The 72089-nt window shown below is 36.1% G+C and overlaps 1 protein-coding gene across 1 annotated transcript; it reads left to right on the plus strand.

Annotated features, from left to right (window-relative positions):
- Positions 1-14082: 14082 nt before the first annotated feature.
- PI15 (peptidase inhibitor 15) lies at positions 14083-47761 on the plus strand. Its single transcript, XM_024578348.4, has 6 exons — positions 14083-14213; positions 14766-15074; positions 41074-41192; positions 42177-42309; positions 42432-42547; positions 45655-47761. The coding sequence occupies exons 2-6, from the start codon at positions 14802-14804 to the stop codon at positions 45788-45790; spliced, it is 777 nt and encodes a 258-aa protein (XP_024434116.1). The 5' UTR covers positions 14083-14213; positions 14766-14801; the 3' UTR covers positions 45791-47761.
- Positions 47762-72089: the final 24328 nt, after the last annotated feature.

The following is a 72089-nucleotide window of genomic DNA, read 5'->3' on the forward strand; positions in this document are numbered from 1 at the left end:
ACTCAAATTATTATTCAAATAATAAAAAGATATTTATTTTCTAACATATTCGATTGTATAGTTCATTATACTATGTTTACTTATTTTTACATGAACCTTAAATGCACATAAGCTAGTGTGAAACATAATGTGCACGATCGTGGCTGAACCAATGCCCGATGGCTCCTTCCTCTTTTCTTCATCTTTGTATCTTTCTTTCATCTCTTTTTTTGATTTTCTCTTTTACACTTCCTAACACCTCATGTTTTCCAATGACTATTCTCTAGCCTATATATTTCTCTCCCTGCCATTGCGTCCTTGAGTGGCTAGTACACTTTCACAGATTTCAGTAGCATCTCTATTTTCAAGATTATCTATATTTGTTTATAGTCTTCTAAGAATATTTTTAAAGGTCTAGTGATCTTTTTTTGTAATCATTTAGCTTACTAAATCTCATGGGGTACAGTCTTTGTTTACTTCCAAAGGCACTCTTACTAACCACCCAGCTGTAGGTAGTAATATATAACCAGGGCCTCAAATAAGAGATTGTATATTCTGGTTTTGTTCACCACCACCCCCAGATTTATTCCCATTTACTCCTCTCATTGATACAGACTTCCCAATGTTACGCCTGCTTCCTTAGCTAGACTCAGAAGATACAATAAGTTGCTTATTTACATATTAACTAACTCTCTAGTGTTGATTATACTGAGCTGCAGTATATTCTATGTCCTGATCTCATCTGCCCCAACATCGTAAATTCTGACCATTACCCAGTTCCCCGTACTATGTCTCCAAATCCACAGCTTGATATTTCCAATGGGATATCATTGCAAATTCACGCATACACACTAAGCTTCTCATGTTACTTACTACTGCAATGGGATTTTCTTCCCAAATTCTTGGTCAAGGACATGGTTTTCCAAACTTCCTGGCTTAGAACTTTTGAGACATTTAGACTTTATTATTGATCTACTTATTAAATTTTATTCCTTGACTATATCTAATCACTCCATTCCACAGAAGTGCTGTCTTTTATTTTTGTCCCATGCCTAATTTCTATTTCCCTCATGTGGAAGGGAAAGGCTCTGTGAAGTCTCTGTTTCCACCTCCATCAATTTAATTCTTAGCCATTCTTTATATTCATTTTATTTTCATTTCTTGAAAATAAATCTCCAATTAAGTTAATATTTGCAGATTTCCTTCCATTTTAAAATTTCCAGATGACTTTCTTCTACTACATAGTACAGGGATGTATTTAGTTATAAATTCCATTTTATAGTTTTAAATAATTCAATACATGTCTTATTTCCACACCTAATATACAAGATCCTTAAGAGCACAGGCTGGTTGACAATTTTAAATTATTTCTGTTGTTATCTTTAGTGCTCAACAAACAATTGAAAATTGATGTAGTTTAGGTTCTTGCTTTTCATGACTTTGAATACTTTTTGCCAGCCCCTTCTTGTCTATAAAGGTTTCTTTTGAGAAATCAGCTGACAGTCTTATGGGAACTCCTTTGTAGGAAACTGTTTCCTTTTCTCTTGCTGCTTTTAAGATTCTCTCCTTATCTTTAATCTTGAGTAATGTAATTATGATGCACCTTGGTGTGTGCTTCCTTGGGTCCAACTTCTTTAGGACTCTCTGAGTTTCCTGGATTTCCTGGAAGTCTATTTCCTTTGTCAGATTTATTTTTTCAAAATTACTCTATCCAACAAAGCTATCATTTAGAATGGAAGGGCAGATAAAATGCTTCCCAGATAAAGTTAAAGGAGTTCACTAGTACCAAGCCCTTATTATATGAAATGTTAAAGGGACTTATCTAAGAAAAAGATGATAAAAAATATGAACAGTAAAATGAAAACAAACTCACAACTATCAACACTTGAACCTAAAAACAAAAATGAAAACAAACTAAGCAAACAAGTAGAATAGGAACAGAATCACAGAAATGGAGATTACATGAAGGGTTATCTGCAGGGAGGGGGAGGGAGAGAATAAGGGGGAAGGTACAAAAAATAAGAAGCATAAATGGTAGGTACAAAACAGACAGGGGGATGTTAAGAATAGTATAGGAAATGGAGAAGTCAAAGAACGTGTATGTATGACCCATGGACATGAACTAAGGGGTGTGTGGGGGGGTGCTGGTGGGAGGAGGTGTGCAGGACAGAGGGTAGTAAAGGGGGAAAATGGTACAACTGTAATAGCATAATCAATAAAATATATTTTTAAAAGGAACTGAAAATTGAGTATCTGATAATTGTTTAAAAATTAATAATTTATTTATAGGGAGCTCACTCTGCTCTAGAATGACGGTGTACGATAGAAACTAGAGATTGAGCTTTCCCCTGAAAAAGATAAAGGTTTGTATCCCCGAGTGAACATTTTCTAGCTTTATGAACTTGAGTAAATTGCCTAATCTCATTAAACCTCAGTTTTCTTAGCAGTAGAACCTTTTTGTAGGTTATGGATTGTCATGAGGATTAAATTTTATCTTAGAAGTGTTCCTATTATAGGAATTCTCAATATATCATGGAAATTATTATTATTTGCCATTATTAAAAATATTGGGTGACATTTAAAAATTAATTTAATAAATGAATAAGAGCAATACTAAATGAAAGGTAAAATCATGGCCAGCAAAAGCACAAATAGACCAGGCATATATAACCAGAAGCATACAGAGATATGCAGCCCTCGAGTCAGAGATGGGCACTGAAATTGACTATCAGGGTTTTGTTAATGCAGGCAGAAAGAAACATCAACTATAAGTTTTCCAATGGTCATCGAAGAAAACATACCAATTCTGCCATGGAAATGAAGATCATACTATGCTGACACTTGTAGTGGAATCACTAACTGGTGTGGCTGACAATGTCCTTGACAGTATCCCTGGAAGTACTGAGACGGTACTGTTTCTTTCTCTGTACTTTTACACCTGAGGCATAGTACCAAAACACAAGTCAGTAAAAGTGGTACTGGAGCAGGCTCAAAGAAATGTGGCTCTCTCTTGACATATGGTTTCATACAGAGATAACATCAAGATAATCCAGATACATCCTCCAAATAATCCTTTAGAAATATTGATACTATATTGGGAAGTTTATGAATCACCATCCAAGACTGTTCCAAAAATGTTCTGCTCCTTTCTTTTCTCTAATCTTCTGCCAAAGTCCTCACTCTGTTAGGTAGTTGGATTGGGGAGCAAACATATCCTTAAATTTGTCAAACAAGAAATAATCAGATGCTCACTGGTAAACTCTATGTGTTTTAGGTAAATGCTCAAGTTCAACATTTCTCCTCCAACCTCCTACTCAAGATGACATCAGGGGTAGAGGAAATCTTGGATGACTTCATGAGGATAGAGCTTTTTAATTATGTCTGTCTTTATGTCCCCTGGCTGCTAATTTGCTTAAGTGTCAAAGTCCCCTCTATGCCTGGTAGCTGGGCCTTATATTAATAACTGGTTTTGAAACTGTAGTAAATGAAACTTGAATCCACCATGTAGGACAGTCCAAATCCAATGGTCCTCCTGTTACAGAACAGACCCGGGGCAAGGGGGAGTGAATGATATACTATTACAGAATGGACCCACCCTTGTGCTCTGGGGGATCCCCCTCCTGTACCAGGTTCGCCTTGCTGCTGCCAGGGAAAGACGTCTCTCAATGCCAGAGATTGGTGAAAAGGAAAGTTATAAAGACTTAGAGTAATGACTTAATGTCTTCATTAAAAATACTAAAGTCCTTTAGAATACCCACAAACACACAGTCCTTCCTTCCCCACTTTGCCGAGTCCGGGATACAGTATCTTAGGAAAAGAAGTCCGTTGTCCGGGAAGCCCCTCAGTTCTGGCACCATCAGCTGTGTTGCCGCAGTGCTCTCCAGTTAATCCAAAACCATGCGGCACCTTCTCATGGCCCACCAGCAAGAATCCTTTCACCTCTTTTCTTCCAGGCAAAGTCTCTCCTACTTCCTAAGCCACATGGCAAAATGGGGGCACCCTAAAGTTGCACAATCCCAACTTTCACCAAAGCTGTGTGGTCCCCCCAAAAAGCCAAGCATGGCTGCCATGCCTGGGTTTAAATACCAGCGCCAATTTTCCTCTGCAACCCCATTTCCAACTCCTCCCACAATCAGTTACACCTGCCAGCATTCCTGTATTCTTCTAGCTCTACTGGGCTGCCATAGTGAGTCCGGGGAGGCATGGGCCCATGGCGTGGAGACAATCATCTGCAAGCTCTCACGCAGGCATTATAACCAGGGGGAGTTGCCTCCCAGTTACATCATGGGTTGAAGTCATTCCCATCTCCCTGGCTCAGAGCATGGCCACAGTTATTTGACATTTCTGTGAAACCAGTTAAAGGTTATAGATATGTTAAATGGCTGTTCAAGAGGTTATATGCAAAAGTGTTGCTATTCAAAACAGTACTCAATGGCTCTGCTCCATTCGTCCCATTCCCCAGATCAGACTTGTGGGGGTGAGGACATCCTAAATATATATATTTTTCTAATATTTCCTGAACACCCTGAGTTCTGGACCCCATTACAAATCCCCATTTGGGCTCCCCTGCTTGGCTGCACCCTGTTATACTTCCTTGCTGATTTGCCCTCAGTTTAGCTCTAATTGGCACCATAATTAGAATCTTCTGAATTTCAACCAGGTTACTCTTTCCCACTTTTTACTCGGCCTTTCCACCTCCACTCACCTGCAACTTCTGTTATAAGGTTATGCCATTCTTCATTATTGTTCCTCTTCTGAGCCCCAAAACTCTCTGCCACTGGAGCATGCTGACAGTTGCTCTCTATGATACTTGTGATCAGAGGGAGATTTGTCAAATGCTATATTTGCTCTTCTCTGTACTGAAATATAGCATGGCCATATGTTGGTATGGGGACCCGGCAATGTATTGTCCTCCTAAAAGCCCAAACTAGAAGTGAGCCAAAGCCTTCCTACTTTTGGCTCTCTGTTTTGTATACATAAGGTGCTTATCTTTTGCCATCTTGTTTTATCTCCCAGGATTATGACTTGGAGTGATGAGTTAGGCTGTTGCATCACTTCCTGTTTGTCTTTTTACTATGTTCTCCAAATCAAGAGACTTTCTCTGTCTTCTGTCTACAAGGGACTTTTCTTATGAGATAATCTGCTTATCTTTGATGGATCATTAACCCACTCCCTTCATTGGGGCCTTAGTGGCAGAAAGGCTTTGTGGGAACACAACTTATAGGAAACATAATAATTATTTCAGTTTATTATTTTCAAAATCTTAACCCTTTATGTATAATTTTGCTCGGCAGAATTTTTCATAACTGTTGATTACTAGATAGTCTGAGATTACTTTCAAATGTCTGATATGGCATATTTTCAAGAAATTTTAATACACTTCCCATCATCTTTCACAAGGGCAGACTGGTTGCACACCTCTAATCATGGTCTTTGTGAATGACAAATGATGGACTTTGTGATGGAGATCACAGAATCTGCCGAATGGCTGCAGGCCTCCTACTACCAATTTATCTCTTATCTGAATTTCTAAATTTTTACTGCGCAGTTAATGAGACTTTCTCACAAAGCTTATCCAGACCTTCTTTACAGTAAAAGGACCAAAGAGAATTGATGACTCTGGCCAGAGTACAGATGACTTTTGGAGATCCTAAGTTTGTTCTGGCTGTGTGCTGTGGTGTTGGATTAGAAAAAGGTCATGAAGATATAGCATTTGTTCATTTATCAGATGTAACAAACATCTTTTGAATGCCTACTGTAGGCAAAGTCTGAAATGATGCCATGCATAAATGCATTAAAATCTCTTAGTCTACTTGACCACTGCAAGGGCCTCCTGGGCTTTATTTTGATATATTCCTGGTACATAGAAATGAATATGCTACCCTTGGGGCACTGTCCTGTTCTTTTCTAGCATTAACTTTATTCTAAACATTAGGGGAAAATAAATAAATAGATAATTTTTTTTGCTGGAATAGAATTTTAGGGTTTTTCTTCTCTGTAGGACAACCATATAATTTCTGGAGGACCATAACATCCAAGTCTCTTTTTCCTTCACTAAATAACCAATAGCCATACCCCAACTCCAACCATTTCCCTCTAATGTATATTTGGTTCTTCATGTGCTTTATCAGATATAACCAATATTTTACACCAGAATTTACCAATGTGTTTGTATGTGTTATCTGCTCAGCATAAATGTGATTTTTATACCTCCTGGAACCAGATAGTTATACATGTAATCTTTCAGACCCAACAAGTCCAATGGATCTATACGCCTCTTAGTGGATGGAGGACAACAGAGCTCTCTAACTGGCTGATTTGTTGACACCCACACATGCTAGCTCTTTGTAGAGTTCCTTCATACTTGTCCTCTTTCAGGGCTGACAAGTCTATAAATGGATACAGTCTAGTTAAGCTATGAGATTCATCTTGATCCAAGAGAAACTTTGGTCTTAAGAGCCTAGAGATTATTACTTAAAACTTCTGAAGAATATCTAGGGAAGGTGAGAAATGTATGTACCTGTTTTAAGAATTGATTAAATAACTGAAGGGGAGCCTCCATCTTTTATGGACCCTAAAGAAACCATGAACTATGGTGTTCATGCACTTGGTTTTAAGGCAACAACACAACCCTGAGATGTGAGTTAAGGCTACCTTCTCTTTATCCAGGGCCATGAAATATCCAGACTATTAACCCATCTTATCCATGGTAGCAGTTGCTACATGCATGTTTACTCAGTGTCTCATTTCCTCCATGGGATCACATGAAGATGAAAACATAGCCTCAAACTCATTAAGACAAGGAAGGCAGACAAGTACCCTTTAAAACACAGGTTTATTTTAGGAATGAGGTTATTGCATTATTAAGATAAAAGGCTCTAGTTAGAAAATCCTATAACATAACCAACCCAATGAGAGAGATTCTAGGAAACTCAATGTGATTTCAATTTATCTACATTTCCCATTTTGCCATTTGCTTCTTTCTTCAGTAGAAATACTTTCATCTGCTTGGTTTACCACATTAATTTTAATTAATTAGTTAACTTTTAGTTTAACTAGGTTGTAAATGACATACTTTTAAAAGTCAAGTAGTTCTATAAAGTTAAAATAAAAGATACAGAAGTCTCATGTCCTGACTTCCACCGATATTTCTGCTCTCACCTCTTTTAATAGTTTATTTTTGGTAGTTAACTCCTTATTTCCAAGTAATCTGACTACTTCTTGATTTTAAAAAATTAACTATTTTCTAAAAAGGTCTTTTGATAGTTTGCTTTCAGGAAGACCCTCAATTAAAATACTCATACTGGTTTGTGGCCTTATATACTCTCCTCCCACATAGAACAGGTCTGAGTGTCCTGTGTAACCAAAAGGACATTGTGGAAATGTTGTGTGTGACCTCAAAGAATGGCCATAAAACACTGTATATTCTACCTTGCTCAGTCTTTGATCACTCACTCTGGGGGAAGCCAGCTTCAATGCTGTAAGGAGACCCAAGCAGCTCTATGGACAGGTCCATGTAGTGAGGTCCATATGTGTTGGCCTTTTGTCAACAGTGCCAACTTGCCAGCCAAGTGAATGAACCATCATGGAAGGCAATCCTTCAGCCCCATTCAACTTCTAGACAACATCTTGACTATAACCTTATGACAGACCCTGAGTCAGAACACCAACTAAGCTATTCTTAAATTCCTGAGCCCCAGAAACTGTGAGATAATGAATATTTATGCTTTTTAAAATATTTTATTTATTTTTAGAGGGAGGAGAAGGGAAGGAGAAAGAGAGGGAAAGAAAGAAACATCAATGTGTGGTTGTCTCTCACATGTGCCCCTCTGGGGACCAGGCATGTGTCTTCACCAGGAATCGAACAAGCGACTCTTTGGTTCAAAAGCCTATGCTCAATCCATTGAGCTACACTAGCCAGGCAAACATTTATGTTGTTTTAACCTCTAAGTTTTGGAATAATTTGTTATGTAATGGTTGATAAGTTATACTATATTTCCTATAACATAAGGTGAACATCTAGATTTTTTTAAGCCCCCTCCATTGCCTATAAACATATAAGTTCTCACTTTCTTCACCCTTCCAATAGAATAATTTCTTAACTTTGGGTTCTAGCAGTATTTACTGTTTATATTATTATGTATATATAAATATTTATAACAGAGCCACTTAGTGTTCTGTGATTATATTTTTTCTCCTGTAATATTTTATAAATACATAATATGTTAATGTTAAAAATGTATTGTGAAAACTATCAATTTCATTTTTTTTTACCTTGGAAACACTGTATATTGAAACTCTGTGCTTCTATTCCACTAGAGACTGGCTCTTCCTAGGCTACTGCACTGCTTTTGCTTTGAGAATGATCTCCACCATCATCACGGCAATCCTCTGTTCTGTGTAGTAGCAATGATTTCTTGGATTCCATATCTACCTCCTTCTCAATTAACTCTTTTGTTTTGCTGCAGCAAATTTTTCAATAGCTTTCCAAAAAGGGTACATGAATGGCAAGGTTTGAAAACATTGTATGAATACAAAACAATTTTATTCTACTCTTATATTAAATATTTCATTGGACAATTGTTCTTTATTAATTTGTATTTATTTTGGAATCAAGTTGTGTCAGAGACTTAAAAGAACTGCTTTGGAAACATACTTTTTAGAACCATTTCTTATGAGAAGGCTCAAGTTTGGCCGCACTTTTAAAAGTGTTGATTTTTATGCTTTTTCAGTGCAGAAAACCTAAAAGTATCTTTTGTCACTTGAAGAAAAATAAACACAGAGAAGTTGGAATAATCACACAATTATCATTTTGTGATATTTAGTTCCCAATAATTTTTTGTTAAAAATACAAAAGAGAAGAGATAATGATGAATTAAAATATAGATACTTGAATCTGGTTTCACAATGCCAGGTAATAAAATAAACAACAGAATATATGTATACAAATAGTATTACATATATATTTTATGGAATTTCTCAAACATTTTGAAAGTAGAGTATTTTGGTATGATATTACATATCATAATTATATGTCTTAATGTAACATATAATTATAACATAATAATATACAGGTCATGTATACATTATGTTACACATCATGAGCATATTATAAACATATGTTTATAAACATATACCATATATACACGTTATATATTATAATCATAATAATGTTTATGTTTAACATTTTTTTAAACACAATTTAAATTTAATTTGAACATATTTTAACTTCATAAACATAATAAAGTTATGTTTATGTTTATAAACATAATATATTATAAACAATATATAAACTATATGAGTATATAATGTATATGTAGCATATATTCATATACAGTATCAATTAGACAAAATTTGAAAATATTTTGTATTTTATTCTGCACATTTTCTGAATCCAACAAATTCATGATCCTTTACAATGTTACAAAGTAGAAATACACATCAGACACCAAAGCTCTTTATCATTCTCTCAAAGCCTCCGCCTTTCATCACACTACCCCCTATACATATTCTAGATTGATTAGTGCTTATAAATGGCCAAACAGTAAAACAAATAAAAGCTTTGTAAAGGTCTTTAGACATCTGTGTAAGTTGATGATGAATGCTATATGAGGCTTGCAATGCAATAATAAAATAATTGATTAAGAGAGGTTAATGCACAAATAATGCAATGTTGTCTTACTATTGCTAAGCTCTTTTATAATAACATACATTATCCTCTGTATAATGAGGCAAAAAGCTGCCATCCTACCCAGAGAACCTACACATGTAGGCTTATCAACATCCTGACACTAACAGAAGAAAGAGAATGGTTCCAGGGCGTAGGTGTGGCTGGAGCAGAGAAGTAGAAAAGAATAACTGCAGCCAATAAGGCTTGAAAGGTAAACTGATTATATTCTTAAGGACCTTGTAAGGCCAATTAATGCACTTGAATTTGATCCTATGGGCACTGGAGAATCAAAGAGGGTTGAATGTAAGTGAATGAAATGATTTGATTTGATTTTTTGGAAGGTAACGAAAGACAACATTTATAATGAATGAGAAGAGATATTAGAGTAATCCTAGAAAAGATAATGGGATTGACTTTAGGTAGTCATAATAATGATAAAATTTTTAAAAAAGATAGATTTCTAAGACATTTCAGGGGTAAATCTCTCCATGTTTTGCAGAGCCAGTGTATTTATTATAAAACAATATGAGGAAGAGTGAGAGACAGAGGATGATTTAGGCTTCTGTCCTGGGGATGATGAGTAAAGTTATAGTTTCTCTTTATATGACAATCACAATTTACAAAATATTTTTATTTATACAGCTTTCCATGTTTTCAACAACCTTGTGACAAATTAATATGTACAGGGGTAACCCCCCCAAATGGAATATATTCATGAAAAAATTGTATATTTATTTGTACATGTTTAAACTTCAGTCACCTTCAAAGTACTCTCCATCTGATGCAATACACCTATTGAGACATTTTTTTCCACTGTTCAAAACAGTTTTTGTTGTCATTGATTTTTATGCTTTTTAGTGCTTCTGTTGTTGTTTGTTTCACCTCTTCCACATTGGCAAAATGTTTCCCTTTGAGGACTTTTTTCATTCTGGGAAACAAAGAAAAAGTTGCTTGGGCAAGATCAGGTGAATAGGGAGTGAGGTGTATGAGGGTCATGCTGGTTTTGGTCAAAAACTGCTGAACACTCAGTGCAGTGTGGGCAAGTGTGCTCATAAATCACCCATCATGAAATGGGCAAATGCATTGAAAGTGTCTTTAAAAAAATTCACTGTAGCCGAATGCAGCCTCTCACAAAAATGCCAGTGGTACACTAATATAGAACACTCACCTGGTGAGGGAAACCTGTGCTAAAAGGGGCCCACCTTCCAGAAGATAATTCCATTGCTTTTTGGGGTCTGCCTCAAATTAAAAAAAAAACAAATAGTGTTTATACAGTAATCTTAAGAAGGCTCTGACCACTCTCGTGTCTTTGTGAGATGCTATACACAATTATCTTTTTTTCCTTATGAAGTAGAGGTTACTTGTGTTCTCCTCTTCAAAGATACTTGTAAATACCTACATTGTCTTTGATTCTCCCCATGGTACTAGATAAAAGCATTTTTACAAAGAGTTTAATTAATGGGCATGTGTGTAGTAGGTGATGTCTGTATGTCTCTGAAAAAAATTATATAGTACTCCTCAAACTTTGAGCATATGAATCATCTGAGGATTGTGGTAAAATACAGATTCGGATTCAGTGGGTCTTGGATGGAGCCTGAAATTCTGTGTTTCTAACAACCCCCCTAATGCCAATGCCACTAGTCCATGGAACACATTTTGATTCAAAGTACCTTTGCTTAAGCAGGTATGTCATTTGGAGACAATTACAATATATTCAGTTCCAGTTTTAAGATCCCAATCATTCTCTCTCAGGTTTCAAGGTGGGCATAGTTGCTGCCAATTGTATATGTATTTCCTTTTGGTAATATAACTGCATTTCACTTCTGCTTCAGCTGGCAAGCATTCCCCTGAAGGCTTCTAAACATTTCAGTGCTCTTTTTCAAAAAGAGATGTCATAAAGAATCACCTCATTGTTACTTATTCATTAATAGTTCTTTTACTGACAACTTGGATGCATGCCTCTTAATTTTGCAAGTATTTTATAATTAAAATTACTTTCAAAGCATTTTAAATACGTCTTCTGGTAATAACATCTGCTTGGAAGCAGAATTCTTAACTCTTCTCACACAGTCTTTTTTTTGGTGATTCCATATTATTCTTAATAGCCCAAATGCCACAGTATAATCCATGTGTGTTGAAAGACATCTGAAATCATTGACAGGCCTTGGGGTCTTAAGATTAAGCAGCTATCAGATCTGCTCTCATGTAATTGGGCTTGTTTAGGTCTGTCTCAGGAACTCCTTCTTTCTTTCTCCTCCTCTTTCCCTTCACTTTCTCTTATAGGAAACCCATTTATGGTTCAGACACATTTCTCAAGGAACACTTTTTTTTTACTTGCATGAAAATCCCTTAAGTCAAACCCCAAGAGATAGACAATACCTCTTTGTGTGAATGACAAAAATTTAACCTTGAAAGCAATGGTTGATATTTTTGAGATTCTAAGCAAGAGCTCAGCCACCCTGGAGAAAAAAATAGGCTCATGTGCACTGCTTAGGCATTAAAAGTCCTATTGTCCCCTATACATCAAACAGAAGCTATACGGCATTTTGAAAAGTGTAGGCTGATCAGTGCTGTCACTAATTTCTCAAAAGGTGCTATTATCTTTGAGCTGGATGGCTAACAGAGAATATGTTGTCTAACCTACTCAATTCAGAAATCCTTAATACAGCACCCTTGGGATATATTCAAGGTACTGTGAGTCCTTTCTGAAGAGGTGAGACCCTAGCTGGACAGCTCCAGTTGTTAAACATCTGTATCTGTGAGTGGTCACATGCATTTCCTCCACCTGCTCTGATGTTTCATGCTATTGTTACTCACCTCCTGCCTTTCTATGGTTTTACCTTTTCAAGTCTACAGTGTCTTTCAGTATTGCAAACTGAGCTCTCCTAAAATGACTTCATTTTAGTTAGAGCTTGATATTCATCAAATATAGCAAAACCTGAACTTTGACACATGCTATCACCATCTCTGACTGCATCTTGTCACTGTACTTAGAACTTCAGTGACACTTCTGGTTTCAAATATTTTATTGCTCTCTTAAAGAATTTTATGAAGTCAGTGTCACCATAGAATATGCACCTTTCCTCTCCCATTTTTAGCTGCACTAATAACGAGTTAAACAATGTGCATCAGGCCACACATATTGCTGGAGATCCAACTGGGAATATAGCCCAGGAAACTTGGCTCTCAGTCTGGTATACTTCTAACCACATGACTATCATTTCTGATGACTGTAAATTCGCATAGAAGTCCTCCTGCAGAAACACTAGGAGACAAGCACATCGGCACACTGGACAAGTCAGCGCATTGTTTTAAGTGAGTTTCTAAACTGATTAGTGTGTATTTTCCAAGATTTCTGTTGCCACTTGCTGTGAATGGGCTACGTTTTTTACCAGGACACATGGCATTTTTGAGGGTCCTTTTATTACAGATTTCCCTAATATTCACATTCTTGGCTCTTGCCTTGCCGGACACAGATTTTGCTCCAAAGGCATCTTTTTAAGAAGGCACTTCTGACTGTTGGCAGTGGCTGCTGTTGCTGATGTTAAATTCTTCATGGACTCTGTGCTGTGCCCTCCAACATGCTTCCTGAGAAGCTGAGCCACTCTGCTTAAAATTTCAGCTATATGCTTCTAAACCTGAAACAGATGTTATCTTGGCTGCTGTCACTTGTCATGGGCTGGTCTACTTGCATTACACATGAGGCAGGTAAAAGGCAGGTAATTTGCTACTTCATATTGTAGGAAAGAAAAAAGGGAGAGCGAGGATGAACTGAGAGAGAGAGAGAGAGGGAAGGAGGGAGAGAATGGGAGGGAGGGAGAGAGGGAGAGAGAGAGAGGGAAAATATAGAAATTAGAGGGATAAAGCCACATGAAAAGAGAACAACCACATGAGCACCTATTATCCTAATACCATATGCTATAGTTTGGCTAATACTGATTTCCCTGGCAACCCTCTTGAGCCATATTTGTGGCCACCCAGATTAACTCTCTGAGCTGATCTTTTGATTTAATATTAGCTTGCTCTTTTCAGCTCCCATGTCATTTACTGTCTTTAAAAAAATACTCCTTATTACCCAATCATTTGTATTTTCAAGAACTCACATTCTTTTTTCTTTCCTTCTTTTTGTATGGGAACTAAGAACTAGAAACTATTAAATGAGGGAAAGCAACCACTCACAGAAAAGGTGAAAGCCCAAAGAAAAAGGGGTTTGTCTTTTATGGTTTGTATTTTGTAAGCTATGGGTGTGACTCAATTTCCTCACCACCCACATAAAAAAGGTTGCCACCCAATCACTGTTTTTTCTATCCCAAACCCCTCCCCTTTGATTTTGGCTAGGAGAGACCCTAAGAAAGACTGCCTTTTCTGGACGTTGCCGACTGTGACATATAAAAGCTGTTAGCTGCTCCTGTAGCCAGCAGCATTCAAACCTTGCAGACTTTTGCTCTCTGAGAGTTTGTAATAAGACACACTCCTCTTACAAGAGTTCATACTACAACCTAGCAAAAGCAAAGAATTTAAATTTTTTGGAAGAACAAAACATTCATTTTGGCATTGTACAGAGGTAAGCTATTTAGCTCAACAAGTTTATTTTGCATGCATTGATTTTAAAGTAGTTCTTTTTTTTTTACTTTTAGAAATGAGATTGGGTGATTCTGGCTCTTTTGTATGTTTCTATCACTTGGTGTCCATATGTGTCTGGGAGACATTGTCAGCACGTTGTCTGTTGTTAACCTGTCCTGTGATGCATTTTTTCCTCTTCACTTCAAGATGAATTTTTAATTCCTAAAGATTTCCCTCTGAAAATACACATGCAGTCATGCATTCTGTGGTTTAGGCATTTGGGGCAAAGGGTTCACATTCATTTTAGGGTTAGTAATAATCCTGTAATTTTCCTTTAGCTTTAGGAAATTCCTCTTAGGAATCTGCCTTATAACGCCAAGTAAAATGTAAAGAGACTACTATATGTTGTCTCCTAGGCTTGAGTTCAACATGTGTTTAATTTTTTGGAGAAAATCAAGTGAAAGAATGCTCCCAAACAATAACTTGTAAACCAATACTCTCAGGCCCATTTTTTCCCATTCATAGACCCTAATTCTACCTTTCTAATTTAAAGCAAAGTGAACTTGGTGGCCTCTCCTCCACCCTCAAAATGACAGCAATCTCTGCCATCAGCAGCGCTCTCCTGTTCTCCCTTCTCTGTGAAGTAAGTGCTGTTGTCTTACTCAATTCCACTGACTCATCCTCGCCAACCAATAATTTCACTGATATTGAAGCAGCTCTGAAAGCACAGCTAGATTCTGCGGACATCCCCAAATCCAGGCGGAAGCGCTACATTTCGCAAAATGACATGATCGCCATTCTTGACTATCATAACCAAGTTCGGGGCAAAGTGTTCCCACCAGCAGCAAACATGGAATATATGGTAAGAGGAATTTTTCTTTAAGTTCTGGGTGAGAAGCTTTATTTAAATTGTACATTAGAAGAAATCTAAAGAGTGTTTATATGTTATGAGATGGGGAGCACTTTTTATACATTTGAACTCAAAAAGTTTTTGTGTGCCTTGTAAACTTAAGCACTGTTCCATTATAGAATTAAGAGTGAGGGTCTAGTTATCTTTTGTGAGTTCTGTAACCATTGATGAATCATGTCTTATACAAGAAACATAGGTAAAAAGTGAGGTATATTTGACTGATTACACTTGGAATTCACTTTTTAAATAAAACCACATGAAAAATATTGGGGGGCTTTGTTTAGCTAATAGTCATTTATCAGTTAAAACATTTCTCGAAAATAATTTTTCAAATTGTAGATTTTGTGTGCATGATTTATTCTTTGGGTAGGTGTCTTTTCTTTTTCTTGGACAAAGCTCTTTCTGTGCTAATCTACTTGTGTTCTCAGGGAACATGCTGGCTTTTCCCTCCTCGTGATTTAACGCTTTGTCATGGAGATAGCAGCGAGGCCAGTGTGCACTTACTTGTGTGCTGTTCCAACTTGCTATGAACACATTCTTTGCTCTCAAAAACAGGCTCTGTGTGTTTAAATTATTTTACTTGGAATTTCTTTAAAGTAGGTATTGAGAGGATAGATGTTTTTTAAAGTTCTTTATTTTTGGTTTTGAATTTATGCAACATTTTGATTTAAATTCCAGCACCTTCCAAGAGCACAGCTTGGAGCCTATTTAAGGCAACAAAGACCACCAACATGGTACTTCTGAGATGTGGGTGGGGAGGGGTGGCAGTACCACCACCACCTTTTCATAAGTGCTGACCTGAAATTTCGGGATTTCTGCCAGATTATAAATTCACCTATTTTATTTAAATAAGCTTTTTAAGTTTGACTAATTGCAGATGGTAGTGTCATAGGAACAACAAAGACTAGAGAGCAAATGTAAGAGAGTCATAATTCATAGAAGTGAACAGTAATTTAGACTCTATAAAAATGCATGTTCCTAGGATTTTTAAAGAAAGAGGAAAAGAAGATGTAACCAGTCCTAATATATAAGGAGTTATATAGTTTCATGATCAAGAATATGAGCTCTTGCCCTAGTTGGGTGGTTTCAGTTGGTTGGAGCATGATCCCATACACCAAAAGGTTGCAGGTTCAATTCCTGGTCAGGGCACATACCTAGGGTGTGGGTTTGATTGCCAGTTGGGGTCCATATGGGAGGCAACTAATTGATGTTTCTCTCTCACATCTCTCTCTCTCTCAAATCAATAAAAATACATATCTTCAGTAGAAGATTAAAAAAATAGAAAATGAGCTCAGGAATCTAAGTGCTTGGGCCGAAATCCCAGTCCTGGAATATAAGCTGAGTGAATTCATTACCTCATTCATTTTCATCATCTCTAAAATGAAAATAAAGGATGTATCTGCCAAACAGAGTTGTTATGAAGAATTGTATGAGTTGAATGGCAGAGCAATTAGAACAGAGCTTACTCTAAAATACATGCTCAATAAACATTAGCTTTTATTGGTTTCCATGAACATTTTGTGAAAGGCTCTCAGTGAAAACTATTCAAGATATAAGAGCAGAGACAATTATGCACATTGAAGAGGTGTTTCTAGACTGTGATGTATATGCACAGAAAGAAGAGAAACAGATGTTTTCAAAATTGCCATAAATTATAGCATAATATGCATAAGATTCAATGTGAGCGCAGAAAGGTATAATATCCAGATTGCGCGTTTAGGAAGTACTTCCTAGAGGGGATTGCATCGCTATGAGACTAAAGAGAGACTCAAGACAACTGAACTGGCTTTGGAGACAAGCTCTACTGGATTGAAATCCAAACTCCGCTGCTTACTTTGTGGATAAATTACTCAAGGTTCTAAGACTCAATTTCCTTATCTGTAAAATGGGAGTGATAATTTATATAACAATCTGTCAGGATATAATGCAATTCACTATTTTAATGATATGGAGGGAAGAAGCATCATCATGAGTAAAGGCACAGGTGGGGTACAACACAGTAGAAATGAGGTTGAATGAAGCCACACTTTTCTAGTTATATCTTTCCCCACTGATCAAGAATTAACTCATTCCACATGTATTTATTTAATTGCTTCTATGTGCCAAGGACTTGGCTAATTGTTTTCACAGATGACCTCATTTGATAGTTAACATTTTCCTTATGAGGTTAAGACTGTGATCTTCATTTTACAAATAAAATCATGGAGACCCAGAAAAGTAAGTTTATGGATAGGTCAAGGTGGCATGGATCATGATTGATACGGACAGGATCACAGGAATTAGAATTTAGGTCTGTGTAATTTCAAAGCCCGTGCTTATATTGGGAGCACTCTTCATTCAGCTCTAGCTGAATATTGGGAGCACTCTTCATTCAGCTCTAGCAAATGTTCCATTGGAGGAACCCCTGCAGAGGTCTTAGAATATTTTTGTTTCCTTCTTTAAATTGCCAACTGAAATCCTATAGCATTCATATTTTATCTGTTATTCCTCTCTTATTTGTTTTTCAAATACAAGAACTATTATATACAGTTTATTTTGTAAGAACCAGATATAATGTTGGTTAGACAATAGAAGCTCTATAAATCCTCCTTAACTCAGTAAAATTAATGAGAAATAGCAGTTAAAACAGTTAAATTCTATAAAGTAACACATGACTATCTCAAATTATCATGTAAACCCTCCATATAGTTCCTTTGCATAAGTATTTATTAATTTAATATTTGTCAAGCACCTGTCATACATTGGACACTATTCTAAACACTAGGGAAACATTTATGAATAAAATAAACATTCGTTGGCCATTTAAGATGGAGCATTAGACAGCAAATGAGATAATTAAAGTACATAGTACATTAGAAGACAATAATTATGAAGAAAAATATAGCAGATTGTTTTGAGGTTGCAAAATTTAATAAGGTGGTCAGGGAAGAGCTCAGTGAGGGTGTTCTAGAGAAAAGGGAGAAAGTGAGCCACAGTGATCAGTGTTGGGGACCATTTCCGGCAGAGGGAAGAGCAAGTAAGGGCAAAGGCCCGGAGGCAGGAGAAAATTGATTAGTTCAGTTAGAAAAATATGCTTCATGTGGTGAAACTGTAGAACTCCCTGAGTAAATTGACCAATTGAAATAATTCATTGGGTCCCTCATGAGAGACTCTGAGAAACTCTGAAGGAAGTACAATATAAAAGGTAGCCTATAGGCCACAGCACAGATGTTAAGTGACTTTATCTCTAGGCCAGGTGAAAAATACAAATCCTAATTGAACAGTTACCTTTATTTTAATTTATTCAGCATCGATTTGAATTGTGAGCAATTTGAAAATGAGTTCAGTTCGTAACTCTACTATGTATCTCAAAAACTTGAGACAATTAGCTCACTATGGTCACCAGCCATGTGTACAAATTACTGCTATTAGTGAGTGGTGTCATTACAGGGGCTCGTGGAAGGTGGTCTTCAGCTCAGGGCTTTTCCTGATTGCACCAGCCTGGTTTGTAATCTCTTTCATCCCCAACTTTCCTCTCTGAACCTTTTCCCGTGCTATTTCCTCTCTTTTTAATGTTGCCTCATTAAAGTCTGCCATTATTTGTAATCCTACCCTTCAAGTTTTAAGCAGAATGTGTGTCCTTTGTTGGTATTTCTTATGATCACAATCACATTTGATTTCTCCTTCTTTTGAAGCACCACAACTTATATATTTGTTATACTGCTCACATTAAAATCAAACTAGATTTACAGTTATTTGTATATTTCTTTCAAACTTCTTAATTTTAAGCTTCAGAATATTAAGTCATCTTTGTATTTCTATTTTTAAGTAGCATTACTTTTGATATGACAGTCAGCCCTCCATATCCATGGGTTCTCCAACTGTGGATTCAACCAACAGCAGATCAAATACAGTCTGAAAACATCTGTTACATTCTTGCTGACATGTACCATGTAGTCAGATCTACAATGTATAGACTTTTTTCTTGTAATTATTCCTTAAACAATACAGTAGAACAACTATTTCCATAGCACTTACATTGTATTAGATATAATAAGCAATCTAAAGATGATTTAAAATATAAGGAGGATGTGTGTGGGTTATATGCAAATACTAGTTCATTTTATATAAAGAACTTGAGCATCCACAGATTTGGGGTCTTGGAACCAATCCCATACAGATAGCAAGGGACAACTGTATTATTTATATTTTAATATAAATTTTCTCATCATTTATAATAATATTTTATCCCATGCACTCAAAATAGAAGTTCTTTTATAAATTCAAAAAAGTAATAATATAGATAGAGCTTAAAATATGCAAGTCAAACTGTTTTACTCTGGCTTCTGTGCTCCAATTAGTTTACTGACAAATTTCCAGAGCTTCTTGGACACCAGCTGCTTTTCATTCTTCCTAAGGGCAGCTTAAACCATGACTCTAAACCACAAACCACACTAGTTTCTTAGAATAAGAATTATCCCCAAAAGAATGAAATTGCAAGACTCACACATGGAGTAAGATTTGTAGGATATTTTTTGAATCCAAGTCAATTGAATAAGTTCAATTTAAAAATTTTGAAGTCCCTCCATGAGAATATGAGATCCAAAGATAACAGAAATCTTTGTCTTTAAAGTGTAAACAAAACAGTAAAAAAGAAAACAAATGGGGAAAAAAATCACTAAGCATATAACTCAGTATAATACACTGCTGCATAAGATTGATGTAATAAAAGAGGTCCATGGAGAAGTCAAAGAAAGAAGTGATAATCTCTCGTTGGCAGAATCACAAATGGCTCCTTGGAGGAGGGGCGTTTGAGATCGGTGCTCAGGAAAGGGTAGGGTTGGCTTGTGTGGTAAGTAAAGTGAGGTATGAACAAAATTGCCAGGAGAGAAAATGCATAGTACATCAGCTGTATTTTTTGAGGAGTTTGAAAGAAGATTGAAGATCACTTCATACAAAAGCATTACAGAGACTGGAGGTTTAGAGCAGAGGTAGAGGTTCATTAAACAAAATGATCCTGGCAATTGATGGAGTTCAGAATGGCAGTGAAAGTGACAGGAAAGGTGGCAACCACAGAGTCAGTGATGCCATTTCATTAGGCACAGGTAGGGAGGAGCCGGGCACCTACATCTACACACAGTGACAGGTATGAACAACTAATTGAAGTGTAGTGTATGAGACAGCAGTCTTTACATCTAGTATAGACTGGTAGAAAGGCAGGTGAGGGGCAGCGTGAAGATAAGGATAGATATGAATTGAACAACTTAACACTGAAATTAAAAGGTGTAATGTAATTTCAAGAACCCAAAATAGCTATATTGATAATTCGGCCTATTCCATTAGTTTGGTGCCTGCAAATGTTATCGGCAGAGCTAAAGGAATATGGCTTCCTATGCTTTTATGGAAAAGAGAAAAATACTAGTTACCAAGTCACAGCAGGTAGTAACATAACAAAAAGCACGAGTCGGATGAATGAATGGAGAATAGATTAATCCACCTTTGCAAATAGCCAGTAAACTGTTTCCTATAGTAATTTATAACTTGGGAATAATAAAAAATGCTGATTCATTTATTTGACCTTCCTGTAGAAGAGAACATAGATAATGTAAACTATGTTTTTTTTTTTCCTTTGTTCAGTAGTTGACTAAACACTTGTGATGTCTATTCTTATTACTTTGAAAAAAAAATGAAACCTTATATTGTCCCAAATGGCATGCTTCCTCTCATTTGGGAAGGAAAACTCAATTTTCTTGTTATGAACATGAGATATTTGATGTGTCTAATCTAAATCTTTTCAATGAATGCTTTTATGACTGCTAGAAAGCCGCCTGAGAGCCTCTGCCAGGCAGCAGTGGACTGAGAGAGACTGCTGAAAGTGAGGCATTTCTCCAGTGCTTCCGGAACTCTGCATTTTTGTTCTAGTTGGAGAACTTTTCAAGTGTCTTCACTACAAATGGAGACTGGGCATGTTTTATAGGAAGTTTCTTTCAAGGTGCACATTGCTCAATATCACTTGGTGTTGTATACAAATGCTCAGCCCTCCATGTATGGAGCCCGCTGAATAAAGGTGAAGAGAATTTCACTTGAGACCATTTTTTATACAGGCTCCAAGAAGTGCAAATGTAAGCACATGGACAGGATGTGATTCAGAATGTCACCATTAGGTGGAAGACAGGCAAGCTGTGACTCACACAGAGGCCACATACATGGTGACCGTATTTCCCAATATTCAACAGTGGTTTTTTTTAAATTTTTAATTTTTTTTGGTGGTGAATGATATTTGACCAAATACATCAGGGATGGAAAAGAATTATATTGTATTCCTGCTGAGTATTGGTAGAATATAGCAACACATCTATTCTAGAGAGAGCACAGTAAATACCTGTGGAACAACTGAATGAAGCCTTTTAACTTCTGGACATATGTGTAAAGAGCGTGTGGCTATGGCACTCTGGTGGGCAAGAGTCCTTTAGTATTCAATCACTCATCCCATGACATATATTCGGGTACCGGGCACTTTGATGAGGGGACTGAATGGGGAGCTAAGAGACACCCTTTCTTAGGAGAACTGTGAACAGACAAGCAAGTGGGCAAAGCAGTGAGCTGGGTGCTATGGAGTCATATAGGGTGTACCTGGCCCAGACTTGGACTTGGGATACAGAGGCTGGAAAGACCTCTAGAAGATAATGATTTCAAATATTAAAAATGAGTAAAATAAATAAAAGTGATACAGGAAAGAGCTAAAAAAGAGAACACATTATAGGTGTGAGAGTGTGTTCCATGAAGGTGCATGGTACATTGAAGGCAAGAATAAAAATTCAATGTGGCTTGGATGAAGAGTATTAAAGAAAAAGTAATGTTTGGTGAGGCTAGGGAAGGCATGCAGAAACTTGTGTGGGATTTATTCCAAGATTCAAGCTGTATCATTAATTGAAGGTTTTAAGAGGAAGTATTATATAGTTTCAGAAAGGTCATTCTGGCTCCAGGATGAGGAAGGGTTTAGAGAGAGGCAGAATTAAAGGCAGTGAACGCAGTCTGGGTGAGTGATGATTGAAGCCTCAGGGAGGTTTGTCATAGGGATGTGACAAAGTAAATTTAGGCATCAAATCAATAGGAGGAAGTGATTTATATGATGGAACAGTGAAGGAGGCTGCCTTCATTTTTGACTAGGACAACTGGGTTTCTCTGATTTGAGGAACACAAAGTAAAGAGTGGGTGTCAGGTAGTTTTTAAGTGGCTGCAGGTGTATCATCAGGTACATGCCTACAGAGATCGAAAGATGTAACTACAGTAATTGTTCAACTGGCGTACCACAAGAATTTTTAAAACACGCAATACCAGACTAGTCAGAGGCACTGACCTCTTTTCTCTTAGATTTTCAAATTTAAAAAAATGGCAACAGACAACACAACAACAGCTGTCCGGTGTGAATGAATCAAAATTATATCTATTTTTTGTCAGATCAGCAAAAAATATTATATATTTTTTGGTGTGCTGCAGAATTTTAGAAATTAGTTTATGTGTCCCATGAGATGAAAAAGGTTGAAAATCATTGTTCTTCTACAAAGAATTTTGGATGGGCATATGCTTTGGTAATCAAAATGGACCACTTGCATAAAGGGTAGAGGGTATAATGGAGACAGCATGGGTAGGTGATTTTATGTTTGGGACTCAACTCAAGAATTTTTGCAAGAAAGGTTCATCTATTTTTTTAGAATAAGTATTCAGACTTAAATCAACATGAATTCAAATCTGTTTCAGGGACTTAAATGATACCAAGCCTGTTGAATCTTTTGACATATTAAGAATAAGGTCTTTCTGGAAATTAATAAAAGGATTTCAGGAAAATAGAAGCTAACTAGTGTGACTGGTCTGGTGTCCTGAGTTTAGCATATCTGAAAACCATTTAATAGTCATTTAGTGGCCATTAAATAGTTCTGAACTTGAGATATTTAGTTATCTATAAGAATTTCTGAAGGATAGGGAGGCAAGGTGAAGAAAGACTAACAGCTCAAACTGGCCAAGAAAAAAATGTTTGGCACAAAATACATCCTAGAGTGGGGTTTGGAGGAATGGGGTTCCAGTGTTTCCAGTCTATGCTACCCATCATGTCTAAAATCAGGTATCAAGCACTTTCTTTGACATGGACGTGAAAGCGTGCCTAACAAGTTGTGTTTTCAGACTAAATTTTTCATGACTTTTTAAATTTCACACCACACAATTCAAACTGAAACAATCCAGAAATGTTACTTAAGGACACATATATTTCCTCCTAAGAATTATATCAAACTCATATTTCGTAATTTCCTTAAATAGGAACATTCTACCAAATCTGTGTCTCTGAATACCAGGGAAATGATGTTTGCAGTAGGGAGCAGGTACGTGGAAAGGCTTTTGGATTCTTCTGACCCAGTGGGCAATGACAAGGTAGGGGGTTTGCATTGTATCAGAGGAGAGTTTAACAATCAACAGTTTAACAGTCAAGACCAATTTTTAGATTATTGTAACACCAAGTTCATGAAAAAAATTAACCACATGTGAAAATGTCCAGTCTCATAACTCCAGTATTAAATGATAGCTGATAAGTATTATTACATTTCCCCAGAGAGGAGGACTATTGCTAGAATCCATCAAAAAAAGGTCGTAAAATTTAAAAATAAAACATATGTAAAAGAGGAATTTAAGTTGGTGAATTCATAAGTTTTAAAACTTCTAAAATGTTTCCTAGTTTTTTTATCTTCCACTGTCTGGTGTTATTTTTCCCTGGAGGAGAGCTCCTTGTTATCTATATACAATTCTGCTTCTGATTATTTAGTTGCTTTAGGGTTTGCCTGTTTTCACTTTATCTGATTGCAGGCTCAGTTGAGATTAAAGCTTGATGTCTCTTAAACTTCAGGCTGTCAGATAACGTGATCAAAGGGTACCTTACTGCTTCCCAGTTTGCTAGTTCTCTTACACCACTACCATCCAGGGCCTGAATCCCCAGTACTGATAATATCCACCTTTATGTACACCCTTGTACTGCTAGAGCTGGGCTCAGTGATCTCAGTCACTGACCTAACCTTCACAAAAGTCTTGAGAGATAGTGACAATTTTCCTCATTGAGGAAATTTGCAGAGCATAAGTAAGTTGACCAAGGTCACAGAGCAAGTAAATCAAATGGGTGAGAACACAGTTCTATCTGACCACAAAACCCACAAAACCCACACTTGGAAAGACTACAATACACACCCCCTTCATCTCCTGCTCTAGGGAATTTCCCTACATGCATTTCATCTGAGGACATCACTGAGTATTAGAAGGTATTTCTTCATGGAGAATCAAACATTGCTTCCTGTACTCTTTCTTGGAGAATATAAGGGAAAATTCTGCATTATAATAGTGCTTTTGGAGGCTGTGAGCACCTGTGTCTTAGGCCCCTGACCCTGTCACCCCACTCTTACACTCCAGAGTGTGGCCTACTAGGAAAGATTGCACAAAGAGATTGGCTTTCTTAAAATCCTAGGAAAGACAAGAGCTGTGTCATTAAGGAAATGGAGAATTGAGGTATTGCATCACCACTACTTGTGGGAAGCAGTGTGGCTCCAGTCAAAGATGACCTTGCACCTGGTTGTCATCCATGCTTGGATTCCAACATGTGTGTTATTCTAACAGTAAGGTGCCTGGAATTGATGTGGCCTGTCCAGTGTGGAGTAGTGATGAGCAATTTTTCTCCATTTGTTCTGCTTCTGTGGATGCAGCCAAAAGTGAGGCTGGCAGATTTGATGGCCAAAGTCTCCTGTTGATCCATATTACAGTCTCATGAACTAAGTCACGTGTAGGTCAAATGTATGTTTTAAATATAGGTTTATGTTATAATGAAAGAGATAGCCTTACTTTAAAAATTTTTAAATCTCGTTTTCAAGTTTTTAGATTTTCAGGATGTATATATTCTTCCATATGTTTTGATACCTCAGTTAATAAACCCATTTAGAGTTCCCATGATTTCTAAATTGGCACTATGAACACCATCTGTTATCTCTGTATTCATAACCACATAGCACAGACTACATGTTCCCTTCACTGGAATTATCATCCTCAGAATGAGTGAGGTTAGCTTGTACAGCAGCATACAGTATGATTTCTCTACCCCTTTCACCCACAATTCTTTCATTCATACACACAGCAAACATCCTCACAGAGTTTGGTACCGTGTCTGTGACAGTAAGACACTTTAATGATGAGATGTTATTTTAATTTTTATTAAACTTTGAATCAATAACAGACCAGAGCTGAAAGAAAGGACACTAATGTAAGTGCTTATAAAGTGAAAATTAACAGACGTTAACTACCAGAAATGCCACTTCCTTCCAAAGCCCCTCATGTGGTGTGTGAGTGTGGGGCAGAAAAGTGGTGAGTAGGGGTGTGAGAGGAGGGCCAGAGTTCTCTGTGATCATAATGACACAACACCAGATAAGGCTTTAGATAACCTGTTAACTAGAAGAGCACAGAAATGCTTTGCAAGTACACATTCAAGGTCCCCAGCTATGAAACTGATTCAGTAGGTCCAGGGTTGGGCGAGGCATCTCTTCTTGAAAGTTACCCTGGAGATTCTGGAACAATTTACTGAGTTAAAACCCTAAAATGTGCTTTAAGAACTGTCTTAGGTCACAGTTCAGAACACAAAACTGAGCTGAGAAAGGTATTTTGTGGCTCAAATACCCACTAATTTATTAGGAGACTATATACTGACACAATTGCTAGGCTAAACCAAAAGAATTATTCCAGTGATAATTTCTATATCATCACAAAATTTCACTGAATATTCACTCTGCACCTGTTTCCAAAAAACATCATGTAGGCACTGTAGGTGAGTTCCCAATGTCTGCAACATGGAACAACGCTTACATGGGAATATACTGTATTTTGCTATGTACAATGTGCACTTTTTTGCCCAATTTTGAGGGAAAAGTAAGGATGCACATTGTGCATGTATACATTAATGATTACATGCCATGGGCATAATAATCTGGTGTATAATGCACACAAAAAACATGGGTGTGCATTATACATGGCAAAATACGGTACCTGATTGACTAAGGACACTTCAAAAGAAAGAAACTTTTGGTAACAGATAATTCTTTTGGAGCTTTATATAATGCATCACATACGGGGGGGGCAATATTAGGTTTACAGTTCTGCGTATGTGAAACAGAGTTTATTCTTGTATTATTTATTTGTATTACAACTGTAAACCTACTGTTGCCCACTCCTGCATATGTATAATGTATTATATACATTTAAATAATTTATTATAATTTGCAATTATTACATATTTGTTTGGTAGTGTTTTTGTTGACTGTCTCTTCCCTAAACTGTGAGGCAGACTTTATGTTAGTCTTGATGACAGTTGAATGCACGATACCCAGTGCCTCCCAATAAATATTCATTTACTTGCTACCTAGATGAAGGAATTACCTAAGATCTTATTATTAATGTGGAAACTTCCATTTCTTGGATTTTCTAGTTTTGAGGTCAAAGTAGCCATCCCCATGTGGTAAGTTATCCTAAAGAGTTTTCAGATAAATGTAGTTCCAGGGTCACTATTACCTGCCACCATCCTGGACATGAAGAGGGAAGATAACACCTCTGTGTAGGTGTAATGGTGATAACCATACCCTACATCAGATATTAACTGTAGGCCCATCAACCACTCTAATTAGTAGGTATGTTTAATTTGCTCTGCATAATATTGAACTGTACAAAATTTTACATTTTTTAAAGTTAATGTCAACATGTAAAAGTTGATATATTTCACATATATATCAGGATTTCTAGATTATCCTGAAAAAGGTAAGGTTTAGAGACATTGAGCCGACTTCCTACGTGTCAACAATTTCTTAGAGAGGAGTAGCCTCTTTGGGTGAGGCAAATTTGCTGGTTTCTGAGAGTCTGTCTCTCTCTCTCCATCCCTCCCTCTTTCTCATCATATAACTGTCCAGAGGTCACGCAGCAGGTGTGCTTTGTCATCTCATCTTATACCCAAAACTACTTCAGTCGTCTTCATTACCAGACCATGTCCCTAAGGCAATAATTTAGTTTGATTATATTTAAATAGAGTTTGGGCATTTTCAAAGCACTTGGCCGGAGTGCAGTTTCACACTGAGCCACATATATATATATATATTTATTACTATTGTTCAATTATAGTTGTCTGCATTTTCTCCCCATCCCTCCACCCCATCCCAACCCACCTCCCTTCCCTGCCTCCACCCTCCCCCTTGGTTTTATCCATGTGTCCTTTATAGTAGTTCCTGAAAACCCCTCTCCCCACTATCCCCTCCCCAAATCACTGAACATTTTTCCATTACTTCCTAATCACCAATCTTATTTGAATACTCCTATCTCAAATTTTGAACTTTTTGGCTTTTATCCATGCCTTCATTTATTTATACATATGACACACTCTCTCAGTTATCATTTATTTACACATATGACACATTCTCTCAGAAGTCCCTTTGAGTACTCCAGATAACAAAGGAGGGTGCCTTGAATCAGTTGTGTCAATAGTGGTGATAATCAGCGTTCATATTCTAGATATACAGTATTTTGAAGGTAGGATCAATGAGACTTACTGGTGGAGCAGATAAAAATTATGCAACAAAAATGACCACTAGATTTTTAGCCTGAGCAACTACAATAGCAGCTTGTAAACTTCTTCATAAAGGGCCAGATAGTATGCATGTTCAGCTGTGCAGTCCTTATAGTTTATGTTGCAGCTACTTAACTCAGCCTTTGTAACATGGAAACAGCCATAGAGAATATATGAATAGGCAAGGAGACAGATTGGTGACCTTGAACTAGAAGATGGGCAATGCCATTCTCTGATAGGAGGGAGACTGCAGGATCAGCATGGGTGGGGAGCAGGGTAAGGTCCTGAATATCTGGAGCTCAACTTGGAATGAATTAAGTAGAGGTTTAAAGTAGCTGGGTGGGAAACTTAGTTTGGAATTGAACTGAGAGATTTAGAGATATAATTTGGAGCAATAATACCACCAGCATTTAAATGGTATGTCAATCCATGAGACTGGATGAGAATATGTAGGCAGTGCATACAGATAGATGAAACGGAAAAGAAAAAGGGAGTGAGGGAAGTAGACATGACCTGAGCCACAGGAACCCTCCAGCATGTAGAGGTTGGAGAGTGAAGAGGAATCAGCAAACATATGCAATCAGCAACCAGTGATCAAGGCAAGTATGAGATCATGAGACCAAGGAACTGGGGTGTGTCCAGGAGGATAAAATGGCCAGGTATGCCAAAGGTGCTGATAGACCAAGGAAGTTGGTGAGCAAAAAATGGCCTGGGACACACAACTAGGTAGAATAGAGGTGGGGTGGGGAATCTCTGGGGTTTCAAAAGAGAATGGAAGAAGAAGAGATGGAAATTCTTTTTTTTTTCTCCTTTTTTTTTTAAATGCATGCTGTTGGCAATGATCTCCACCAAAAAAAGTGTACTTTATATCATCTCTTCACAGAAATTTATCTTTCTCACCTACATGCAAGGTGGCACTCATTTTACTGGGAAGTCTACTTTATCTTCTTTTAAACATTTAAGAAGTGCTTAGGAACTTAGTTTGATATTTTGTAACAGCAATTTTCAACCTGTTTCATCTCAGGGCACACATAAACTGATTATTAAAACTCTGTGGCACACCAAAAATATATGTAATTTTTGGCTGATCTGATAAAAATAGGAATAATTTTGATTTATTCACACTGGATCGCTATTATTGTCTTGACTATTATCATTTTTTATTTGACAATCTAAGGGAAAGGAGGTCAGTGTCCCTGACTAAATAGTCAGGGTTGCATGTTTTAAAAATTCTATGGCATATTGGTAGAAAATTGCTGTTTTGGGTATAATGCAGTCCTGTATTTTACAGTTATTTCTGTGGCTTGAGGGAATTTCTTTTATCAAGTTCCTTTAACTCTCTACTTCTCTTATGAAGTAGAATCAGTCCAAAAATCATTTAATTAATCAATACCAGAAATGTCCTTTTCTCTACCTCTGCCCTCCCTCACCCCACCTGACCCCGGGCCTCTGCAGTCTTCCTTCCCAACGCTCGTTTCTGCCCTCTTGTTGGGTTAACACTGGAGCTTGTATATTCAGCTCTGAGTTTTCTTTATTGGCATTTCACATGCATTTCTATCTAATGGGACTAAACCCACCAATTTCAAAACAGAACCGCAATCATGTCCATGATTTAAAACTGTTTTAAAGTGTTTTAAAAGCTTTTGGCTGCACTCAAGGGAAATAATTTTGTCATCACTTAATTTCTTTTTAATGGTTCTTTCTCACTTCTGTAAGTCAACACTTCTTTCTCAATCTGACTAACTCAGAAAAAGATCAAAAGTCCTAACTTAATTATTTTTAAAGAACTCTAAAACTTGTCTACCTAAATTGACTTTACTTTTAATCTTAGTATACAAGAAATGACCACATAAATGTCCAAGAAAATAAATGTCTATCGCACATGTCATACTGCCATACTGTCTCCAATGCCATTGCTGTCATAACTAGTTTAGAAATACATCTCCAAAAACCCCAAGTGCCATATCTTTATTTAACATTTTATATCTTTGAAGATGGATTCCAAGTGTATAATAGATTTTACAAGAGGTGACTTTTGTTTTTATTTTTAGTTTATTATTATTATTTAATGCTCACCCAAGGATATGTTTATTGATTTTAGAGAGGGAGAGGGAGAGACAGAGGGAGAGAGAGAAAGATATAGAGAGATACAGAGAGAGACAGAGATTGACCAGTGCCTCCTGTATGTGCACAGACAGGGGATTGAACCCCCAACATTTTGGCGCGTGGGAGGACTCTCCAACCATCTGACCCAAACTGGCCAGGTTTAAAATTAATTTTTCAAATACTTCTACATTTAATTTTTATGTTTTAAATTAAAAGATGTTACCTACTTAAAAAAAAAAAGCAGTATATCACTTCAAACAATGTTGGGAATATACCCAAGTAATTTTAGCTTGCAGTCCAGTTAGACTGAATTTATTGTTGCCTGGAGACATTTACAGGGATTTAAGAAGGGAGGTTCAGATGTCAGTGTGCTGCCTCAGTCTGGCTGCCACTCTGTTGTGGATACCGAAACTTACAGAAACAGCCGATAAAACAACCTCATATCTGGCTGGAGCAAATCATCCTCTGATTCTCTGTCTACTTATGAAAGTCCACAACCGTCTCCCAAGCTGCAACAGTCTTTGAGTCAATTTTGTATTTCTTTGGCTTGTTCTCTAAAGATCTGTGCCCTTGATGAGAATCTGCATTTTTGCCATACCCCTCCTATCTATTGGAGCCACAAGTTACTTAGATATTTAAATGAGATCAGTTTGATTTCTAGATATGTGTCATGACTTAAACCAACTATGTGGTTGCCAACAGACAAGGTGTTGAAATAATGAGGAGAATAGATCATGGTGAACATTTGGGTCCCAAGCAAAATTAATCAATTTATGAGCTGACCAACGACATAACTCTTAACAACAACGAATGGAAGAAAACCATTTGGGTCAACAGGGCACAACTTACACGCATATCCGTGCTTGGACATTGCCTTAGCTAGCTTCAGTTTGTGATTTATCTAATGTAGTCATATCTAACTTCTAGTGGATCCAGGAAATGTTTTATTTTGTATCCATGCATATTCTTAATTTTTGCCTCATTTTTAGGAGGCAAGATCAGATTTTAAACGTTTACAACCAAATTATCTTTGAAAGTATCTTATCTATTTAGAGGAAATTCAGAATGTTGAATCTGGTTGAATAAAAGCTAAGTATGTACCAGGTGTTCAGTTTTTCCAACAACATATAACTATGTGTTGTATATTCATTAGGCATTCCACAGAACACCAAACACGTGCATGTGTGTCCTTCTTTGTTCCATTACTGTGTTAATAGGGAATAATAGTAAAGTCATTTCAAATAAATGTCACAGATATTCGGAGAAATTCAGCAGATGCACATCAAGCATCTAGAAATATATACATTAACTTAAATGTTTAGCAATTTACATCTTCAATATCCTTTCATAAGTTGTTAAAATTCTTTCACATGGTTACATTGCAAACATTCATTGTAATTTAGAGCTTCTGACTGGAAAGAATACATCATATTTTACCACTCCCTACAGCCCCCCATATTTTTGTTGAAATTTCCTATTATTATTAAATAAAGTAATTATTGGTTGCTATTTTCAAACCTCAAAGACCTCTCATCATATTAATATATTTAAATACTACTGGAGATTAAGGGAATAAAGAATTTATCCATCTTCGCACAGGTTACATCTTCAATGGTTACAACTAGCCAATGAAAAAATACAGAGACAGCAAATGCAGATCTCAATTTTACCAAAAGATGTGATTGATGTAGGTCCCAAATTTCAGTGCTCCCTACTATGTGCAGGATGGGTGTGAGTCCTGCTTGGGGACAAGGAGGCAAGAAAGGGTACAGGACCTTCTGACTTACCCTGTATTTGGCATCAAAGGGATAGTCGATCATCTCTTTCACAGGGAGGCAGAGTGACCACTCTCTGTGTGGGACCTGGCCAGTGCCCACCAGGGTTTCCAGCATCTTTCTTCAGGGACATGGACACAGGCAAGTTCTTTAAAAGTAAACATCACAGAAAGTGGTTATTCCTCCTCCCCAACAACTACACTCTCTGAAATTTTAATTGTGACTTTTGTACATAGAAACACCTAAATAATGTAGGCATCAGTAGTAAGAAATTGTCTTCCTCTCGAAATCCCTTAATCACAGTTGACAAAGAATGCTCATCTATTTTCCATAAACTTTTGGTTTATCTTTTTAACATATACAATATTTTGTTTTTAAATATATGAATGAGTATAAAGATAAGATTATATATGCTAAATTACTTCTCAAATTCTTAACTGCCTTAAATATTTATAAAGTTTTGAAAAGAAGTTTTATTCTCTCTGTGGTATGGAAAGGGCTAGAAGTGAAGAAGTCATAGACCAAAAGAACACAGGCCTTCTTGGCTCTATCTATACTGGGGTTACTGAAGTATATTAAATCATGAGAAGTTGAAGATGAAAGGTACCCTAGAGATGACTTCATCCCATCTTATTTTACAGACAAGTTAACTGGTAGAAAGATGAGCTGACATGGCCTCAGTCACAGATGATCTTAGCCATAGAATCAGGGTTAGAACATACGATTTTTTATTATTAGGTCAGTGTTATTTGTTCCATGCCATGTTCATATTTTAGGACAAGATTCTCATTAAGTGTTTTTAGCTGTTATCGGTCTGAGTGCACACTGTATTTCAATATGTAAATAATACTTAGATGTATTTTTTTCTCAAGTGACTATAATTAGTTCAGAACTCTCTTTTGTCAGGGGACAAAAAGGGTTGATGCTATTACATCTGGAATTGCTTTTAATTTTGTTTTTTGTATTTCAGTGAAGTGTAGCCCGTATGTCATAAATCCATATTTTATTCAAAACATCAGAAGAATAACTAATAGATAAATTCACTAACAGCCAAGCAAATACTGTTAAAAGTTAATTTCAGTCCTAAGATTCTAGGATTTTCATTATAAATTTATTTTTTGTTGTTGATGTACTTTACCCCAGTTTTTACAAACAAAACAAAGAAGTTTGAAATAACAATTCATAAAATTTCTGTCAAATAATTATTTTACTAAGCTAAATAATTATGAAAAATGTTGTACATATTTTTTTCATAATTGTAAAATAGCATGATATCAAGTCAGAGAAAAAAACAAATACATAAATAGACACCAGATCATAAGGTATTATAGAATGAGTTTTATCCATTTTTGATACTGTATTTAACATTGAACATTGATTATTTATTTATTAAAATGGTATTTTGTAATATTTCACCACATTTAATTTAATACACAAAATGGGTGAATTAGATTCTGGTTAATTAAAAGTGTTTCTTGCTACAGCTCCTTGAGTAATTCTAGTTTGTATATGGCCAAAGGAGATGTGCCATTGTCACCTCAGAATTACTATAAATATTTTCCAAATAATTCTGTTTTTATATAAACTTTGTGAGTCTATTTCAGTGGAATTCTAGACCAATGTATGTGAAATGGTCTTTTTTTCTAATTTAAAACAACTTCTGAGTAACTAACAAATCTTGGAGGGCAGCTGCTATGGCCCTCTAGGGGGAAATGTCTCTTGAAGAGTTTATCTGGTATTTCATCTTTTCCTACTTTATTTCAAAGTTACTAAATTAATTTCCATTCACCTAACTACATTGTTATGTTAAACAAATCTATGTCTCCCATTATTCTTGAGGAAAACTATGCCTTTCCAGTGTTATGACCAAGCAGTCTATGAGTTTGCTTGAAAGCTTGTAATGTATAGTGAACTAAGGGTTAGTAACACTAATGCACGTGAGTCTGGCTTAGCTCCCCACACCTGGTGGAAAAGAAAATCACCAAAAAGTTGATATGGAAGATTATGAAAGTAGGGAAACAAGAATTAATATAAGGACATCCATGTGCCTTCATACATGGAGTTTCATGTGAATTTGAGTAATTACAAAACTGTTACTTCTTTTTTTCTTTTATTATATTATTTTTATTGTATTTTATTTATTACCTTTTATCCTCCCTGTACTATCTTCCATCTCCACCCTCACACCTGCCTCTTTCAATCATCACACTGTTATTTCCTTTTTCATATAAGGTCTTAACTTTTAAAATATATTAGTATGCAAAACTTTAGGAGATCCAAGAAGGTGGAGAAGTAACTGGAAGCTGCACAAACCTTCTCCCAGGACCAATTTGGAATTACAACTAAATTGTAGAGAAATCATCCTGAAAAACCAACTGAACACTGCCTGGAGAGAAGCCTTAAAACCATGGACAGACAGAAGAAACTCTAATGGGACTGGTAGGGAGTGTGGAGGAGGTACAAGAGGGTTGGCTGGGCTCCCATGGAAGGCAGCTGAAATTCCAGATGGATATTTAAGTAGCTGGGAGATTCACCCTGAGAAGTGTAAGGTCTAAACACCAAGCTGGGCTCTAAGCCTACAATACCAGAGCTTAAAAGGAACTCAGAAAACATCCATCTGTGAAAAATAGCAGAGTTTGTGTCTTCCAGGGAAAGATGGCTGGAGACTCAGGGAACCTCTTAAAGGGCCAATGCACAAAACTTTGCAGCCAATTACCTTGGCCTCCAGCAGAGGGAGGACATAGTAGACTAGAGATGCTTGAGGAGAGTCTGGGGTTGGTAGCTCTGGGGAGAGAACTGAAGAAAGAGATGCCAGAATTCCTGTAGTGAGCCATTCCCCATACTGCAGAAACCATCTTTCTCATGCAGCACTCCTCTCCAAATGGCATCAACCTAAGCAGAAGCAATAGCCCAACCCACAGGAATTACTCTGCCCCACCCTGTGCAGCTTAAGTTGGGCTGCTGATTACAGCTTAAGGTTATATAATTGATTATCTTAACAATTAAGGCAGATATCTGGGAGTACTATGAGACTTTAGCTGACCCTCTCCAAGGCCTGGTGTTGATAAAAACCAGCCTTGGAGCACAGCCTGGTTCTTTCTGCACACAAACAGGCACAGCAGAGGGAGCCAAACAATGTGGATTAGTGATTACTCCAAACAGGTTGAGCAGCGCAAGTCACAAGCAGCTTCTGAAAAAGGCCTACACTAGAGTTTTTGCAGATCTACCTAATACATAGAAACAAATAAAAAGAAGCAGCCAAAATGAGAAGACAAAGAAACAGACCCCAAATGAAAGAATGAGAGAATTCCCCAGAAGAAGAGCTAGATGAAATGGAGGCAAGCAACTGATCTGATAGATAGTTTAGAGCAGGGATGTCAAACTCATTTTCACCGGGGGGCCCCATCAGCTTCGTGGTTGCCTTCAAAGGGCTGAATGTGATTTTAGAACTGTATAAATGTAACTACTCCTTAACAGTTAAGCGAGAGCTCAGTGAGGCCATCGGGTAGAAACAAGGTTCCCGGACAGATAAAACAAAGTGGAGGGCCAGATTCGGCACTCAGGCCTTGTGTTTGCCACCTGTGGTTTAGAGTAATGATTATAAGGGTACTAAACATCATGAAATAAAACATAGGAACCATAAAAAATGATGTCAGAAATAAAGAATTCGATATCTGAAATAAACAATACACTCGAAGGAATAGACTGTAGGTTAGATGAAGCAGATGATTGAATCAGTGATTTGGGAGACAAGGGGAAAAAAACAGACAGGTAGAGCAACAAAAACTAGAAAAAAGAATTTAAAAAAATGAGGAGAGCTTAAGAAACATTTTAGACAACATGAAGAATAACAACACATGCATCATGGGAGTCAGAAAGAGAAGAGAGTGAGCAAAGTTTCAAGAACCTATTTACAGAAATGATGACCAAAAGTTTCCCTAATCAAGTGAAGGAAAAAGACACACAAGTCCAGGAAGCTCAGAGAATCCTAAACAAGTTGTACCCAAAAAGGCCTACACCAAGACACATCATAATTAAATGGCAAAGCTTAAAGAAAGAGAGACTCCTAAAAGCCACAAGAGAAAGTCAGATAACTACAAGGGAGCTCCAATTAGACTGTCATCTGATCTCTTAACAGAAACATTTCAGGCCAGAAGGGAATGGTGTGAAATATTCAAGGAGATGAAAAGCAAGTACCTCCAACCAAGGCTACTTTACCCAACAATGCTATAATTTAAAATAGAAGGAAAATAAAGAGCTTCCCAGACAAGAAAAAGCTGAAAGAATTTGTTAACACCAAACCAGTACTGAAAGAAATGTTAAAGGGCTTGCTTTAAGAAGAAAGGAGAAGAAAAAGAAAAAAAAAAACAGACAAAAATAGTTTAACAATAAAACAGAACTAAATATATATCTATAAAAAAAACCCTAAAATGTAAATGGCTTAAATGCTCCAACCAAAAGATATAGGGTAGCTGAATGGATAAGAAAACAAGACCCATATATATGTTGCCTCCAAGAGACACATTGCAGAGTGAAAGATATGCACAAACTAAAAGTAAAGGGATGAAAAAGCTATTGCATGCAAATGGATAGGGGATAAAAGCTGGGATAGCAATACTTATATTTGACAAAATAGATTTTAAAACCATAGTGAGAGACAAAGAAGGACACTACATAATGATAAAGGAAACCCTCCTACCCTATAAACATATATACACTCAACATAGAAGCACCTACATATGTAAAACAAGTCTTGATGAACATAGAGGGAGAGATAAAAACAGATATAGTCACAGTTGGGGATTTTAACAGCCCATTGACTTCAGTGGATAGATCTTCCAGACAGAAAATCAACAAGGGGACAGTGGCTTTAAATGACACACTAGATTAAATGGATTTATTCGATATCTTTAGAGCATTTTACCCCAATGCAGGAGAATATATATACTTTTCAAGTGCACCTGGAGCATTTTCTAAGATAGACCACAAATTTGGACACAAAAAAGTCTTAATAAATTTAAGAAGATTGAAATCATATGAAGTATCTTCTTTAACCACAATGCTATGAAACTGGAAATCAATCACACGAACACTGAAAAAGTCACAAAGACATGGAAGCTAAATACCATGTTATTAAACAATGAATGGGTCAACAATGAGATCAAAGAAAAAAATCAAAAGATACCTTGAAACAAATGAAAATGAGGACACAACAATCCAAAATCTGTGGGAAAATGGGAAAGCAATCCTAAGAGGGAAATTTTTGCATTGCAGGCCTATCTCAAAAAACAAGAAAAAGCTCAAATAAATCATCTAATTTACACTTAAAGGAACCTGAAAAAGAACAACAAACAAAGCCCAAAGTGAATAGAAGGAAGGAAATAATAAAGATCAAAGCAGAAATAAATGACATAAAGACTAAAAACAGGTACAAAAGATCAATGAATCCAAGAGCTGGGTCTTTGAAGAGATAAACAAGATTGACAAATCTTTTACCACGCTCATCAAGAAAAAAAGAAAAATAAATAAAATCAGAAATAAAAGAAGAGGAATATCAACTGACACCAAAGAAATACAAAGGATTGTAAGAAAATGTTATGAACAACTATACCCCAACAAACTGGATAACCTGGACAAAATGGATAAATTCCCAGAAATTCACTTACAAAGTGAATCAGGAAGAATCAGAGAATCTGAATACACAGATTCACCTAGTGAAATTAAAGTAATAATAAAAAAAACTACCAACCAACAAAAGCCCTGGACCAGATGGCTTCACAGGTGAATTTTACCAAACATTCCGAGAAGAACTAACACCTCTTCTTCTCAAGTACTTCATAAAATTTAAGAGGAGGGATAGGCTCCAAACTCATTTACTAGAAGAGCATTATCCTAATTCCAAAACCAGATAAAAACACTACAAAGCAAGAAAATTATAAGCCAGTATGCCTGATGAACATTGATGCTAAGATCCTCAACAAAATATTAGCAAACCGAATACAACAATGTATCAGAAAGGTCATGCAAGATTGGTACAACATTCATAGATCAATAAATGTGATTCCCCACATAAACAAAATGAAGGATAAAAACCACATGATAATATCAATAGATGCAGAAAAAACATTTGATAAAATCTAGCACCCATTTATGATAAAACTCTCAGCAAAATGGGATTACAGGGAACATACCTAAATATAATAAAAGCCATATATAACAAACCCACTGCTAGCATCATACTCAACAGGCAAAATCTACAATGTTCCCCTTAACATTAGGAACAAGACAGGGATGTCTGCTTTTACCACTCTTATTTAACACAGTTCTGGAAGTCCTAGACACACCAATCAGATAAGAAGAAATAAAAGGCATCCAAACTGGAAAGGAAGAAGAAAAATTCTCATCATTTGCAGATGACATGATACTGCACATAGAGAATCCCAAAGATTCCACCAAGAAACTACTACAACTGGCAAACTAATTCGGCAAAGTAACAGGATACAAAATTAATGTCCAGAAATCAGTTGCATTTTTATATGACAAACCAAATTAACAGAAATGGAAAGTAAGAAAATAATCCCATTCACAATTGCTTTAAAAAGAATAAAATACCTAGGAATAAACCTAACCAAGGCTAGGAAAGACCTGCACTTGGAAAGTTCTAAGACACTAAAGAAAAAAATGGAAGAAGATACAAATAAGTGGAAGCACTTACTGTGTTCATGGATAGAAAGAATGAACATCATTAAAATGTTCCTACTACCCTAGGCACTTTATAGATTCAATACAACTCCTACCAAAATTCCAATGACATACTTCACAGAAATAGAACAAATACTTCAAAAATGTATATGGAACCACAAAAGGCCCCACATAGCCATAGAGATCCAGAGAAAGAAGAACAAAGCTGGAGGAATCACACTACCTAATAAAAAAAACTGTACTATATAGTCTGCAGTGATCAAAACAACATGATACTGGCCTCAGAACAGACATATAGATCATTGGAACAGTGTACAGAGACAAGAAATAAATCCATACCTTTATAGTCAATTAATAGGCATCAGAGGAAGCAAGCACATATGATGGGCTAAAAATCATTTATTCAATAAATGGTGTTGAGAAAATTGGACAGATATTGCAGAAAAATGGAATGACCACATTTTTATGCAATGCACAATAATAAATTCAAAGTGAATCAAAGACTAAGTGTTAGACCCCAAACCATAAAAATCATAGAGGAAAACACAGGCTGCAAAGTCTTGAACATTGCTCAGAGCAATATTTTATTACATATATCTTCCCAGACAAGGGAGACAAAAGAAAAAATAAACAAATGGGACCCCATCAAACTAAAAAGATTTTGCACAGCAAAGGAAATCATCAACAAAATAAAAAGACAACCCACAGAATGGAAAAACATCTGATAAGGGATTAATATCCAAAATATATAAAGAACTTACAAAACAACACCAAAAAACAAACAGTCACCTGCCCCACCAAAATAAATGGGTAAAAGACCTGAATAGACACTTCTCCAAAGAGGACACACAGATGGCCAATACGGATATGAAAAGATGCTCAATGTCACTAATCATCAGAGAAATGCAAGTTAAAACCACGATGACATCCTCACACTTGTCAGAATGGCTATCAACAATATATCAACAAACATCAAGTGCTGGCGAGGATGTGGAGAAAGGGAACCCTTTTGTACAGTTGGTAGAAATGCAGAATGTTGCAGCCGCTGTGGAAAGCAGTATGGAGATACCTCAAAAATTAAAAATGGATCTGCGTTTTGACCCAGCAACCGCACTTCTGGGAATATATCTGAAGGAACCCAAAACACTAATTCTAAAGAACATAAGCACCCCTATGTTCATTGCAGCATTATTTACAATTGGCAGGATATGGAAGCAGCCCACATGTCCACCAATAGATTAGTGGATAAAACAAATATGGTATATTTACACAATGGAATACTACTCAGCCATAAAAAAACAAAAAAAGTATGGATGGACCTATAAATCATCATACTAAGTGAAATAACCCAGTCAGAGAAAGAAAATACCATATGACTTCACTCGTGTGGAATCTAATGAACAAACTGAACTAACAAGTAAAATGGGGACGGACTCATAGATGCAGAGCAGGATGACAGTAATTGGGTGTGGGGGAGGTGAAGGGTGGAGAGATTAAGCAAAAAGGACAAAGGACTCATGGACATGGACAACAGTGTGGTGATTGCTGGGGGGAGGAGGGTATAAGGGGACTAAATGGTAATGGAGAAAAATACAATAAAGATTAAATAAAATATATATATTAGAATCCACTGTCTAATCACAATTCGAACAATTTTTTTTCAGACAGTATATCGATATTTATGTATTTTAGAAAATAATGTCATGGTTTGGAATTAAATATAAAACAAAATCATTTTTACAACAGATAAATACTTCACTAAATCTTATGTTCATTAGGGAGAAATTTTGAAAGCATTTTTCCTATATTTATGTACCAGAATTACAAATATTCTCTACTTTGTGTTTTGTACCTTTTAACTTGCTGGAAAATAGATTATCAGGTTAGTGTTACTTTATTGTTGACAGGTCCACCAATATTTAGAGCTTGATTTCCCCATTGAGCTTCAGAGATAATGTCAACCCATATAATAACTAATATAAATGTATACTAAATCTAAGGTTCATTTAAATTTTATGCCACAAAATTTTTATTTATGGAAAAGTTATTATATATTAATAACACCCTTGTCAATTAAATTGTTCAAGAACAATTGCTATTCTTAATTAATTTATTTAAATCATAATGTACAATATTTTTATAGCAGCCCTAGGCAACATAGTCAAGTTACTTTTTATCATAGTTTGTTTCCAGTTTATAGTAACATAAAATAAATTCTCACTTTATTATTACTACCAAAGATTCAAATGATATAAAATATGAAGGCTCCATGGGCTATATTACATTATAACATAGCTTGACCTTTGAAAGTTGCACTATAATAAACATTATTAATTTTGATAAACTGATTTAAATAATTTTGATCATATTAGTTTTGGAGATATATGGATAGCATGGCTCCTCGTGGCTCTGAAGGTGACCTCTAGGGAAATCAATTGACTGGATTCAGATTTCAGTATGAGGTGTCCCCAGGTCACATCTAGTTGGGGTATTTGTGTTAACCAACCCTTTACTAAAACTGATGTCTAGACTTCTGATCTAGGGGTACTATAAAAGCAATAAAGTTTTTTGTGGTACAATCATATTACATTATAGAACTTTAAGTATCAATGGTCTGAATTTGCTTTCTTTTAGTGAGAACAGTCTCAGAAGTCAGAATTCAAAGAACTTTGGTAAATAATAGCATCATTTCTTTCCTCTTACTTTTATTTTCTTACTAGTAAAGTTGGTAAAGCTGAAGGCTTTTTCCCCTTCACAGGTTTGGGATGAAAATCTTGCAAAATCTGCTGAGGCTTGGGCAGCTACTTGCATTTGGGACCATGGACCTTCTTACTTACTGAGATTTTTTGGCCAAAATCTATCTGTAAGAACTGGAAGGTAGGAAGCAGTTTCACTGACATCATTCATCCACAGAACTTCATTAGACTCCAAGGGGGAGTGACCCCCATTTCAAGTAATATCAGCAACTGTTTACTGAGGGCTTACTATGTACCAAGCATGGATGCTCGACCTATGACTGATTCAGATGTTTTCATGGAGCATTTAACTGGTTAAAAGGGCCTAATAAGACCAGTTCCTCCTTTCACCCTTGAAGCAGCCTCCTTTAGCCTGTGTTCTTCACTTACATGCCAGAACCTTTGAAAGGATCAGGCATGTGCTATGCCCTGTATCCTTTCTCATCTACCTTAAAAAAATCCCTTTACTGTGGCAGAAACCAATCTTGTGTGTCTGCAACTTTCCCATGATTTCATATATCTGCATGTGTGTTCTACAAATTATGCATATTTGCATGCATGTGTGTGCGCACATACACACACACCTATGCAAATATATGCAACTATGGGAAAGTTTTTCCTATTGATGGGATAATCTTCCTTGCACTGTGGAATGTTATCATCCAATTCCAAAGACCCATTCTTTTCCATCTTGGGGAGGAAAGCAGGTGTGCTATTGTTGAAATTAAAGTGATATAAGTCTAAGAAAAAAGAGCACACTGAGTTCCAGTATTGCAAAAGCTTTTGTATATCAATTCTTAATTGTGTACAATATTCTGATTGAAGGAATTTTTGACATAGATAAAACAAGGTAAAGATGAAGATTCCTGAAATATTACATGTCTGTTTTTGACATGACCAGACACATACTTACACAAATATAGGATCACTTGCTCTGGCCCTGGGCATTTTTATATTGGTCCTATTTGAAGGAATAGAGGATTGTATGAGGTGGTGATAGTAATTGTGAAGGGTGAGTATACTCTTGGTTCATCATGAATCATCTGCAAAATGAACAAGACTCATGTTGACATTCAACATGAGTCTACCTGTGCCCTAAGCTTTTGTTGTTTCTCTTGATACCTAGATACCGCTCTATTCTGCAGCTGGTCAAGCCATGGTATGATGAAGTGAAAGACTATGCTTTTCCATATCCCCAGGACTGCAATCCCAGATGTCCTATGAGATGTTTTGGTCCCATGTGTACACATTATACACAGGTTATATCAATTGTCTCTTTAATTTCAGGTTCTTACTTTTAAAAACTGGTCTTAACTATTTTGGTGAACGTGCATTTTCTTAGCTCTGACTTCAGTAATGGCATACTGCTTTATTTTCGCAGATGGTTTGGGCCACCTCCAATCGGATAGGATGTGCAATCCATACTTGCCAAAACATGAATGTGTGGGGAGCTGTGTGGCGACGTGCAGTGTACTTGGTATGCAACTATGCCCCAAAGTAAGTCCCAGGTGGCATTCTACTTACCTGAACCTCTCACGATGAGAAACACCTTCAGTCTGATACGTATTTTAATATGACTAGGACTTAACTAAAATGGCTTCTAATCTTGAATTCTCAATTATTCCCATGTACCTAAAACATGATGAGCTAAAGATTTCTTTTAACAAGGGAAGGGATTCTGGCCTAAAATTGGTGGCAAGACATTCTGAGTATGGAGGTTCACTAAATTGTTCTAGCCACCTTTTCTTTGTTATGGTAATTGTAAAATGAACTTTGTACTTCCAGGCTTTTGGTAGTTGCATTAAAGTAATTGGAACACAATCTTCTAGGGAATTTATACCACAAAATTTCCACCTCAGTGCTGGAATGTCAACTTACCTTTTCAACAGGAAAAAAAAACAAGCCTTTCTTCCTTCCTTGTTTTAAGAGTAAAATTTTAAATTATATTTTATTAATTCCATAGATGGTTAAGGAGTCATTCAATATCAGAAGGGGAAACTTACAAGCTATGACTTCTTTTTAAATTGAGGCTTTGCCATGATTTAAATTTCATATTAAAATTATTCAGTAACTTCATCCTCTGGCATATATAAAAAGTATTGTGAAAGTTGATTAAAGATTTTAAAACATGACCATATTTACTAACCTTTTTTATAATAAATAAGCATGTGTTAACATTTGATAAAATGCCTTTTTGATAACAATAACTCTTCAGATGATAAAAGATTACAATATTTACTCATGAGTCTGTTCCCATTTGGAGTAAATACCAAAATATGCAAAGGATTTATGACACTCTTGGTGTTTTTCAAAGTAAGTCCCAAACAAAGATTTTCTCCAACGTTGCCAGTATGGAAAGGGAATGAGAAAATGTTTCACAAACAACTGCATTACTCATTTACGTGGTAGTATGCCAGTGATTTTGCAAAGTTAGAAAAATAGCAATTTCCCTGATGGGCCCCTCTTCACAATTTTTAGAACAATGAGATTTGGAAAATAGAATGTGTCTGCTTTATGAAAAGCATTCAACTGTGCATTTGTTTGATATTTTCACTCTCACTCTTTATATTTTTCTATTAAGCTTTTACTTTTCTTTCTGACATAAATAGGCCAAGTAGGCCCCAAATGATGAAAGAGATTTTTATTTCATTTATTTAACTTTTCTGTTTTTGGCTAATGACTAGAATTTATAATGCTACTGATGAAAGATTTGATTGTTTTATGGTTCCAAGAGATTAAGATATTGTGTTTACATGCTATATGTGTTATAACAAAAACATTATTTTGAAACCTAAGCCATTAAGAAACTTTTAAAATTCTGACTGATACGTAAATATAATTCTTCTGATGTCAGTATAAGGTTATCTCAAGCCAAATGTTTTCCAGGGGAAAAAATAGGAGAGAGGGAGAAAGACACAGAGAGATAGGGAGGGAGAATTTAATTACATGCACTAGGACAAAAAAAAAGAATAAATAATAAGTTTATTAATTGACTGATTTACTATTTAATATAATTATTTTATATTAAATGAGTGTGATTTATGTAAAAGTTTATAATATATAATTTTTACATATAAATTATATTTCTAAATTTATGTTAGCAAAAATATGTGCCTTATAACTTCATAAAGTAATATAGAATACATAGAAAAATATATATTTAAAGTAGCACAGACTTGGTAAAGATGTAACTTTGGGTAAAGATACATGAGGAAATAAGTTTTGAATATACCATGGGAGAGATTAAGAAAAATGAGTGAGCTACACTCATAAGAGAATGGGCCCTTCCAACATTTCTTAGCAAGCTTGTGATGTTATCAAAATTGTGCTTGAGGAGACCTATCTGGGGGCCAGAGTATAGAACAAATGGGATAGAGTGGGCGGTCCTGGAATCTCACTTCATTTTGTAACATGTATAATTAGCATGTTTTTGCTGTTTATAGTAAATACTCTATGGACGAAAGTGTGAATCTTTAACTGACTGATTTAAGCAGATAGCTTCATGTCCTATAGATACATTCTGAACCACTGCTTGGTCATACTCAGGTCTTAAAGAAGATTCCAACCACCTGTCTCATATTCTTGCCTCTTACCTACTGTTGTCTCGCATACTACCTTGACTTTTATTATTAACAACCAAATTGTCTCCTGACCATTCAATTTCCTTCACATTGTTGGCTATGTTGTTATTTTCTAGTACTCTAGTTACTAATCACTGGGCCACTGAAAATACATTTAGTACTTTCTCTTTTATAATTAAAGGAACCAAGTAACAGTAAGGCAATGTGGCTGTTTTCAACTCTCAAATAATAAATTGATTTGTGGTTTTAATCATGGTCACCAATATAGATAAAGAAAATCATTAAGAACACAAAGTAATTCAGTTAAATGTGTTCATTATCAAAAAATGAATAGCATTACTAAAAAAAAGGCTATAATTGTACATAAGGGAAAAGGTGTTGAAATCACTTTTAATTTCTATGAGGATGGAATTTTCCAGATTTATTTTGTAATGAGGATCTACAATATTTTACAACTTTATAAACAAATCTTGTGAACATTTATAACCACTTTTGTACTTACGACAACTTCCTGGTCATTTCATCATTTCTAAGCCTCCCAGGAAGTACTATGTGTATGTGTGCGTACATATGTGTGCATACACGCATGCACACACGTACACACACGCACATTACACAATACATACGATTTTACTCTCCTTAGAATGTCATCAGTGTGATTGGTCTCAAGTCAATGTGGCCTGCACACTCTAGACGATGGTACAGGAAAGAGATCCGTGTGGCGACTGGTGCGGGGTCGGGTAACGGATGATGTCGCCGTTCATTGTAGTGAGTCACTCATTATCTGTAAATTAAGACAATATAAACTCAGAGAGAAAATATTTAAAAGTAAGATATATATAATAAGTTACTGTATAATTAAGAAATGGACATAACTTTCAGTGCCTTTCAAAAATGAAAACTCCTCATAAAGATCATCACATGTCAATACATGTGATCATGAGCTTAAGGACAATCAAACATTTTTTAAATGAGCAAGTAACATTAATGTTACCTTCTTTTTCTTTTTCTTTTTCTTTACAGGGGCAATTGGATTGGAGAAGCACCATATAAAGTAGGAGTGCCATGTTCAGCCTGTCCTCCAAGTTACGGGGGATCCTGTACTGACAACCTTTGCTTTCCTGGAGTAACGTCAAACTACCTGTACTGGTTTAAATAAGCTTATCTATTCCTCCAGGAAACGGAATGGTTTCTGGCAATCACAGGTCTATATATATATTGAGTTTTGCACATATTATATATATTTTATAATAATCTTGTTTTCCTTTTAATATTCATTGTATAAACTAGTGTTTGTCTAGTATGTTGATTTAATCTTTTAAGGTCATCAAAACATCAATTTCTATTTTCTGACCTCTAAGCATAAATTAAAATATTTTATGTGTAGCATTGACATAATTGATGCATCCAATTCTAAAACTTGTTTCCCCCAAAAGAATTATGTTATGTTCCTAAAGAATGGAAAATATATGTGACCCATAAGATATGTGTGTATATGCACACACATGTACATACATACACACATATGTATATATATAGATACATGCACAAACATGATAGATGATGTAACCGATATTAATATCATTCAGTATTTAACTTGTGGGAAATTAAAAATATCCTATTCCAAGTGTATGTGAGGTGGTGGGACATCTCAGCATCCACCTCTATAATACCCACAAAATGATAGCTTGCAAAGTAACCCTCAGTGACATCTGGATATAATAATTTAATTAAACAACCACAAATTTAATTCTGGAGACATTTCATCTAATTTGGGTTCACAAAAGGATATGCTCAAACTTACAAAAGTTTCACATCATGCCTTTTGCTTAAGCTCGTCTATTGAGTCAGTAATCCTGTGCTGAGTGCTCACCACATGCGAGGCGCTCTGCTACTTACGCTCTGATAATGCAACGACAGTGAGATATGATTCCTGCCTTCAAGAAGCTCCCGAAATATTCAGGAAATAATACAGCCCAGTGGTTTTGCTGTAAAAATTATTTTTTAACAAATTAATTTTCATGTTGCCTTAAGGACGTAAATGCAACAATGATGTTCACCTGTAGGTTGAATAGGTGATAAGTCACACTGTGTAAAATATAAGGCTTTTGATTAGCATGGAATTTTACCTACAGTGCTTGGAACCAAAAGAGGTAGGGAAGAATTAAAAACTGCCCAGAATTACTGGATTAGAGTAGATAGTTGTGACTTTGGAAGGCAGAAACCAAGACTCTTATGAAGACTGAAGAGGCCGACAGAAGTAAGATTTAGGAGACAGGTATGAAAGTCACAGAAACAGGGTTATTGTATAAAAATACCAGGTGCATAGCTTCGGAAGAGCCTACTCTGAGGGTCTAGTGTACCTTGAGAACTGTCAGTAGGAGGCACAGGACACCAGAAAGAAGCACCCAGGTGCCCCAAACACCTCCGTTTCCTCATTGTTTTTATTTGGTGAGAAGCAGTGTGATCACTGTGAATCTTTGCATCGAATCTGCAAGGCCCTGAGTACACACTGCAGACAGTTATGGTTTATTTGTCAAATGGCCCTCTTCAGATGACTTTCTGTGGACTGATCACCGAATGTTATTACTATATCCATGTAGAAGAATATGTTCCAGTTCTCAATTAAGTTTGATTGTAGAAATCATATCAAAGTCAGTATGAAAATTTCACTAGTGAAAATATGGAAATTTCTCATTTGAGAAATTAGTTGCAGAAAGAACTCAATTTTTCTGGATCAAGACACTTAACACAATATACTCGGTGTGTATGTGTGTGTGTGAGAGAGAGACAGAGAGAGAGACACAGAGAGAGAGACAGAGAGAGAGAGAGAGACAGAGAGAGAGAGAGATTTGGTTATGTAATATTGCAATACTTCCATAGAATTACAGAATAAGTGAAAATGGTTAGATCCAGAATGCAACTAACAGAAGGAAGCTACTTGTTTAAAATTCCCTGCACATTTGCCATTTCTTAAGACAAAAGCATTGAAAGACTGTAGGTAGTTAATTAAACCCATTCAATGGGGGAGAAATCTGCCATTTGGAGTTTTAGTTTACATGGTAACAAAAAATTGGCCTAATTTCATTTACAAACTAGATATGGTGACCAAATCATACTATGCTTCTGTGAGCACATATATATATATTATTAAAAATAAATATTTTGGAGACACAAATGAAAAAAGAAAATAATTATATGATTCAGGCTCCAATTTTATATAACATGTAGTAGGCAATTGGAAAGATCTTATTAGTAAGATATTTGCTTAATTTATGTAGAAAGCATTTCTATCCTTGATTTTGCTGTACTAGGTCCACAGAAGTAGAAAAGAACCATCAAACCAAAAATGACTATTCTTGCTGGTTTACTCATGTGACTTGGTTTCTCAGTTCTAAAGATGAATAATGATATTTGCTACATATTGCACAGAAGTTCCTAAAAAGGTAAATTTACCATATTAATAGAATTTAAATTTTCATCAATGTGAAACTTTTATTAAAGATAGAATTAAGTTTTTCATGAGCATTTCCTCAGCAGAAACTCTAATTCTTTGTATTTATGTTACCTTATATAGTAGCTATAATGTAATAAATATTTATATGAATAGATTTTTAGAATTAACTAAAAAATCTAGAACTGCAACAATTTAGATGAATCCCACCCTTCTATGTTCAAGATCAAAATTTCTTCAATACAAAGTTTTGAATGCATCAAAAATCCAGATGAATCATCAAACATATCAGATTAAGACTAGGGTTTACACACAGAATTTATACAAGAGTCCATTCCAAATCACAACTAGAACTATAAGTTTATTTATAATTTAACCACTCAGCTGAAATGTGTAATGGGTATATTTGTTACTCTATCTGTACTTTTTAAAGTTAGTCATATGATGTGGCCATGTGAAATGTTTTATTTCCCAGGCTAAAGCAAATGACAGTTTGCTAGTATCAACACAGTGTCGCATATTTTTATGGCGTGCAACAATGGTGCTAGGATAACTATTTCTCACTGTGATTCCCAGAGGCAGAGAGGGTCTGGGGATAAGCTATTTCATAAGAGCAGCTAGGAATAGTCAGTATTGGGGTTTTCACTTCAAACGGTTTATTTCAAAAGAAATAGTAATTGGCATACGTATTCTACAGCACGGATCTATTCTATAGCATGGTGGTATAGATTTTTCATACTACCCTTTTTTCAGTAGAAGAGTAAAAATAAAATCTGTCACAATATAGAATTTTTTGGCTTTCATGTCATCAAAAGACTGGGAAAGTTATAATTCTCACAGTTAAAACTGATGGATTTCTTTATAGAATTGTATTTGAGTTGTGTAGGCACAGTCTTAATGTTCCTGGTTATGACAGATAAACTTGCTTTGATTTTTTTAATTTAAAAAATATTTTATTTTACTTTTTACTTTTTATTGTTATTCAAGTACAATTGTATGTATTAATGAGAAAACATATAGATTGTTTCAATTCAGATACTCTGAGTAAATCATATTGGTTGAGCTTGCTTTAGCCATTTGATCCTAAAACGTATAGTTGTCTCCATTTAAACTTTTTTTAAAAGGTGGCGGAAGCAATTATTATCCTTTTTGTTTCTGTTCAGTCTAAGTATCGTCAGTTCTCTGAACCATCAGATCACCCCTACCAATTTTATTTGACAGTGAGGTAAAACTCACTTGAAACCATGGAAACATTTATTTGAAAGCTCTGGGTTGCTTTAGCAGAGTTGACCAAATGGCTACAGCAAGCTCAAACAATACAATTTCTGAGTATTTGAATTGAAATAAAATATGTTTTCTCATTAATGCATGCTTATGTTAAATCAAATTATAACATCTATATAAGAAAATCTTATATACATTTGGGCCAATTTAAGTGTTTTGTGTTCATGCTTGGCTTATTTTATGAATGCACAAGCTAAATAGATAATTTGATTGTGTCCATGAAGGAAAAGTAATGCTTAGCCTGAGGTCAATGATCTTCGTCCTCCTCGTATAGAAACTTTCCCTAGGTCGTGCAGAATCATAGGATGAAAATTTTGACATGGATGGAAGCCCTTATCTACTGATGCATTTAAGGAGAGTAAAGTTAGATTTCTGTCAGTGTAATATTCTCTTTGCTTATATATGCTTTTTAAAATATTGTCATTATAATTATGGAGAAAGATATTTAAACACATGCAAAAAGATTTTTAAAGATTGTGTCATGGTATAACTTTGACTTGTGAGAGATCAATCAAAAACTTCGAAAGTTTAACAATTAACTGATTAATGGTGCTGAAAACACATTACAATCACCAATATTGCAACAATTTTGAGGTTTCTTCGCAATTACAGTTTTTATTAAGTGTGAACTATCATCTATTTTGGTGCTAAATATATGGTGCTAAAAGAATTGTTAGTGTTAATAGCTTTAGTAATGCTGTAATGCTCTTTTCAGTCATTGTTAAAAGTTATCCATTAAATTCCTGATTCAGAAATAGTAATAATCTTTATTGTTAAGATTACCTGTTAAATTAATCTTAACCAGAAACAGGCCAGTGAACTCCATTTTTAATAAAACTGTCCAAAATTACCTAGGTGTTACAGAATTTAAAAATATACATATTTTTAAAAGCTATGAGTTTTCTTTTAAGGCGTTTCTTAGCTTGGCAGCGTCCAAATTCAAGTATCTCCTAAAGGTTAGATAACACCTACGCCAACATGCTGCAGGCACTGGCGCCCTCTGGTGGTTGTAAAAACAAATTATTGATGGCTACTTGGCCTAAAAAAAAATGATTTTCTCCTGTTCAATAAAAATTTAAGTTGCACAATTTTTAAATTCTCAAATAATCCCTAAGTATGACAGCATTTAAAAGTGCTTTAGTCTTTTGATATAATTTCCTAAGAGGATAAGAGATATATTTTTGTATCTACTTTCCTAATTAATGTTTTTCATGAGGTGCTTATTACAGTGTTATTTTTCTAACTAGGCATTATCAAAATATCTTTCACTTGGTTTACACTATAAATACAATTGTAATTAAACCTATCAAGCATAATTGTGTGTGTTTCACTTTCAGAAGCAATCATTTATTTTTATTTTGCAGAGTACATAAGATAAAAAGGAGATAGGTTAAAATAATTAATTTCATATAGAAAAGGATTATCTCTCTGCCTTCACTTGTTGGTCTATAACATGATAATGTTCTTTGATCACACTATTGAGCTAACGATAAAATTTTCTTATTTCATTCAAAATCATTTTAGCCTAATAAATGTACATAACGTTTAGACTCACATCACCTGTAACTAAAAAGCCCACATTCTTAGGTAAAATTTCAGGTGAGGTATGTAATTGACTGATGTGATCATCTGTTTTGAAAGAGATGTTTCTTAAACTATGTTTTATGTTAGCATATGTTCTATGTTTCTATGTTAGCATAACCAAATGAAGTATGCTTTGAAGCAGTTTTCCAAATTAGCATTTTCAAACTTAGTTTAAATCCAACGCTTTTATGATCTCAGTTACATACAAAGACTACAAAAAAATGGACCCATTTGTCCCCCACGTCCTCCCCAGTGCTGACACCATCAAGCAGGAGGAAAACCATTGATCTTGATCATTCGGTTCCCCCGTTTTCTCTGAAGTACTCATCTAATTCAAGAAACAAGTTTTGAGGCTCTAAATTATTTCAATAGTTTTTATTTTATTTTTTTCAATGTTTTTTCAAAATATGCACATCACCTTGCAAACTAAGAACTCTCTTAGTTTGATGGAGAATTAAATGCCAACTTTAACTGGTGCTTGTTATGGGTTATATCATCTTGGGTTACTTGACAGTCACAGTTTTGGTACCGTAATTTTTGGGAATTAGAGATAATTGTGATGCACATATGAAAAGTATATGTTATTAAAATATGGAAATGTTTCAAATATGTACATAAACCTAAAATATGCTGTATCATTTTAGATATTTTATTAAAAAGATGAATTTGGATGAGTTTTATTCATTACCTGACACTGTGGCGGTGAAAGGTGCTTTCGATGTTGTGGTATAATGTTATAAATGTGTGTGTACACAGAACCCGTGTAAACCTCGGCCCTCGTAAAGCTTAACTAGTAGAGCTTGTGGAGCTCAGCTCCATTATTTTTTCTTTCAATAAAACATTGTAATTAATTGTTTTGTTTTTAATATTTTTCTTGTTTCATAGTTTTAAATAGATTCAGAACTACAGTGTATGTTAATTTTTGATAAGAAATGATCCATTTTTCTAAAGCAACAATGATCATTTTTTAATGCATTACTAAAATACATCAAATCTCTTTCTTTTTTTGATTTCTTTCTTCTCTTCCCTGACTTCTTCTTTCTTTCTTCCTTTCTTTTTCACTTAATTAAAAAAAAATATCAAGAAGTTCTGGCTGAGGAAATTGCCTCAGTTGAACATGGATATTTCCATGCTTCCCACACAGAGGGCTTCGGGAGCAACCATCTGTGTTCCTGGGGGAGAGGCATCATCTCTGGACGCGAGTTGGTCCAAGGCAATTCCCAGGGTGGCTCTCCCTTGCAGTGGGGGTTGTTCCCTTCTGATGCGATGGAAGATCCTACCAGCCCATTCACTGAGTTGGACCGGGATCTAGGACTATAAATTTCTCCTTATATTTCACACAAGAAGAGAAAGCCTCAGTAACACAATTTCAGATCGTCACACCCAGGAGGTCTGTGGCTGTCGCTCAGCTTCTCTTCCTCTTGCTAGTTCTCCCTTCTCACTTCACTTTCTCCTCTCAAGTCTCCAGCTTTCCACCCACGTTTGGCAAGTTCCATCCATCTCCACAGGAGATGGGGCTTCATTCATGGGTGTGTGTATGTCACAGATTCTAACCTCAGAGAGGCCTGATGGATGCAGAAGTCTTGTCTTCCTGGACTTGCACACCTCTGACTCTGGAGACATGGGGGGCATTGTGGGTACCTGGTCCCGTTCCTTCTTTCCAGTAGTGACAGCCGTGAGAGACAAATTCTTGAGAAGCAAGCACACCCTGACAAGGAAAACTTTGCCAGAAACAGTAGACTATGCTTTTGGGACCAAAGCCTATTCCCACTGTTGGTGACTCTGACTGTTCCTTCTGAAACAGTAACCTGGGCATTGTGGTGCCATGGACACCGACTCCTTTCTGAATCATGCTTATGCTGTTGAGCCAACACTGGCCCTATACTAGCCAACTGGAGACACTGTCACCCACCCTAGTTGAATTCCTCTGGCCCCAATTTTTGTCTTTGGTGAAAAAGAAGCAAGGTCCTGGCATGTGGCCTTCATCTGTCATCTTGAGAACTTACATGTGCACTATACTTTGACTTAGCAATCTCCTTTCCACAAATCCATTCTAGAGGTCCACTGGCAATTCACAAAATGACTTGTGTACAGAGTCGATCTCTATAGCATCATTTACACTACTAAAATGCCAGAAACAACTCAAAGGTCTATCAGAAGGGGATTGGTTGAATGGTGTGTCCACATAAGGTAGTATTATGCAATTGAAAAACGGAATGAGAAAAACCTTTACAAAAACTGGTAGAGAGAGGTCTCCCAGGGTGATGCTAGGTGAGAAAGCATGGTACACAGGAGTATAACTAAGATGCCACCCTTGTGAGAAAAGTTAGGGGGGATAATGCATTTATAATACATAACTTTTTATTTGCAAAAAGAGAAGTGGAATCATAAATTTAAAAAGAATAAAAATGATTACTTCTAGGCATAAGAAGGAACAAAAATATTTCCAATAACTTCAAAACATAGTATTTTAAGCGAACATCCTCAATGGAATATATTGTAAAGACAGAGCTGCTACAAAAAAACGTTTAGCTTTCTTCAGCAGTTTGTCATTAGTGTTATCAGTCAGGGGAGGAGCAGTGGAACACTGTGAGTAGGAAATTAAGCTATGTTTTTAGACCAAAGTTATCAATGTAAGCAAAAAGAGGTACAATTTCAAGAAAAGTTAAGTAACGATGAAATATTAAATATTAAAATTTATATATCATTATTAACTCAAGACATTTTCTTTTTGAAAGTTAATATTTGTTAGCTTCGAATGGTGAAAAGCCCAATGCTATGAAGTCCAGTAGTGATAAGTGCACTTATTGTCCAGATTATTGGCTCTGACGCCACTCACCACTGAAAGTGAGGGCTGGCTTCCCCTGGGCTGCAGCCACCCTAATCTAAGCCACCATCATTTCTCACTACAGCAGTGGTGCCCAGAGAGGAGTCTGTGCTCCCAGAAAGTGCACAAGAACCATTGAAAAAAGTGCTTAAAAAAAGTGAGAACCTCTATTTATATTTAATTTTACTGAGGAAAATGAAAATACATTACTAAGATTTCCTGCAGGACAAGGGATCGCCAAGACTGCAGAGCCCGGGTCTGTGCAAGTAAGGGCCACGTGGGAAGGGGTGCTCTGAAGGAACCGTCAGCCCTCCCAGGTGTCCTCCCACAGCTGTTAGCTTTTTTTTTTTTTTTTTTTTTTTTTTTTTTTTTTTTTAAATATATTTATTGATTATGCTATTACAGTTGTCCCATTTCCCCCCCCACTCCACTCCATCCTGCCCACCCCCCTCCCTCCCACATTCCCCCCCTATAGTTCATGTCCATAGGTCATACTTATAAGTTCTTTGGCTTCTACATTTCCTACACTATTTTTACCCTCCCCCTGTCTATTTTCCACCTATCATCTATGCTATTTATTCTCTGTACCTTTCCCCCTCTCTCCCCCTCCCACTCCCTTAATGACAACCCTCATGTTCTAGTTGTTTGCCTAGTTTGCTCTCGTTTTTGTTTTATGTGTGGCTGTTAATAACTGTGAGTTTGCTGTCATTTTTACTGTTCCAATTTTTGATCTTCTTTTTCTTAGGTAACTCCCTTTAACATTTCATATAATAAGGGCTTGGTGATGATGAGCTTCTTTAACTTGACCTTATCTGAGAAGCACTTTATCTTCCCTTCCATTCTAAGTGATAGCTTTGCTGGATACAGTAATCTTGGATGTAGGTCCTTGCGTTTAATCGTGGGTAATGTAATTATGATGTGCCTTGGTGTGTTCCTCCTTGGGTCCAGCTTCTTTGGGACTCTCTGAGCTTCTTGGACTTCCCGGAAGTCTATTTCCTTTGCCAGATTAGGGAAGTTCTCCTTCATTATTTGTTCAAATAAGTTTTCAATTTTTTGTTCTTCCTCTTCTCCTTCTGGCACCCCTATAATTCGGATGTGGGAACGTTTCAAGGCGTCCGGGAGGTTCCTAAGCCTCTCCTCATTTTTCCAAGTTCTTGTTTCTTCATTCTTTTCTGTTTGGATGTTTGTTTCTTCCTTCTGGTCCACACCATTGATTTGAGTCCCAGTTTCCTTCTCATCACTATTGGTTCCCTGTACATTTTCCTTTGTTTCTCTTAGCATAGGCTTCATTTTTTCATCTGTTTTTCGAATAGATTCAACCAAGTCTGTGAGCATATTGATAACCAGTGCTTTGAACTGTGCATCCGATAGGTTGGCTATCTCTTCGTCGCTTAGTTGTATTTTTTCTGGAGCTTTGAAGTGTTCTGTCATTTGGTCCATTTTTTTTTTTTTTTTTTTTGTCTTGGCGCTTCTGTTACTTTAAGGGGCGGAGCCTTAGGTGTTCACCAGGGCGGGGTAACGCTGGTCGCTGAGCTGTAGCTTTTAATGCTTTTCCACATAGTGCATTTTAGGGACTCAGGTAAGAGAATTAATTCATTTCAAAACCCAGCCTCTATTAAACACTAACAAATACTCTTAGGAAATTCCTGCAGAAGCAAGATTTAAAATAATTTATTAATGAAAGCACAAGTTAACACAAAGGAAATTTAACAGTTGATAATTACCTTGCTTATGATAACAAGCTTTTTGTCAACCACATTATGAGGTAAAAACAATAATGATCTAACTGGGTTTGACCAGCTGAACAAAGAATTAAAAACTTTAAGACTATCTGCAGTGGTAAATATTCTATTGATTATGCATTAATAATGAACATTTGCCTTGGTATATTAGCTGGTGACAGTTATACACTTATAATTAGCAAATATTTTTAAATAAATGTAAAATGATGCTTTAAGTTGTGTCCTAAATAAAACTCTTCAAGATTGTTAAACACATTTTGTCATATTGCTCTGATCAAAATTTTAAATGCTAATAAAATTTAAAATTAATGTTAAAATGATAATAGAAATAGCGAAAGAATGATTTAGTGGAAGCAAAATGTTTTTACAACATTGATTAAATAACTTAAAGGTTTTTAAAATTTTTATTCTACATATTTTATTTGTTATTTCTGTTTCATAATGCACTCAATGTATGAGTGCATGGTATGATGTCTAATATATTGGCTTGCGCTAAAATTTATATTAGATATAGTGGGGTGCAAGATACACAACTCTTTACAAACAAGCATGACCAAAATGTCTGGAGGCGACAGATCTGAACCCTGGCGGCTTCCTAAACTGTCTCTTGGCTGGTACTCTGACAGCCTCACCGGGTCTGGACCAACCTTTGTGAGAGTAAAGCACACGCAGTGACTTCCCTGCACAAACCCTCCAATGCAATTGGGATGCACTCGATTGCATTCAATGCTTTACCGGCTTACAGAGCTGTATGAGGCTGACTTCTGCCTCACCCTCCAGCATGTCTCTACTTCCCTCCCTGCAGCTCACTCCATGGCACTGCCCTCACTTCTCTCTGACCAGTTCACCCCCTCCTGAGGCTTCTTCACATTGTCCTGCCAGGTGGTCACGTGATTGACACTTTTCTCACCTCCACATCTTAGGTGGCCCTCTCCATCTCCACCACTTTTTTCTTTTGCATTTTTGCCTCCAAAGTGCGAAGACTGTGATAACTGAACTAAGGTCTGTGGGTGCACATGGTGATAAAATGCATTCTGTATATTGACTGTCTGACTGTCTCTCCCACTAGAGATTGGAGGTCCCATTAGAGCTACCTGAGGGCAGGGGCTTTACCTTGTTTATTGCTATATTTCCAGCACCTGGAAATGTACTTAGTACTTTGTGGGTACCCCAAAATATTTGAATGTAGACCAATGAATGAATGGAGTCATAAAGATTAAATGAAGTAATGCACATAAGGCAATACATACTCACATTTTTTGATAAGGGATAAACAAAAGTAATAATTTTATCACTATTATTTTTTCATAATGTTCTGAAAAATAACTGGGAATCTATGGTATCTTACATCTTTAGAGAATTTGTACTAACAGAATTAATTTACCACCAAAGCAGTTAACCAAGCTTGTTGTCTATGATACTAGCATCTATCATCTGATACTTTTTAAAAACTATGCAGCTGAAATAAAAATTAAATTAATATCTTTTTGGAACAGATCTGTATAGTGTGAATGGTCAACTTATGACATAGTTGCTTAAGGAGACATTTTTATGGCGGTCTTGATTTCACCTCTACATGGAAAACAATGAGGAAAGCAATGAAATGCTGAGAGAAATGCACCAAGTGCTTCAGCTTCTCTTGTACTGTTTGTACTTAGGAACGACAGAAAGCTACAGAAAAAAAAAGAAATAAGTACAAAGAAGTGAGTCAAGGACTGTGTTAGCTCAGTAGCTTCATATCAGAGAAAACAATCTGGAAATGACTGAGTTAATGACTGTGTTTGAAACCTGGTATCTTTCCCAGGTTTCACATCTTAGTGAGTTCACATTCACACAGCGTCGAAAAAGTGAGAATTCTGTTTTAACCTGATTCATGAACTTAAGCTATTCAACCAATTTGAAGGAGAAAAATATTTATATAGGAAAAAAAAATGAAGGCTAAGGACATAAAAAGATAGATCTTTTTGGAGATAGAAAATAAAATGATAAATCATACTCTATAACAACTATATAATGCTATAGTTATATTAGTGAGTTTTCAGATTAAGTACAAATCTTCCCTGAAGTGAAACACAATGTCCATGTATTTTTAATATTTTCCTATTTATTAATAAGCAGACATAATAGTGATAGGCAATCCTTTTGTGTTATCTTTATAAATAAATAACAAAGGATAATTTTTAAGTATTATTTCTCAATAGGAGCGATGTTGACCTTTGGGTGGGAAAATATTTTATTGTGAGGGCTGTCTCATGCCTTAAAAGGCATTTATCATCCCTGGACCCTTGAAACACTAAATCCTGCCTATAGGACTATCTTCAGGCTCTAAGAATGGTGACAACAAAAATGACCAGTCTACATTGTTAAAAACCCTCCTACAGCGGGAGGGGTGCAGTAATACCCATAAGGAGAATCATTGAGAGAGACCTTTATCAGCAAACAGTCAAAACCCAACCAGTCTGATTAACGCATCAAACTTCTTGATGGTTACTCATTCTTACATTTCACTGCAATTATGCTAATAGTCACTCATTGTTTTTACAATATTTTGAAACTATGTGTCAGATTCTATTGTAGGTTTGTGTGGCATGCAGTGAACAAAACAGATTAAAAACCATGAATCATGGAACATTCCAGAAAGGAGGAGATTGACAATAACAAATATAAAGACATGGGATGTATCAGAAGGTAATAAATGCTATGGAGAAAAATTTAGGTTGGATGAATGATAAGAAATGCAGGAAGAGAAGGTACTCAGTTTCATATAAAGGGTCAGGAAAGACCTTACTAAGAAAACACTTAGGCAAATATATGAAAGTTTTAGGGGGACAGTCACATGGAGTCTATACCTCTGCACATTCAGATGGTCCTCACTTATGATGGTTCAACTTAAAATTTTTCAACTCTACAATGGTGTGAAAGCAACCTGCATTCAGTAGAAACCATACTTCAAATTTTGAATTTTGCTCTTTCCCTGGCTGGGATATGCAATACAATCCTCCCTCATGAAGCTGGGCAGCGGCAGGAAGCCACAGATCCCCATCAGCCCTACAATCAGGAGGGTCAACAACCAGCGCTCTGCAGTGGACTGTGTTGCCAGAAGCATTTTTGGATATTGTATTCTGAGCACATTTAAGGTAGGCTAGGCTAAGCTCTGATACTCAGTAGGTTAGCTGTATTAAGTAAACTTTTGGCTTAGGGTATTTTCAACTTATGATGGATTTATCAGCCATAGCCCCATGTCAAGTAGAGGAGCACCTGTACCATGTGGATCTCTGGGGAAGAAGTTTGCAGGCAGAAGAAGAAGGGAGGACAAAGCCCTCATGCTGGGCCAGACCACCATGTCCACAGGCATGCAGCTGAGCTAGGGAAGAAGGCAGTATTGGGGTGAGGCCGGGAGGTCCAAAGCACCATGCTCTCGCATCTCACATGTTTCAGAAGACTCACCCTGGTCACTGTGTTAATAGTGTAGAGAGTCAGGGGGGGCACCTTCATAAAGACCTTGTTCTGTCCACTATCCTTTCTTTTGTATTTTCACTCTTCTTCCAAGCCCAGAACAGCACAAGAAATAGTCACTGTTTTATCCACTTTTTAGCCCCTCACTGCTCAGATTCATAAATGTGCTACCTGTGTTCACTTACTCCAATCCTGGTTACCCACTCATTCCTTGGTGTCTTTCAATTCATTCATTTATTCCACAAATGCACATTGAGCACATTTTAAATGTTAAGTACTATTCATGATAAAAATCAGACAATGTGTCTGCCCACCAGAGGCTTACACTGCAGTGGGGAGACTGTGGGGAATGAAGAAACCAATACATATATAATAAGATGCCCAGTGAGTGCAATTGTTATGAACAATAAAGCAGTTCCTTAATGGATAAGGGATGAAGGAACCGTGGGTATTTCAGCTGGTGGTGGTCAAGAAGGGTTTCAATGAGGGATTGAAACTTGTTCAAACACCTGAATGTTTGTTCTTTATCAAATGAAAATGCCTGGGAGGCTTTGTCTGATCTATTTATTTTAAAAAGCTAGCATTTCTTATTACCTTCAATCTCCTTGTTGCTCTCAAGGCAGTAAGTCATTCCTTTCTTCTTGAAATTCTTCTCCTTGGGTTCTGTACCCTCCTTGACCTCTAATTAGGTCCACTTCACTAATACCACTTCAGAGTGGTTCCAGGGAAAAGAAATAGGTTCTTAACTATGATTGAGAAACTGAATTTATGGCACAACTTACTGATAAATTCATCTTTCTGAGGCCCATTCTGACACATAACTACCCTCTTCAAACATTTTCTTTTGCTTCTTGCCCTCTACAGAATAAAAGCAAACAATATTTTCTGACGTTTCATTTCCCCTGTGCTGAGGAGAGACCTGATATTAATATTTCAGTTTATCCTACAATACTTCAGACATCATTTCTATAAATGAATAAAACTAATTAATATCACTCATAATCTAACCTACACATGTCAACATTTCTGTCTAGTCTCATATGGTTTACATTGTCCTGATGTGTGTATTTGTGTGTGTTTGTGTGCTTATATTAGTGTGTGCATGTTTGAGTGTATATATGTATCTGTGTGTGTTTGTATGTGTGTTCTCCATGACACAAATCCTTCTCACATGGCATTAATTTTACTTCCTTTGGGATACTTTGGTTCTCCCATTTATAAGCTTGTTCTCTTTCCACTCTGAGCACTGGTAGCCCTTGAACTGTGTCTTTGTTATTGCATTTATCTCCTTTTCTCCATTATTGCATATTCATGTAATTCTAAAATATTTCTATTTACACTACAAGTTTGTGGTAGGGTCATCTTTGCATCACAAAGTATTAGCACAGGATATCTATGCACTGTTGAAATAATTGATGCTTTTGTGCAAGACTGTGGTCGAGCTGTCCCATTATTTCCGCTATAGTCACTTATCTGCAGGTACATGAGTGACCAACAGATGCCACTCTTGTACCTAGGTGTGATAGTATCATTCTTTTGAAAATTTATAGGAACTTAGAAGAGTTATATCATAGGAACATTATTACTTCTTGCACTATTTATATGAAATATAAAAGCAATAGTCAGTGTTTGTTAACAAAATCTATGCAGAGAATATGTGAATGATTTTAAGTTTCTCAACTTTTCACAAAGTAATATACAGTCCTTAGGTGACAGGCAAGTGGACAGTGATTTTCTTGAAGATATTTGAGAAGGAAGTTGAAGAGAAACACTGACTAATTAAAGTTTCATTAATATGCCCTGGCCAGGTGGCTCAGTTAGTTAGTGTTGTCCCATACACCAAAAAAAAAAAAAAAAAAAAAAAAAAAAGGCTCATTTCCTAGTCAGGTCACATACATACCTAGGATGTGGGTTGAATCCCTACCAATTGATGTCTCTCTCTCACATTGATGTTTCTCTAGCTCTCTCTCTCTTTTCCTTCCCCTTTCTCTAAAGTCAATAGACATGTCCTCCAGTGAAGGTAAAAAAAGATTTTTCAAAGCTAATTGATGATAGGTAATTTCTACTTAATAAAAATTTAGAAACCAATTACAATCTAAGAGTTGAATCCCTTGTTAGGTAAATTTAATATCTTCTTGGAAAAATATAACTTTATAATGTAAATAATTAGTTCTTAACCAAATCCAACAATTAAATTCTGTTCAGGGCATTTTAAAGCGCCCATTCAATTTTTTAGTTTACATTTGTTGTTGAACAGCAAAATACATAAACAAACCCAATCAATTAATATATATAATGGTGCCCTGGCTCAGTTTGTTGGAGTGTCATCCCATATACCAAAAAGGTTGCAGGTTTGATTCCCAGTCAGGGCACATACCTAGGCTGTGGGTTCAATCTTGGAGATCACTGCTCTGGTTGCATATAGGAGGAAATAGATGGAGGTTTCTCTCATTTCAAATAAAGAACCTAACTCTACACCTACAAGAACTCGAGGAACAACAACAAAGACAGCGCAGAGGAAGTAGAAGGAAGGAAATAACCAAGATCAGAGCAGAATTAAATGACATAGAGTCTAAAACACAGTTCTAAGGATAACTAACTCCGAGAGCTGGTTATTTAAAAGATAAAGAAAATCAACAAGCTTTAAGAAGACTCATCAAGAAAAAAAGAGAGAGGACCCAAATAAAAACAATCAGAAATGAGAGAGGAGATATTACAACTGATACCACAGAAATACAAAGGAATGTAAGAAATTACTATGAAGAACTATATGCCAAGAAATTGAAAACTTAGGTGAAATGGACAACTTTCTAGAAAAAATATAATCTTTGAAAACTGAATGAAGAAGCAGAAAGCCTGAACAGACCAATAACAACAGACAAAATTGAAGCAGTAATCAAAAAAATCATGATGCACAAAAGCCTTGGACCAGACAGTTTCACAGGAGAATTTTACAGAGCATTTAAGCATGAGGTAACCCCTATCCATCACAGACTATTCCAAAAAATCCAAGAAGATGGAAGACTCCCAAACTCTTTTATGAAGCCAGCATCATCCTAATCCCAAAACCAGATAAAGACATAACAAAGAAAGAAAATGACAGGCCAGTATCACTGATGAACATAGATGTTAAAATCTTTAAAAAAATATTGGCAAACCGCATCCAGCAATACATTAAAAAGATCATACACCATGATCAAGTGGGATTCATCCCAGGGATGCAAGGATGGTACAATATCTGCCAATCAATAAATGTAATCACATAAACACATAAACCCAATCACATAAACAAAAGGAAATAAAAATCACATGATCATGTCAATAGATGTGGAAAAAGCATTTGATAAGGTACAGCACTCATTTATGACAAAAACACTCAGCAAAGTGGGAATAGAGGGAGCATTCCTCAACATAATAAAGGCATATAAGAGAGACTTACAGCCAACATCATATTCAGTTGGCAAAAACTTAGAACTTTCCCACTAAGATCAGGAACAAGACAAGGATGTCCGCTTTTACCAGTCCTATTCAATATAGCATTAGAAGTCCTAGCCACAGTGATCAGACAAGAAATAGAAATAAAAGGCATCCAAATTGGAAAGGAGGAAGCAAAACTGTCATTGTCTGCAGATGACAAGATAGTGTATATAGAACGCCCTATAGAGTCCACCAAAAAGTACTTGACCTAATAAGTGAATTTGGAAAAACAGCAGGATACAAAGTCAATATTCAGAAATCAAAGGCATTTTTGTACATCAACAATGAAATATCAGAAACAGAAATTAGGAAACACCTTGAAACACCAATCCAAAAGAGCCTGTGCACCCCAATGTTCATAGCAGCACAATTTACAATAGCCAAGTACTGGAAGCAACCTAAGTGCCCATCAGCAAACGAGTGGATCCAAAAACTATGGCATATTTACACAATGGAATTCTATGCAGCAGAGAGAAAGAAGGAGCTTATACCCTTTGCAACAGCATGGATGAAACTGGAGAGCATTATGCTAAGTGAAATAAGCCAGGCGGTGAGGGACAAATACCATATGATCTCACCTTTAACTGGAACATAATCAATAGAAGAAAAGAGGAAAGAAAATATAACCAGAGACACTGAAGTTAAGAACAATCTAACAATAGCCAGGGCCGGCGGCGGGGGGAGGGGGGAGTGGGAAGAGGGGATTACAGGAACTACTATAAAGGACACATGGACAAAACCAAGGGCGAGGGTGGAGGTGAGGGAGGGAGGTGGGTTCAGCTGGGGTGGGGTGGAGGGATGGGGAGAAAAGGCATACAACTGTAATTGAATAACAATAAAAATTTAAAAAATATAAAAAAAAGAATATATGTTCTGGTAAATTTGAGCTTTCATGGATAAGGCTTTGAGAAAAAAAATTCCAATATATAATATTTCCATATGATAATAAAGTGCATTTACATTTATGTACAGTGAAATATCTTTAGCATTTAGTGTTGCTTTGAATACCTTTTTGAATGAATTGCAATAGTTTTTCAATCCACAAATCTAGATAATGAAACTAACTAGATTCTAATATAAACACAAAAATAAAAATAATATGTAATTTAAGTACAGTGTAATAAAACTTAGGTGGCTTTAGTTTTGGCTAACTCCTATATAGTTATTCCAAAAGACTAATTGCATATCTGGAGTTAAACAAAGTGTAGACTGAGACTTGGGGAACATTAAATAGAAGTAAAAAATATGCAAGGTAACATTTGATAACAAAACAAACAAACAAGCAAAAAACTAATGGTAACTCCTGTTCTGCCAAATAGGTTAACATTTTCTCTAGAACACTTTTTATTGGTCTCATCATTAAATACAAATTTTCTTCTGATTATGGAAGGTTCACAGTTACTTAAAGAAAGATTTGATTTTGAAGTTTGCCTTAGAGGAACTATATTTTATACGGAAGAATAATTCAAACAAATACTTTGTAGAGCAAATGATTTGAGACACAATGAAAGGAAAAAAACACAAAATACAGGTTTTGTTATGATTTCAGGTTATAACACATTATTTCACTACACTTCCATTTATGGTTTTCACAAGGACAAACAAGAAAAAAAGCAAGAAGTTTCCATGGATGATTAAGATGACTTTAATGAAAAATTGAAATTCCTGATTTAAAAAATGTAACCAAGAGATTGTTTTCGATGAAGGAAAGAAGAGCCTACTAAACTAGAAAAATCCTGAGCACCTCTCTCAGTAGGAGTAAACAGAAAGGCTACCTTTCCAGTTCTAATTTCTAGTGTCTACTTTTCCCACCTGAACTTGCCAAATGGGAAACAACACGATGCTTGGCATCATGGACTACGAATGGAAAAATATCTACACTGATATTTTCCCTTAATATGTATGCCAACCTGTTTCTCAGCAAGATCATGGCAGTACCTGGAAGAGATCTTTCTGACTGGAGCTCAGGCGCTAAGTTTAGAAACTAGCCATGTCTACCTATAGTTCTGTTGCTCATCTTAAATGTTATTGTTCTTCTCCTGGAAGCCTAAGGAGCCTCATGTTAGCTGATATGTTCTCACTTGAAATAGTTATCTTCAATTTCCCCAACTTATTCTTTTGTTGACATCAGTAAGGCTCAGGTTAAGAGAAGAAGTAACTCAAATAAACAACTGTCAATCAAGCACCATTAAACACTGTAATGTCAGCAATTCTAGACCATAAAATAATTTGCAATGTTTGAAATCAAAATATGAGGGTATGGAGATTATTTTCCATTCAGTCAGGATTATCTTCTCTGGATTAAAAGTTTCAATTTCACCAGATTCCTCAGATCTGGTGAAATATTTAAATATTTTGTTCAAAAGTTGCCTTCTTTCACCCACTAGCTTTGCTTCCCAGAACACATAACATTCCCAGTAACCACGGCCAGCACTTTGCCAGTTCTCAAGCAGGTCTCAGTGCTTGCTTATACACAGTAATTTTTCAAAAGGTAGAAAACCAGCATCTGGCTTAGAGGAAACTTGAGGGGAAATAGTTTAAAGTCTCTTTGACCCACATGTAATACATCTCTGCCTTCAGAATCAGTCCATTAATTCTTCAGAGGACTTAAAAAGCAAGGGACTCCCCTCCCACCCCCCATGCTTCCACTGCAGACAGTCCTATGAGCTCACATGAAAATAAAATACGGCTCCATCTTCCACACTCTCTTCACTACAGTGAATAGAAAACTAGACAGCTTCTGATCTCTAAAGTTCCATCAGCTCTTCATGTTCTTTCAGGAGCCATTCACTTTATTGAAACGGTGATTGTAAAAGTGTTCCAGTGCGTTAATGATTTGCTCTGTTTCTAAGGTTAAGCCTGATGCTGAGGCTTGCTCAGGCATGAGTGCAGTACTGTTTCAGTTATCCCATTTTCCCATTCCCACTTGGTATTGTTGTCTGTGCTGGCATCCTGTTTCCAAGGAGTACGTGAGCTTTTCTATGCACTACAGAAAATACTCTTGTCCTCATACTTGTCTTATTTTTTATTGTACTTTTTCCCATTACCATTTAGTCCCCTTATTCCCGCCTCCCCATAATCGATACATTGTTGTCCATAAGTCCTTTTTCCTTCGTGCTCAATACCTACACCCACTACCCCCTTAACTGTCATCCTACTCTATCTAGGCATCTGTCTCAATTTTGTTTCTTTGTTCAGTTTGTTCATTTGATTCCACATATGAATTAAATCATATGGTATTTGTCTTTCTCTGACTGGCTTATTTCACTTAACACATAATATAGTCCAGGTCCATCCATATGTCACAAAGGGTAAAACTTGCTTCTTTTTTACAGCCAAGTAGTATTTCATTGTGTAAATGTCCCACAGTTGTTCTATCCATTCATCTACTGATGGACACTTGGGCTGCTTTCATAACTTTGTGATTGTGAATGATTCAGCAATGAATATAGGAGTGCTTAGGCTCTTCTGAATTAGTGTTTCGGGTTCCTGTGGATATATTCCCAGAAGTGGGATCACTGAGTCAAAAGGCAGATTCATTTTTAACTTTTTGAGGTATCTCCATACTGCCATCCACAGTGGCTGCACCAGTCTGGATTCCCACCAATAATGCAAAAGTGTTCCCCTTTCTCCACATCCTTGCTGGCACTTGTTTGTTGACTTACTGATGAAAGCCATTCTGACAGGTATGGGATGATATCTCCTTTTGGTCCCAATCTGTGCTTCTCTGATGATCATTGACACCGAGAATCCCCTCACATGTCCATTGGTCAACAGTATATCCTCGCTTGAGAAGAGTCCATTCAGGTCCTTTGCTCACTTTTCAATTGGTTTTTTTTTTTTTTTTTTTTTTTTTTTTTTTTTGTGGTTGAGTTTTGTAAGTTCTTTGTAAATTCTGGATATTAACCCAGAATTTATATAAGATATATTAGTGAATATGTTCTCCCATTCTGTGAGTTGTCTATTTCATTGATCATTTTCTTTACTGTATAAAAAATTTTTAGTGTGATATAGTCCCACTTATTTATTTCTTCTTTAGTTTCCCTTCCTGGAGAGATATATCTGATAAAATATTGCTATGAGCAATGTCCAAGATTTGGCTGTCTATGTTTTCTTCTACGATTTTTATGGTTTTGTGTCTATGGTTTTGTGGTTTTATGGTTCATTTTTTTCTGCATGTATCTATCTGTACAATTTTCTCAAAACCATTTATTGAATAAACTATTTTTAGCCGATTGTGTGTGTTTGCTTCCTCTGTTGAATATTAATTGACAGTAAAGGTGTGGGCTTATTTCTGGGCTCTCAATTCTGTTCCATTGATTTATGTGTGTGGTGTTTTTTTTTATTTTTCTAATTCCAGTACCATGCTATTTTGATTTGTGTTGTTTGATATTAGGTGGCATGATTCCTCTAACTTTGTCCTTTCTCAAGTTTGCTGTTGCTATGCTGGGCCTTTGTGGTTCCATATAAATTTTTGAAATATTGTTCTAGCTCTGTGAAATTCAACATTGAAATCTTGATAGGAATTGCATTGAATCTATAGATTGATTTGGGTAGCTTCCACATTTTAATGATGTTAATTCTTTCTATACATGAACATAGTATGTGCTTCCACTTATTTGTATCTTCTTGATTTTTTTCTTGTCTTATAATTTACAGTTCATTTACATCCTTGTTTAGGTTTATTTCTAGGTATTTTATTATTTTTAAAGCAATTGCGAATGGGATTATTTTCTTAATTTCCCTCTCCATTAGTTCATTATTGGCGTATAAAAATGCAACTGATTTCTGATTTTAATTTTTTATCCTGTTATTTATGAGTTCTAGTAGTTCCTTGGTGGAGTATTTGGGGTTCTCTATGTACAGTATCATGTCATCTGCAAATAGAGATACTTTTCCTTCTTCCTTCCCAATTTGGATGCCTTTTATTTCTTATTTTTGTCTGATAGCTGTGGCTAGGACTTCCAATACTATGTTGAATAAGAGAAGTGAACGTGGACATCCCTGTCTTGTTCCCAATTTTAAGGGGAATGTTTGTAGTTTTGTCCACTGAGTATGATACTGACAGTGGGTTTGTCATATATGGCTTTTATAATGATTAGGTATTCCCACTTTGCTGAGAGCTTTTATCATAACTTGGTGCTGGATTTTATCAAATGTATTTTCTGCAACTATTGATATGATCATGTGGTTTTTATCCTTCAGTTTGTTTATGTGATGAATCATAATTAATGATTTGCAAATATTGCATCAACCTTGCATTCCCAGAAAAAATCCCACATGATCATGATATGTGACCTTTTTGATACATTGCTATATTCGGTTTGCTAATATTTTGTTGAGGATTTTAGCATCTATGTTCATCAGGCATATTGGCCTATAATTTCTTTGCTTTGTAGTGAGTGTCTTTATCTGGTTTTGGAATTAGGATAATGCTGGCCTCATAAAATGAGTTTGAAGCCTATCCCTCCTCTTAAATTTTATGAAGTACTTGGAGAGGGGAGGTGTTAGTTCTCAGAATGTTTGATAAAATTCAACTGTGAAGCCATTTGGTCCAGGGCTTTTGTTGGTTGGGAGTTTTTTGATTACTATTTCAATTTCACTAAGTGTAATCTGTCTATTCAGATTCTGATTCTTACTGAGTTAGTTTTGGAAGATTGTAATTTCTAAGAATTTATCCATTTTGTCTAGGTTGTCCAGTTTGTTGGCATATACTTGTTCATATTTTCTCACAATCTTTTGTATTTCTTAGATGTCAGTTGTTATTCCTACCCTTTTATTTCTGATTTTATTTATTTTCTCTGTTTTTCTTGATGAGTCTGGTTAAAGGTTTGCCAATTTTGTTTATCTTTTCAAAGAACCAGCTCTTGCATTCATTGATCTTTTGTATCATTTTTGTAGACTCTACTTCATTTATTTCTACTATGATCTTTATTATTTCCTTCCTTCTATTCACTTTGGGCTTTATTGTTCTTTTCAGGTTCCTGTAAGTGTAAAGTTAGATGGTTTATTTGAGCTTTGTTTGTTTGTTTATTTGTTTTGAGATAGGCCTGTAATATTATGAATTTCCTTCTCAGGATTGCTTTCCCAGCGTCCCACAGATTTTGAATTTTGTGTCCTCATTTTCATTTGTTTCAGGATATCTTCTGATTTTTTCCTTGATCTCATTGTTGACCCATTCATTGTTTAATAACATGGTATTTAGCTTCCATGTCTTTGTGACTTTTTCAGTGTTCTTGTGACTGGTTTCTAGTTTCATAGCATTGTGGTTAGAGATGCTTGATATGATTTCAATCTTTTAAAATTTATTGAGACTTGTTTTATGTCCTAACATGTGGTCTTAGGAAATGTTCTATGTGCAATTGAAAAGTATGTATATGGTGGTGCTTTGGGGTGAAATGCTCTGAATATATCAATTAAATCCATTTGACCTAATGTGCCATTTAAGACCACTGTCTCCTTTTGATTTTCTGTCTGGAAAATCCATCCAATTATATCATCGGGGTGTTAAAATCTCCAACTATGAGTGCATTTCTGTTGTTGTCTTCCTTTATGACCGTCAAGATTTGCTTTACATATTTTAGTGGTCCTATATTGGGTGCATAAATGTTTGCTTGGGTCATATCCTCTTCTTGGATTGTTCCTTTTATCATGATGTAGTGTTCTTCTTTGTCTCTTACTATAGCCTTGGTTTTAATGTCTATATTGTTGGATATAAATACTGCTACCCAGCTTTTATTTTCCTTTCCACTAGCATGAAATATCTTTTTTCATTCCTTTACTTTAAGTCTTTACTTAGTCTTTTTTCATACTTTTACTTTCAATCTTTAGTCATAGATATGGGTCTTGTTTTCTCATCCATTTAGCTACCCTGTGTCTTTTGGTTGGAGCATTTAAATCATTTACATTTAAGGTGATTATTGATAGATAAGTATTTAGTGTCATTTTATTGTTAAACTATTTTCTTCTGTTTTTTTCTTTCTCTTCTTCCTCTTTTCTTCTCTTTCTCCTCTTCTTCCTTCTTCTCCTCCTTCTTTCTTCTTCTTCTATCAAGCCCTTAACATTTGTTGCAGTACTGGTTTGGTGTTAACAAACTCCTTTAGCTTTTTCTTGTCTGGGAACCTCCTTATTTCTCCTCTGATTTTAAATGATAGCCATGCTGGGTAGAGTAGCCTTGGTTGTGGGTCCTTGCTTTTCATCACTTTGAATATTTCATGACACTCCTCTCTGGACTGAAATGGTTCTGTTGAGAAATTGGATGACAGTCTAATTAGAGCTTTCTTGTAAGTAACTCCGGTTTTCTTTTGCTACTTTTAGGATTCTCTCCTTATTTTAAGTGTGTCACTTTAATTATGATGTGTCTTATTGTAGGCCTCTTTGGGACCAACTTGTTAAGGACTCTCTGAGTTTCCTGGATTTGTTATGTCTTTTTTCCTTCACCTGATTAGGGAAGTTTTCAGTCATTATTTCTTCAAATAGACTCTCTAAACTTTGCTCACTTTCTTCTCCTTCTGGTATTTGTGTGATGTGAATGTTGTTATGCTTCATGTTGTCCCAATGTTTCTTAAGCTCTCCTCATTGTTTTAATTTTTTTTTTGTTCCTCTACTTGGGTGTTTTTTTCTGTCTTGCCTTCCAAATCACTGATTCGATCCTCTGCTTTATCTAACAACTATTTATTCCATCCAGTATATTATTTATTTCAGATATTGCATTCTTTATTTCTGACTGGTTCTTTTTATGGTTTCTATGTCATTTTCATGTTGTTGACTATCCTTATAATCATTACCCTAAACTCTCTATCTGATAAATTGCTTGCCCCTATTTCATCTAGTTCCGCTTCTGGGGAATTCTTTTGTTCTTTCATTTGGGGTCTGTTACTTTGTTTTCCAATTTTGGCTGCTTCTTTGTATTTGTTTCTACATAGATAGATCTACAAAGACTTTGGTGCAGTCCTATGTCAAACACTGCATATGACTTGACTTGGTCAACCTGTTTGGAGCTATCAGTGATCCACAGCTTGTGGTTCCTCCTACTGGGCCTTAGTGTGTGCAGAAAGAACCAGGCTTTGCACAAGTGTACACAGGACAACTGTACTTGAACATCAATTAAACAAAAGAAAAAAAAGAAATTGAAAAATGTGGGACAACTGTAATTGAATAAAAATCATTAAAATAAATTTAAAAAAGGAAATATTCATGTTATACTTGCTTCCTTAAAGAAAAACTGGAGAAATGCAGGTATTCAGAAAATCTTCAAAACAAAGTTTACCTGCTCTTCTCCCAAATAACCCTATGCTGATTTAATATCTTACAGTCTTGCTGACCTTTTTGAAATTGAAACTCTAATTTTGTCATACTTGAGCTTGAACTGAAACTTGACATCACATTGAAGTGTACCTAAGCCACTGTCTAAATATGATCAATTAGCAAATTAACTTCCACCTCTGACCTGGGAAAGTGTGGAACTAATAGAACCAGACTACAGACAGTGAAAGCTCTTCCTTAAGGGTACAAATGCATCTCAACTTCTTCATACTCTTGTTCTTCAGTTAGTTACCTGTTTCTGACAAAAGAGGAAAGCTAGAGGGGATGATATGATGTTTTACCTTCCACCAAGATAAAGAATTCACTGAATATTTCCAAACACATATAAATTTTAAGTCAATTCAATCCAGTGAGTATTCATTAAGTGCCAGATAACAATCATACTGCAGTTAGTTGTCGAGGATGCAGGTGGATAAGATGCAGTTTGTCCCCGCACTTTATGAGGATGGCGTATAACATGGTAGCTAAATACACTAAAAAGTAATTAAAATGCCCACCAAATATATTATGATAATTCTGTTGCTATTCAAAAACTGAGAGGCACCATTAAAAATATTACTTAACTACTATTTACTGTACACATTATACAAAGTCAGTGAACATTTTGTTTTGTTTTTACTTAAATTATTTCATTCAACATTTAAATCTGGTTCTTGAAAAGTGTTTTTTCAGGTGTACGTTGACAGAACTGTTGAAGTCTGTAGTGTATTTGTGAAACAGCAAGTGGCCTGATGTGCAAATGATCCAGGGTTCTATGAGACACAGGCTGTTGGGAACCGCCCTGCCTGGTTTCAGAGGCTGTAACCCCCCATGGTTAAGGCTGAGTCAGACTTGGGACCATAAGCCACTAAGGAGACAAAGCTTATCTCCCTGGCAGAAGTGCCACCTCTGCCCACTTCACCCTGCTTGGCCCTGAGCTTGGCCAGTTAGCCAATGACAGGTAAGAATCCTCAAGGGAGGATCAACCTAAGACAGGCTCTGGTCACCAGGGATAAGCTAGCAGGGAAGGACTCAGGGGGCTGTGGCAAAAGGGGGTGATGGACCTTCGCCCCTTGGCTTTGAAATAGCCTGAGTCCTCATTCTGTCTGCAAGAAGTCTCCTAATCTCTTGGCTGCTTTACTTCCCTGTCTGACTTGAGCCTGAAGCAATAACAGAGGGTGGTGCAGTCCTATGCTGGGAGGGGCGGATTCCCTGGGGAATCAGGCCTAAGGAAAATACATACATTCCTGTGAAGCCTACTTAATCTGTACCCTCAGCTTAAAAGATAAGGGTCCAGATTTGAGATGAGTCTGGCGCTTAAAGTTTTATG

Source organism: Desmodus rotundus, chromosome 8, assembly GCF_022682495.2.
Source record: "Desmodus rotundus isolate HL8 chromosome 8, HLdesRot8A.1, whole genome shotgun sequence".
In the NCBI taxonomy this organism is placed as follows: Eukaryota; Metazoa; Chordata; class Mammalia; order Chiroptera; family Phyllostomidae; genus Desmodus; species Desmodus rotundus.

Coding starts and splice junctions, on each gene's coding strand:
- PI15 (XM_024578348.4), top strand. CDS start 14,802: ATGACAGCAATCTCTGCCATCAGCAGCGCTCTCCTGTTCTCCCTTCTC. Junction 15,075..41,073: donor CAGCAAACATGGAATATATG/GTAAGAGGAATT, acceptor TCCCCTTCACAG/GTTTGGGATGAAAATCTTGC. Junction 42,548..45,654: donor GTATGCAACTATGCCCCAAA/GTAAGTCCCAGG, acceptor TTTTCTTTACAG/GGGCAATTGGATTGGAGAAG.